Below are 69,767 nucleotides of genomic sequence, written 5' to 3' on the forward strand. Positions count from 1 at the left end.
CATGTTCGATACTGTATAAATGCAAATGTAGGAACATAAGAAACGAACACATGCCAACGCCCAGATGGAACTTGTAACGTTTTAGGACAAATGAATGGTTACATGTATGCTCTAAGCAGAGGTCGAAAGAAGAGGCGAGTTTTGTCTAGCAGAGTGAGGCGCTTGTTCGGGAGGGTCCGAAGAACGGGCTAGACCATGCCTCCTCAACCTTTATACTCCATCCGTTCTCTTTTATTTGACGTCGCTTAGCTTAAATTTGAGCAATCATTGTTCACTGTATACCAGCGTCATATAAAACATAACAGATGAATATATATACACTATATATTTGTGCAGTTATTGTTCACTCAAGATCGACCAAAAGATCATAAGTCCATCCTCTCGTAGGTTTAAATTCACACGCTCTAGATTCTCAACAATCTATACTTCTTTTAATTGCTGCTTGCGAGAGGGAGACTGCGACGACATGCTAGCAGCAGGGTAGTGGGGAATAGAAAAGAGAGAGGCATTCGAGAAAGACAGCAAGAACAGAGAGATTCAGATGGACACGGCACGAGGTCCGCTTGTCTTGGGGAGAAAGAAGCAAATGCTTAGCTCATACCTCCCTTCTCTTCCCCTCGGCTCACAGCATAAGTAAACAATACACGGGCTCAACAGGCCCTGCTCATGCGTGCAAGCGTGTGACCCATTCCGGGCCGAAAACACGAGTAGTCGCCTTAGACGAGGAGGCCTTGTGTTCTCACAAGGCGAGCGGGACGGGTGCTGACACCACCGAGTTGACAAAGCACATCTCTTAACTCGGTTGACCAAACGGCATGCTACGAATCGCGTGAAGCATGAATCGTACGGTGGCACGTTGGGCGTGTCAGGTTGGAACGTTTCGTCAGAAACCACACCTGCTACGGACGAGTACGGACGGACGTATACACACGCTGCAGAAACTGCTCCCACTCGTCGTCACGGAGTACGTACGGCAAGACGTACCTTCTCCCCGCAGCACTCCTTTCAGACCATTGCACATGCTGGGTGCACGCAACACACCGACCGAGTCAGAGAGATGCACAGGGCCTGGCCTGGTCTCTGGTGAGCTCAAGATCTGCAGCTAGCCTTGTCGTCTCTGAAGCAATCAGGCTTCAGGCCGTTCGACAGGGCACGCGCGATCCCTGCTCCTTGAATGTGTTAGCTCTGTCGATCGACTAGTTTAACCATCGATCGACTACTTTACCTGTGGATGGATTACTGCGTGATAGGATTAGAAGAAGTCGAGTGAGAGAGAGAAGAAGGGGCACGGGATCTATACCGTCGTGGCCCTACATCGCGGGAGCTGCAGAGGGGCCCGCCATCGTCTCGGGCAGCGGTGATGCTTGAGGTAGTCGAGCTCCGGATCGCAACCGAGGAGTGCAGGGACGCGGTGGCGGTGTTGACGACGGCCTGGGTGAGTCTTCCCGCCGCTGCTGCGCTTCCACTAGATCGGCTAGGGTTTAGTCTATCGGTGGGGTGGTGGCGGCCGGTAAACCTCGTGTGATGTGCCGCTGGCCCCCTCCTTCTTTTATACCGCAGTGCGACGGGGCCCACCAGCTACCAACGGGCTGGAGCGCCCCCTATCAGGGTGCGGGCGAGAGGAGGCCCATCGGACCCGTTGAGGTCCGAGTGTGGTCTCTGGGAGATCACTCTAACAGTCTTCCCCTTGATCTCAACCTATACCTTTTCTTTTTCTTTCCATTTACTTTTTCTCGTTTCATCATAGATTTATGCATAGAGTATGCCTCATCGTCACGGTCACTTGCCGATAGCTACAATACATGCCTCCATTCTGAAACAGATTCTTTAACCTTTTGGGCCTTTATAGTCCGAAGATCATAGGCTATCCCTAAGCCCCATGCTGGCTACGTGTTCCTTGAACACGCTGGGTGGTAAGTCTTTCGTTAACGGATCCGCAAGCATCTTTACTGTGCTTATATACTCAAGATTTATAATCTGATCTCGGACTTTATCTTTCACAACATAATACTTTATGTCAATATGTTTGGCAGCACCACTTGTCTTATTGTTGTGTGCATACATTACTGCAGGCTCATTGTCGCAGTACAATTTTAGTGGTCTAGATATGTCATCAATCATTTTCAGACCGGGTATGAACTTTTTAAGCCAGTTCACCTGCCCCGTAGCCTCATAACACGCAACAAACTCGGCATACATTGTGGATGATGTAGTGACGGTTTGTTTGCAACTCTTCCAGGATATTGCTCCCCCGGCAAGGGTGAACACATACCCAGACGTGGATTTTCTGTCATCTCCTGCATAATCGGAGTCTGAGTATCCTACGATACGCAGAGATTCTATTTTTCTGTATATCAACATGAGGTCTTTTGTTCCTTGCAAATAGCGCAGAACTTTCTTTACTAATTTCCAATGTTCTGATCCTGGATTACTCTGGAATCTACCAAGCAACCCGGTAACCTAAGCATATCAGGACGTGTGCACACTTGTGCATACTGTAAGCTTTCCCACAGCTGAAGCATATGGTACCGTCTTCATCTGATCAATTTCATATTGATTCTTGGGACATTGAAATTCCCCATATTTATCGCCCTTAACTATAGGTGCAGGTGAGACACTGCATTTATGCATGCTGAATTTCTTCAGAACCTTTTCTATGTATATATTTTGGGACAGTCCTAATACCCATTTCATTCTGTCTCGATGAATCTCAATTCCTAAAACGAATCTTGCTTCACCAAGATCTTTCATCTCAAAATGTGAGGATAAAAACCTTTTCATTTCTAGCAGCAGACTGACATCACTATTTGCCAGTAGGATGTCATCCACATACAGGATTAGAAAGATGTACTTCTCATTCTTGAACTTTGTGTAAACGCAATTGTCCTCAATATTTTCTTTGAACCCGAACTCTTTTATTATTTTATTAAACTTCAAGTACCATTGTCTTGAAGCTTGCTTTAGCCCATAAATTGATTTTTTTAGACGGCATCCCAACTTTTCTTTACCTTCCATGACAAAACCTTTCGGCTGTGCCATGTAGACGGTTTCATCCAGATCTCCATTTAGAAATGCTGTCTTCACATCCATCTGATGTAATTTTAGATTATAATGTGCCACAAGGGCCATTATAATTCTGAAGAAATCTTTACATGAGACTGAAGAAAAAGTCTCATTGTAATCAATCCCTTCTTTTTATGTCTATCCTTTTGCCACGAGTCGTGTTTTAAATTTATCTATATTCCCTTGGGAGTCATATTTGGTTTTGTAGACCCATTTGCAGCCTACTGTCTTGGCTTTTTTAGGAATTTTCTCTAAGTCTCAAACTTCGTTGGTACTCATCGATTTGATTTCATCTTTGATGGCATCAAGCCATTTGGATGAGTATTCACTTCTCATGGCTTCTTCAAATGAAGTGGGATCATCCTCCATTTGAACTTCTTCGCTATTATAGACTTCAAAGTCGTCAGTAATAACAGACTTCCTTATTCTTTGGGGTCTCCCATAGGCCTGAGCCTGCGGTGCCTCATCTGTTTGGGGCTGCTGTTGCTCCCCTTCATGTGTGGCAACAGGTTCTTCAGGAGCCTGATGGATAGGTTCCACATCCTCATTCATTGCTACCACAGGAGGAGCCACTGCAGGTGTTGGCATCGCAGTGACTTGCACTGGCGCTGCGGTTATGGCGGGCAGTGAGAAGAATGGTTCTTGAATCATAGGATTGGGTGTATACATCCGCTTCTCCTCTAGATCAATCTTCCTAACTGTTCCACTCTCCCGGATCATTTCATCTTAAAGGAAGACTGCGTGTCTGATTTCTACAAATTTTGTGGATCTGTCTGGGCAGTAGAAACGAAAACCCTTTGACTTTTTGGATAGCCAATGAAATGGCAAGATACTGTTTTAGAGTGTAGTTTCGCAATAGTCGGGTTAAATACTTTTACCTCAGCAGGACTCCCCCACACCCGCAGGTGATTCACTGAGGGTACTCTTCCTGTCCACATCTCATACAGTGTTTTCGGCACGGATTTGCTAGGAACTCTGTTGAGAATATGAATGGCGGTTTTCAAAGCCTCCATCCATAAATTCACTGGCAACATAGAGTAGTTGATCATGCATTGCACCATATCCATCAGAGTACGATTACGCCTTTCAGCCACTCCGTTCTGCTAAGGTTCGCCTGGCATTGAGTACTGGACAACTATGCCTTACTCCATCAGAAACTTTGCAAAAAGGTCCTGGAACTTGGCCATATGGGGCATGTCGACCGTAGTATTCCCCTCCACGATCGGATCTTACGACTTTAATCTTTAAATCATGTTGATTTTCTACTTCAACCTTAAATATTTTAAATTTATCCAAAGCTTTAGATCTTTCTTTAATTGGGTAAATATATCCATAGCGGGAATAATCATCTGTGAATGTTATGAACGAGTCATAACCATCCACACATTTTACATTGAACGGACCACAGATGTCTGTGTGAATTATCTCTAATACACCTGTGTTCCTCTTGGTATTTTTCTTTATTTTCTTTACGAATTTTTCTTTTATGCATTCAATGCATTGTTCTAAGTCAGAAAACTCTAATGGAGGAAGGATCTCATTTTTAACTAATCTTTCTATTCTCCCCCTCAAAATATGGCCTAAACGACAGTGCCATAATTTCGACGACGCATCATGAGTTCTTTTCCGTTTTCTATTCGTAAGTGTAGACGAGAATACATTCGCGTTGTTATCGCATACAGAATTCACACTTTCACGTAACGATATCAAATAAAGATTGTTTCTTCTGAATGCAATGGAAATAACTGTATCATTACATTCTATTAAACACCTGCCATCTCCAAAAAGATAGGTATAACCATATTTATCCAGGCACAACACACTAATTAAGTTCCTCTGTAAAGAAGGTACATATAAAACATCTCTAAGAATTATGATAAAACCAGTGTCGAGTTCCAAGTGAACATCACCCACTGCTTCAACATCAGCCTGGGCTCCGTTGGCAACTTTAATTAGCCTTTCGCTTCTTTGAGTGGTTCTCGTCGAACGGAATCCCTGCAATGAATTTGCAACATGAATAGTTGCTCCTGAATCAATCCACCAAGTGGTTTTTGAATATTCTATATACAAGGATTTATTTACAAACAAAATAATATTCTCACCTCTCTTTTCCATGATCATCTTTAAGTATCCGTGACAGCTTTTCTTGTAATGTTCCCTTTCTTTGCAGTAGAGACACTGGTCCTTGTCTACTAGAACCTGTCCGTCTTGAGGTCTGTGTTGAAGCTGATGAGAGCCTTTTCCTTTAGAGGAGGAAAGCTTTTCCTTTAGAGGAGGAAGAAGAAAAATTACCCTTAAAGTTGGCATTCCTTTTTCTGTTCACATAGTTTAAAGATCCACCGGTGGCGGACTTTATCCTTTCCTCCTTCTGAACACACATCGCAATGGTCTTTTCTACATCCTAAGTATGTGGTTGGGTGTTATAGTTGACAACAAAAGTATCAAATTCTTTAGGTAACAAAGCAAAAACCAAATGGACAATGTGATCCTCCTTGAAGGTAAGGTCCAATGATTTAATCTTGTTGTTCTGGTTGACCATACGATGATTATGCTCTCTGATGCCACCCCCATTGTATCTTTCTGAAACCAGTTGTTTGATCAACTGGGTTGCATAAGTCTTTGAAGAACCAGTGTACTATTTCTTTAACTTCTGAAGATACTCTGTGATAGTGGCACAATCTTGTATTGAGCCTATAATGGCAGGCTCAATAGTGTTCTTTACCACTGCCAAGCATTTCTTGTTGGCAGGGAACCATTTAGCATAAAGCCTCTCATAATCTGCTTTTGCTTTCTTATAAAAAAGCTCTATTTGCTTTCAAGAAGCATCTGCGTCTGTGTCCTCCCTAACAGGAATCACAGGCTCTGTGGGAGTCGGTGTAGCTAGGACCCAATCCAGTTCACCCATAATGAAATACAGGTCTAGTTTCCTGTACCATTCATGGTAGTTATCTCCCTTTAAGATAGGAATATCATTGATGGAAAATATCATTGATAACCCTCCTGAAAAATATTCATGAGTGGTGAGAACATTAAAATAAATTCGAATATATTGTTGCATATTTTAAAACAACGTTCGTCAGAATTTAAACATGCAATAACCTTTTGTATTAAGTCTAAAACACCGTTGGGCAGAATTAGAGTTAATAAATGAAAAATATCTATCAAAAGGATTATAGCATAATTACTTTTTGTATTAAGTCTAAAACATCGTTGGGCATAATTAGAATTAATACATGAAAAATATCTATCAAAAGATAATACCATAGTAATTGCAATATTGTCATTGTCAACGTTGGTCAGAAAATAACAATATTACAATTCAAAATAATCTATTTGTCTTGAAATTTTAAATTCTCCCGTTGGTTCAAATTTAAATAACAAGACAAGCAAACAATAGAACATTAATCTATTTAATCTTTGCAGCGGAAAAATTAAGACTATCAAAACTTATGTCTAATTTTATCTTTTAGAAGCACTGCATCAAAGTTCAATCAAATTTGAATTTGAAATGCATCAAATTCATTGAAATTCTATTGAAAATGACTTCTGAAAAATTGAAAACCAATGCATAGTGCTTCCTTTGAATCAAGACCACCCGGCCTTTCTTGTGCGCGGCGGCCCAGCGGCAACGGCCCGTTAAGGGCTGGCCTGCGCGCCCGCGCGTGCACTCGCTGCCGCGCGCGAAGCAACCTGGGCCCGGGCCGCCAATTCTCCATCCCGCCTGGGCCGAAAGAAGCCTGATAGGGCATGGGTCGATCTCGTCCGTTGAACCAAGATCGACGGTCGCGCGCGCGTCTCGGCCGAACAAAAACCCCCCACGCGACCGCCCCGTGAAACCCTAGCTCACTCTTCCTCTCTCTCCCTGGCGCCTCCGGATTCTCCACCCGAGCGAGTGAGAGCGGCGGCGACCGGCGTTGTACTGGCGCCACGGTGAGCCCCCTCGCCGGCGCACGCGTCCACCGCAAGGTGAGCGCGCCGCCGTCGAGCAGCATCACCGTGATGCCCAGATTCGGCACGCGACGAGCGGCACGACGGCGGCTCGCGCGGCCTCTGTCCACGCTTGGCCCACGGCCTCGCGAGGTCGGGTCGACGTGCCAACGTCCCGAGCGCGTCGACAATGGACGGCGCAAGGAGAGAAGAGGTAAGTCCTCCCCTTGACCGCCGTCCCCTTTTCTGTTTTAGCTAGGGTTAGGGTTTCTGTTGGGTCTGTACTAGAGTTTCAGTGGGTTCTTTTCTGTGGGTTCTCCCAATCTCTAATCAACGCGAGTAGGTTTAGGCGACTGATACCATTGTTAGCTCTATCGATCGACTAGTTTAACCGTCGATCGACTACTTTATCTGTGGATCGATTAATGCGTGATAGGATCAGAAGAAGTCAAGTAGATCTAAAACAAGTCGAGTACGAGAGAGAGAGAGAGAGAGAGAGAGGAGAAGAAGGGGCACGGGATCTTTACCGTCGTGGCCCTGCATCGCGGGAGCTGCAGAGGGGCCCGCCATCGTCTCGAGCGGTGGTGATGCTTGAGGTAGTCGAGCTCCAGGTCGCAACCGAGGAGTGCGGGGACGCGGTGGCGGTGTTGACGACGGCCTGGGTGAGTCTTCCCGCCACTGCTGCGCTTCCACTAGATCGGTTAGGGTTTGGTCTGTCGGTGGGGTGGCGGCGGCCGGTAAACCTCGTGTGATATGCCGCTGGCCCCCACCTTCTTTTATAGCGCAGTGCGACGGGGGCCCACCAGCTACCAACGGGCTGGAGAGCCCCCGATTAGGGCGCGGGCGAGAGGAGGTCCATCGGGTCCGTTGGGGTCCGAGTGTGGTCTCTGGAAGATCAATCTAACAGAATGATCCTTTCACCTTTCTTCCCCACGAGGTTCCTTGTTGTCCAGGGTTGGAGAACACGCGCGCCGCTTGAACATGTCTCTCACTTCTCGCTGCGGATTCAGTCCTGCTAGACCACAGCAGGCAACATGGAGGACTTGCTTCACGGTGATCTCTTCCCGTTTCTGGAGTTAAAAAAAAGGGGAGTTTAGGACAAGACGACGAACCCTAGCTCTTTTGGCTGGCCACACCTGCAGCCTCCTGTCTAAAAAATTCCAATGGCGGAATGGCTGCTCTTGCTCACTGGCCAGTTTATCGTTTTCGTCACGAGCTGGGTTAGGAAAGAGGAAAGAGGCACAGCCATTCGGGAGTAGTAGATCAAGTTGCCGGGTCAGCAACAGAAAGTTGTTTATTTTTTATTCATTTTGCGCAGGATCGGAGCAGGAAGTCCCAGTTTTTGATGTAGGACTGCATCTGATCTCCATGCTGTTGCAACTACTGTTTACATGGGTCTACCCATTTCTTTTTTGTGCAGTTGAGAACATACGGCTAAATTAATGGTGGCGCCTTTGCTGCTTGGTCTTTTCAAATGTTCCCGTACGCGCAAGCAGACATTTTCAGTGTGGCAGCACATATTCAATGGTATGTTTGGGTCTGAACCAGCTAAAAATATCCTCAAAACTCAAAAGAATCAGCTATGTTTTTTTTATGAAACAGGAGAGCTAATCTCCTACTGGTTATACATTCAGATGCATGCATTCCTACCTCTCCTCGATCGAGCATTTGAACCAGCTCACAATTTCCCCAAGGCCCTGCTGAGGCCATGAACCAGCCGATAGGGACAGAGGAAACTGAAGGAATACTCCCTCCGTCCTGCGCAAGCGGCAAGGCATCCGGCCAAATACTCAAAACTTTACCTCGAAATATTAGATATTTTAGATAAATTTGGACACTTATTTCATTTAATTTTCTCGAAGTTGCCAGAATTGGTTTAGCTGATTGGAGGATTAGTTAAAGTGTTATCCACAATGGTATTAAAATAATCAGGCAACACACAACTCCCCACGCTATAAAACTCAGGGGGTAAATGCATCTTTCCACAGTCACCTAATCTATCCTAAAATCGATAGGATACATTATATTTTAGGGTGAAGGAGTATGGCTCAAGGATAACCTAAAACGCCTCGGGAAGTGTGACGTGCTACAAGCTTGTGATGAATCACAACTTCTTTTCTCCTTTGCAGGTCACTGTAGCACACTATTTTTTCCGTTTTCTTTCAACCATATGATCTCAGCTAGTTTTAGATAAAGATCTCAGCTAGTGTAAGCGACGGATCAACAAACACGATTGTCAGAAATACAGTCCAGATGACGATTAATTTAGTACCATAATTCAAGCTTCCATAAGTACACCCTGATCGATCAGAAAACAAATCAAATGGGCCTGAAATATAGTGATAGTACTGTGTCATACTCATACGTTGACACTCATCAGGATAATGTATGTGGCACCTCAAATTGCGCCAGCAGACACAGTACATCAATAAACAAAGGAAATCCCAAAGTTGACCTGGAAAAGAGTTGTGGACTTCTTTTATGTGAGCCCTTTTTCCCGTTATTGTAGAAATGCCTGGTCTCTAGTTCAATTACGTTGCAACAAAATATATCAGAATTCAGAAGAAAGCTTTTCAGAACTGAGAACCCGTAGCAGAGAATACAGCCGGCAGCTAAGGAAAGACAAGCATTTTATGATAATAAGACAACGAAACGAAATGAAATGAACACCTGTTTCCATTGTGAATTTGTACAGCTGCGCTTGAAATGCAGGTCTGAAACTCTGAATCCACGGCGTAGTGATCTCTGCTGGTTGGACAATATCACAATATGTGACAACCAGCTTGGTTCAGCAAACTAGTATCATTTGTCATGGTCGCACACATATAAAACCACGAAAGCCCTGCAGAGATCTTACGCATGCACACAGTATGCGACGCTCTTTCATGTTGTGTCTGTATGCTTTTTCGGTATCAAAAAACATTCTGCACATCTTTTTACTATACTAGTCTATCAACCTGTGCTCCCACACGGGCTAATTAGAATTAATATAAAAATAAGACTTATAACTAATAATTATAATTATCTATCTCAAGTCCTCTTTCATCTATTAAATATTCTAACACATACTCTAAAACACATATTTATCATTATCTAGTTGCAATATATTTCATTTTGTATCATACCTCCATATGTGTTTGATATATATTTAATTGAATCATTTGCCTGTGAATTGTTATTCTTATCTCTTCCATCATCCATGAATACATGGTGACACATATCGTGGGTAGTATTTTTATATAAATAATATATTAATAATGATAGAAATAGTAATTTAGAATTTTATATTAGTGCACTTTAATATTTTATTATAATTATATGATTTTTAGATTAAGATTTAGAGGTTGCTTTAACTTTTAATAATGATATAATTGGATAATTTATATGCAAATTTAGGGAGTTATTTGTATTATTTTTATAATGGCATAGGTTGGTAATTTACATAAAGATTAAAGGGTTACTTTAGATTTTTTATAATGGCAGAGGTGGATAATTTATATACATGTACAGGGTTACTTTAGTCTATTTTCGTAATGACAGAGGTGGGTAATTTATTAGAAAAGATATCAGATCCAATGGCTATTATAATTAGAGTTGTCGGATTGATGGCCCGGTGTTTCTGATTTTTGTAAAAGAATTTAGAGTTTCTCTATTTCTTAGAGTGTTCACTTAGAATCCTAAGTGGCTTCACATGAAGACTTTAAAAGAAACCTTCAACTAGTAATAATAGTAAGTAAGATGCTACGTTTTTTAAGTTGCTCCGATGGTGATGCCCTAATAGCAAAGTATATCGCACATTCCATGACAGCTCTAAAAAAAATATCCTTAGCCACCTGTTAATAATATATAAGCTTGCAGTCTCACAGCAAAGAAGTTCTAGTTTCAATCTGGTAAAGCTGAAGGTGTGATGTTCTCAATTGGATCCACATGAAGCAAGACCTGTATGCAATTGTGATATACAAATTTTAGTCAAAACCATCCACAGCATCATGCAACCGAACATGGTTTGGGATAGCTCATAGCTCACTTATAAACACTTATCCCCATTCTCCATCTTAAACTTTTTTGCACGTCTTCATCAATCAGCATGCATCACATTTTGTTTGTGACAGGGGAGCTAAATTAGGCGTTGAAAATCCAATGCAGACATCTGCCAGGAACTTCGTCATTATGACAAGGAGTGATTTAGCATGACGAGTTTGTAAGCACACGTAGTTAGTAGCATTAGAAGGGGATTAGTCAACTTCGACCATTCACAACTGAGTTGGGTCCAAAACTCCAACTTATGTCTGACCCCCTATAGTTCTAGAACGCCAAACGGTCTAGTTTTGTACTTTCAGACAATAGTTACAGTAGTTTACTTCAGACATATGTCTGACAAGTCTGTATGTGGAGTTGTTGACAATTGTGTACTGAGACTCTGAAAGTCAAGTTTGTACTGCAGAGAGATAATTGCGCAAAGCTGAATGTATCTTTCTTGGGTGTCCAGAAAATTTTTTCTGGAGTTGGCCCATTGGGTGCTAGAACCAAAAGCATTTTTTTTTCTCTGGAGCGGCGTGGACCGCGTGGCCGCGTGGTGGGTGTGCCTGAGGAAGAAGGCCCATTAAGTGCCCCCGGTGGGGCTCCAAAAACTTGCTGTGTCGTCAGGCTCGCTCAACGACTACGCTTTTTTAAATTTAAAAAAGAATTGCACGGCCCAGGTGTACTCGACATCGACGACCCCATGCCACGCCAGCCCGGTAGCGCCTTCGCCACTCGAGTGGCCGGCCGAGAACATGTTACCACCACTGTGTGACCCAGTGACCGTATTGCCAAATTTAATAATATCTATATCATTGTATCAAAAATTCATCCAAAAATATAAGTGGACAGAGTGTGCAAACATGTACCATCATGCAAAGTTTAAAGTTGAAAAAAATTTATGCAAGAAGAAACAAGAAGAGAAACTTGCACTTGAATAGTTGCGGGTTGCGCGCAACTATTCAAGTGCAACTTTATCGTTTTTGTTTCTTATTGCACAAGTTTTCGTTTAATCTCAAACTTTGTATGACGGTAGATACTTGCGTGCTCTATCCACTCGTATTTTCAGATGGATTTTTTATGCACTAATATAGAGGTGGTAATACTGGATATATATGTTCTCGTGGCCAGCCTCCGAAACAAGAGAATTTCTTTAACTATTTTAATAATAATATTATACTCCTTCCAATCACAATTAAAACTGATGTCAATGGTAGTTTCATCAGAAATTTTATGAGCATTAAATAACATGTCGCATCAGCAGTTTTGCTGATTTAGCAGTATCATTATGAGAAGAGATGAGTGAGAGTTTCATAAGATGATGAAAGTGGAGTTTCATCCCCATAAAACTCAGCCGACGCAGTTATCAAGTTCTCAGTCTTAGCAACTATACAATAAAACTATACACTGAGACTGATCTAAGTAATATTTTAGATAAGCCTACCACCTCTGCACCTCGTATTTGAATAAGCCTTCAACATATAGCAATTGTACGCTTTTATGAAATAGTTTCGAGTCAAATCCATTTGTATCACTTTCAAATATTTAAACTCAATGCATAAAAGGAAATCAGTTAAATATTGAAATATTTCAGTTCGGACAACTCTAGAACGTCAGTTATCTATGTCACTATGTGGAGTTGCGGGAGCTAGCAAAGGTAATGGCTATATTGGCTAATTAAGAGGAATAACCAAATAACAAAGGACCGGGCGGGGAGACAGATCAAAAGCTAGCACTTGTCACAACGCAAAAATCTCCTTTTGGAACCACGCGCAAATAGGAGTGAGAACACGTTGCAGAATAGGTCAAGCCGTCAAGGGTAAGAATCTAGAGGTGCAGGTGCAGCTATCCTAGGAGAAGGAAGACTAGCTAGTAGCTAGCTCTCCAGTCTCTAGCTGGTGTGGCTGTGCGACAGCACCTGGGATTTGACACATCCTATTAACTTGGATCCTGTGGCGCATGATCGATCTGATATGACCCTAACCCCTGAACTAATGGCGTGTTTTGGTTTCCCGGATGGCCCCGACCGGCATGGGGTCACTCCAGGATGGCGGCGTCGTCGGTCCGGTGATTTGTCGCTGGACGGACCGGTCCGCCGGTCCGGTTCTGCAGATTGCTGGCCTGCTAGTAACGCTAACAGAATGACGGACGACGTGGACCGGCGACTCGAACCAAACAGCGCCTGATTGAGTCGACAATTTTGTTTGGCACAGGTCCATGCAGGGCATCATATCATTGTCTCATATTTACTCCTCCGTCCAGTATGACCTTAATTTGGGACATCAACAAACGTCCATGAAAATTTTATGGGCGGTTATTCTTCAATCGAAGTAATGATAGTAAAAGTTTGTAGAATTTTATATCATGTATTTTTCTCATGGATTACTGTCAGACAAAATACAGTTTTCATACATGCATATTTTTTAAATATTGATGCGAACTGTGAACAGCTCGTGCCTAATATGCTACAAATGGGTGCGTCGTGCACAGAGAGTTCTTCTTTTAGTGAGATATAGGGATGCAAATTGGTGACTTTTAGATGCACATCCAACATTTTTTAGTTCAAATATTTGTACTATTCTTCAAATTGAGATCCTAGTATAAATATTTGAAACAAAAATGGTTGCAGATGCACTTAAGAATCACCAATTTGCATCCCTAGTGAGACACTCACCATGATGTGTATAGGTCACCGGACAGGGGCGGATCTAGGGGGTGGGCCCACCCTAAGATCCGGCCCATTAACCTCTGTCCTTTATTTTTTTCCTGCCATTGAATGAATTATGTTGTGCCTATGAACTTGCTGTACTATAATTTTTTTATGTACAACAACTAATACTCAAATTGAGAATTTGAAAAGTAAGAAATTATAATTTTATAAGATTAGATTAATTTGTTCACTTAAATATTTTTTTAAAAAAATTATTGAACCACCCTAGCATGAAATCCAAGATTCGCTACTGTCACCGGAACTGACACTTGTGGATCAGCTCGTCGACCGAGAGTCACACGACCGGGCCGTGCCCACAACGTGCAGGCCGCGATCAGGGACGATGAGGCCAAATGAGTAAGTTCAGGTCCTGTGTGGTTTAGTGTATGCGTGTAAGCCGGTTCTGGTACGGGCTGTAGCTTGAAAGGTAGCTTAGCTGTAGCTAGCCTCCATTTCGAGATCGAACGAAACTACCTGTATACTACAATGTAATGTCACCAGCAGATCGATGTATCTTCGATTCTTCACGTATGTTCCAATCAATAACGATATCTTCACTACTCGCTTTCTTGTTCGTCCTACCGGTGCCAAATTCTACATGCAATGAAAAGGCTGATCCGCAAAAACTGGTAAAGTTAAAAGCCCCTGTACTGCCGACCGACACATCGGCGGCTTTGTTGCTTGACTAAGGTAATCAGCTACTGTACATGGATTTTTCACGTCGCCTTCGCTAGGGCCGCAGGGCCTCGAAAATGACCCTAGGTCTCGAAAATGACCTAGCAATTAAGGATGAAAGTGGGTACCTAATAGTATTTTGGGTCAGCTAATTAATTACGATTGTATGTCACCCTAGTTTGTTTTTTCTTCCAAATTATTTATGTAGAATGTCTTTATATTATCAACCTTTTAGGTTGATCCAATAATCCAAACTATATATAACTTGCATCCCTACCTAGAGACTCGAGTAAAATTTGTTTCTTTTACTTCGTCTCAACCGAGAAAACTTGAATTTTATCCAAATTACGATGAGTTTTACCACATGATCCAGCTACCAGGCCCTTACTCTCACCGGCCCGGAGCTGGAAACTTCACCGGAGGCGGCGGTCCCCGTCCAATCTATGGTCAGACCGCCGTCAGGTACGGTCACCCCGGCCCACAGCAATTTGCTCGCAGGTCGCAACCCGCCGCGCGCTTGGTGCCAAGCTGCCAGTGCCCCAAGCTCTCGCGCGATCGGTGGATCATGCATGGACGTACCGGCCGCGCACACGCAGCCGATAGACGGGGACGGAGGCCGGCCGGCCGGCCGGCAGACGAACGGAGCGTGCTTGCGCTCCGGCGCGGATCGCGCGGTGGGCTCCGGGCCATTTACGGACGTGCGCGCAGGACGGACGGCCAACCGACCGGCGTCCTCGGCGGCCGTTGACCATGCTCAGGCCTTTGGTGGCAGCTCCGAGGCCGCAACAAGCGCTACCGGCTTCGCTGCTCGATCTAGGAGTACTAATTACTACTCAGATTATGCAATTACTACGTGTACGTGTATCAGTTTATCAATGGTGGAAGAGCATGCATGTCTAACTTGGGGTACAGAATAGTATGATCAGATAAGAGTACTTTGGTTATATGATGAGTGGAAATTATTGCCATTCAGGTACCAAATCTTGCAACAGAGACAAGTTTAAGAGATTCATAGCAGGGGTTTATTTTGGAGTATGCATTTGTTCTTGCCTTTTTGGACTAGTCTGATGTGCCAGAGAACAGCTATATATATTAATTACTAGATCTGTAAATATATAGGAGTACTACTATATTCATTAAGTAACATGAAGATGATGCAATTGAGTCACATTATCTTTACATATTCATAAGCAATTGACGAGATACAATGCAATTCTATAATCCTTAAACTAGAAAAATAAAAACAGAACAATTACACCAATTCTTCTATGAATTTATGGATACAAGGGTGTAGATTAATTGCATAAGTTACAGTTGCACCTCAAGAATTTTATTTTTTAAAAAAGTGGAATAGAAATTATGCCACTGATGGACTGATGGTCATTTACTAGCTGGAATGGCTAGGCGGCAAACAGATGGTTTTAGTTTAGTCGTACGACTTGGCTAAATTGAAAAGGCAAAGAAATTTCATCAGAAAAAAAATGCATTTTGTGATGGGACCATCCATGATGGAATTTGACGTCTCAAGCTTGATATGCATACAGGCATTGTCTATTTCTTTAGCCAGAAATTAATAATTGTATTTTCTGCTTGAGTAGTTGTCACATGACTAAAAGTTGATTTTTCTAGGATTATTGATGGCTTAGATTCATATGAAAAGAAAAAACAAGACAGCAATTCAAGAAACCACAAGGTTGGAATCTGGAAACTACTCCATCATGAATACTTGATGTACAGATTGAAAGATGCAACACAGTATTTAAAACACAGCTTTCATGACCACTGTTTTTATGTATGAATACATTTATGTATAAACTAAACCCTAACACAGTTTTGATAGTACAGAACTGCATTTCACGACAAGTTCTACTCATATAATTTTCATGTCTGCCTATCTATATATTATAAAGGATAGTTAAGCTCTAAGTGTTTCACCAAACTCAATTTTAAGCGGAAGATGCAAGAGGACAAAATTCAGCATAAATTATATCTGTATTTTTTTATCAGTATTCATTTATTTATTTTTTCCAATTTTCTATCTTGCAAATGAAACCGAGCTAACCCTACCATTAAATTCTTCATATATGGTTGTAACTCCTACATTTGACAACTTTCAAGATCTGATTAAAACATCTTTACATGATTCCAAAAACAAGAAACTTTATTTACGCGATTTTTTCTATTTCGCCATCTTGTATTGCGGCTGAGAGCGAAATGTAGTAACTCTTGTCTCTGGCCATTGATGTCGTGACTCGTGACCGAAGCCCTCTCATGTGTTCTGTTCGCAACAGTGTCTGAACAAGAACAATTATAATAGTAGATCCAAACTAGCTTGTACCTCAGGTCGGCCCGGAAGGACGTTTCACGGTGCACATTAGAGGCAAAATGCTTTGTTTTATTTCTACAGTGTTTCTGCATAAGTTTCATGGATGCTTAAAAAGGTGCAATGATAGGGGACAAGTACCCCACCCCCCCCCCCCCCCCTCTAAAAACAATAGGTAAAATACATTAGAACTGAATTTTTTTACTTCTTCTTTTTCTTCAAAAAAAAGCCTGTAATGCTGGTCAAAATATTTTCCGACGAACCATTTGCAAGGCGCATCGCTCCAAGATCAGCACTAATGCTCTCTCTATATATTGAGCAATCGCGTGAGAGACCTAGCTAGCTAGCTAGCTGCATGACGGAACAGAAATTTCTCTTCTTCTTTTTTTGCGTCTAGGTGCAGGGAACGCTAGCTTGCTAATGATGCCGCCGTCCGCATTAGAACGACGCATTAGGGATCCGTTCATCCGAACCTGTCACTGATTGACTGATGCCCGACGTACGAACCGGAGTACCAGCTGGTTAACTTGTTGGGGCTGAGACGACTGGCATGCAGTCTTTTGATAAGGAGGCCGCAGTACGTAGCAAATTTGCAGAACGAATAAGCAATCCAATTAGGACTTCACTGAAAAAATAATAATACTCCAAACATGTACTTTTCGGTGGAATATACCAAAATTATTCCAACTAATACTGCTTCAAATTAAAAACACACGGATGCAGCTTGTATTCATTAGCAGATCAGATAGGGTACAGTGAAATAACTGTACCGTTGGACGTGATTTCTGCTAGGTCAAGAAAATGGGGATATTTTTAAGGAAAAACAAAATAATGTTTGCATTGGTCCCGTCATATATCCCAACAAAAGAACCCTTCATGGAGATATTTGGGCTGGCTGGCTCGACAGTCGGCAGTTCTTGAAAGGTCCTGAGGTGTGAGAGGGCAGATTCCGTGTCTCTGCGAGACATTATCTTGACACATCATTTTCCGGAAAACAAAAGACAGGGATAGTTTATCTTTAACACATGCTACTTTGCGAAGCCAGAAAAAAGAGCAGCAGCAAGACTGCCACAAAATGGAAGAGAAATTAAGAGGCTGGTGAAAGGGAACACGAGCACTGTGGCCTGTCAAGTCCGGAGAGGCCACCTAGCACCCGGCAATCCCCTATAAATAGGACCCTCACCTTTAGCAGCATGGTAACAACACAATCTTCCTTTCATATACACATCAGCCTCTCCAGAGAGGCCAGAGACAAGCAAGCTAGGTGCTAGCTTTGCAGCACCACTACTCTTTCTCCACCAGCTCCGGCGATCCCCTTGACCGACCTCGCTCTGCACATTTTTCAAGGAGCTAGCTTCGTTTCCTTCCAGCCGTCGAGCTCTTGATCGTGGCTGCGCTGAATGGACTTCGACATGCTGAATTCCCACCCGGAGGCGCAGCTGGAGCTGATGAACGCAATGCTCCAGCTGGAGCAGCTCACGGCGTTCCCTGACCACCACGGCGCCATGATGATGGTGCCCTCGACTCCCCCGTCGCCGCCATGCATGCAGCAGCAGCAGCAGCAAGCTCATCACCACCTCTCCTCCTCGGTGCCTCATCACATGTCCGCGGGCGGCGCCAACGGCCGCACCACCTACCACGACCACCACCAGTACTCCTCCGCTGTCACGTCGTCCCACGCGTCGTGCAACGGCAGCGCCCGCTCGGAGTACGCGGCGCAGGACTACCCTGGCTACGGCGGCGCCGGCGCCGGCGAGGGCAACGGCGGCGGGGACGGGGCCACCGCCGTGGGGTCGTCGGCGATGCGGGAGATGATCTTCCGCGTGGCGGCGCTGCAGCCGGTGAACATCGACCCGGAGATGGTGCGCCCCCCGAAGCGGCGCAACGTGCGCATCTCCACTGACCCGCAGAGCGTGGCGGCGCGGATGCGGCGGGAGCGCATCAGCGAGCGCATCCGCATCCTGCAGCGGCTCGTCCCGGGCGGCACCAAGATGGACACCGCGTCCATGCTGGACGAGGCCATCCACTACGTCAAGTTCCTCAAGACGCAGGTGCAGTCCCTCGAGCGCGCCGCCGCCGCCAGCGGCCGCCGCCCGGCGGACGACGGCGGCGGCGCGCCCTACCCTGACCGCATCAGCGGCCAGTGGTAGATCAATCGCTCGCGCGCGGCCACCCTCCGGCTGACGCACCGGCCGGCATGCATGGCCATGTTGTGGTGAATCATTAATCGCCGTCGGACCTGGAGCTTTGCACGTACGCACGTACTCCGACGAGCACTTCCCCGTCGGCAGCACGTGTACGATCATATGTTGTGTAAATTAAGATGCACCTGGCTAGACGCCTTACATTTTTACTACTAGTACCTAGAGATATTTTTTTTTACTGCCCTTTGCATGCTTGCGACTATACTCTCGCAGCACATGCACACATGTAATAGCTTGTACATTGCACGCATCTCATGTTGTGAACGTGTTAATTTCCATTCGCTGCCACACTCTTTTTTTCCATCATCACTTAACCTAGCTTCCTTTCCTTTCCTTCTTTGAGAACCGGCCGTTTCTTCATCGTCGCATCTCTCTATAATCTATACCGTCATCATCTGAGACTCAGTATTTACCGTCTACAAAAAGTTTCCGCCAGCTGTTAAAAACATCAAGAACAAACCCAGTCAAATCAAAGATGTTATACATGGAACCCTACCCTATCATCATACTCATAGCTGGACAGGGAAGAAGAGATCGAGGACGCGAGCGATCCGACTTTCCGCGCACAGGGCGTGCTTGCACGGCGACGAGCAAGACACTGTTCCCCGCTGCATGATCCCGCGCGCACGAAACGAGAAACCTGGCGGCGCCTCGGCGCGCGCGGCCGCGCCCCGGCCTGCCCGCTTCCTCGTCACACCGTACGCCCGCGCACAGGAGCCGGCGCTGTGCGCGCACAGCCGCGGCCGGCCGCCCGGCCGGCCGTGGGGACGGCGGGAGCGCGCGCCGCCCCGAAGCGGGGCGGCCTGGGCATCGCTTTCCGACGGCGAGGCGATTCCGGTGGGCGACCGTCTCTGGCGCCGGTCATCGCCATGTGCCCGTGTCAGGCTGATGTTAATGCCTCGGCAGTTGGTGTCTGACTGACTGACTGACTGACTGCTCGTCCCTCCGTATCCTAACCCGTTCCGTCCCAGACGAGGGTACCTGGTAACGAGGTGATAGTCGACAGGTGCGTCTGCTTGGACTGGACTCCGGTTCATTTCGGATTGAAGTTAATGAAGTCACATTTCTTTTGGTTCAAGTGAAATGCACGATCAGTTTTAAAAAGAAAATGCACGGCCCATTCTTAAACTTATCACCGTGGTGTTATGTACTCCATCCCATAAAGACCTTTCGTTTACCCTTCAAATTTTATCCTACAAATAGTGTTATTTTATATCGTAGTAAAATCTATATAATTAAAGCAATATCATATACCAAGAAATAATTTTATAGAAAATCGTATGGAGCCAATCAAATGCTTAAGTAGATGTTAATTTTCAGGTTCCAATGCATTTGCATTTATTGAGAATCTAGGAAACCAAATAATAAACAGTGCGGTCTTCGATCACAATTGCTATAGTTAATTATGGGTAATGTGGTCATTTCTCAATACTAGTAATATGTCTAAAATTTTCTAAACGAACAGTCTTTGGGGACGGAGGTCCATATATACACACTTAAAATGAATATTCCAACCCCTAAACATTTTCTAAAGGACCAAAAAAATTTATATTTACAAAAAATAATATTTAGGGGTACTGGGTACAACGGTAGCATCAAATATATTTAACTAACAAGCATGATTACCAAAGGAATCATCGTTGCAAACTTGACTAAGGCTCTGTTTGAGCGAGCTGTAGCTTCTCCAAAAACTCCTTCCTGGAAAAGCTCCGCTTGCTGGCCCGGAATGTAGAAAGTTGCTTTCTCTGATAAGTGAAGCTGTTCTATTTGGCGTTCAGCTTCTTGGCCATCAACGTGAGTGGGATGTCATGAGGGAAAAGGGTGGATGAAGATGTGTGATAATGAGCTCGGCGCCGACCATCGATGAGGGATAGCCATGGATCTGCAGGACAGAGCGGCGTTGGTCGATGTAGAGGTGAGGGGTGGTAACGGCCACCGCGGAGGGGAGGGACAACGGTGGAGGTTGGCGCAGCGGTGAGAGTGCCACAGGGAGGAGGAGGAGGAGCGGTCAGTGCAGGGGGGGGGGGGGTAGGGGGTAGCATCTTCAGGAGGTGTGAGGATGAGACAGCAAGGCCGGTATGGTGTGGAGTGGATGGACGGGTGGGGGAAAGCTTAGAGAGGTGACCTAGGGAAGTTTTGGGCTTATAGTGTAAACCAAGCTTTTGGAGTTTATGCTTTTGGGGGGATTCCTCCATTCGGAAAGCTCATGACTTTCAAAGTTTCCTAGGGAAGCAAAAGTTGCTAAAAACTTCCTCAAATTTTGAACCTCATACCAGGGATGTAAGTGGTGACACCAGTAAGTAGTGAGGGTTAGCTAGCTAGTTTATTTATATCACGTTTTCCTAACTTTAAAATCTAAGTTAGTTCATTTTAATGATTTCTAGGTCGCTCCAATAACCTAAGAGGAAAAGTAGACTTGAATCCCTACCGTACCGGTCGATATATACCTTGCTCTCGTGACAAAAATGCATACCATATCTTGAAGTTGTGTACACATGTGCTTGATATCTTCAATTCCCATACTACTATACTAGAGGAGCTCATGTTACTCTCACTTGTGTTTCTTACGACCTTTAGATTCAGTCACCATCTTCACTGCCATGATATTCATTGCAGCTGAATAGCGCTTCTAAAGTTGACGGGTGTGGCATACCGTTGTATTCCATTCGATGCCAAAGTCACCATAATTAGCATGGACATGTGGCCCAAACTCTGACTAACGATTTGTCACATATAGGCAGCATGTTAGGGAGATTTTAGGCTTTAATGACAGTACATCTAATCCATTAGCAAAAAAGTACATTTAACAAGCTTAATTAGGGACAAACGGGCAAGTTTAAGGCCCGTTTGGATGTCCCACTACAAGATTAGCCACTTTTATCTAGTGTTGTTTGGTCGGCAATTGCATGCTCGGCACTGATTCGTAAATGCTCTCGGTAGAACTTCCAGCTAGGTAGATTTGTCACCTTGGGCCATTAGAACCAAAAGCTATGCTAAGCATGCGTCCCCGTCGCCCACTTACGTAAATACTCCCGGTAACTTTTGCAAGTCTGGTTACGCACCCAACCAATTCATTAGCTGGCTAGTTGAAATTAGCTGGACTGGACCAGCTAATTGGACATCACTTGCTAACTATCCAGTAGTTAGAAGGATCCCTTTGGATTCACTCTATCTACCAATTAGCTTGTGAATCTAACCGGACTATTAGGATGCTTCGAGTGGAATGATAATACTGTACATGCGCTACGGCGCGCAATCACGACCGTCAGTCAAGATGAACAGTTGACATCTGGACAGATACCCACCGTACGATGCATACATATCCTCTCGCACTTCTCTGTCTAGAACTCTAGACCCCCCCAGCAGACGCGCACGTCGTGATGAGCCGATCCGAAACCTTCTGAGCTGACGAGTGGCTCCGCCCGGCACATGCAAGTACAGGTAAAAAATAGAGGCGTTGGCATATCTGATCCGAGCTAGAGCGCGAAGACGAAGACGACGGCGACGACGACGGCGACGGCGACGAATGCTCGTCGTGGAACCGCGATGATGCCGCGAGAAGACCGGGGGGCGCGCGAGGCGATCCGCCACAAGATCCAAACCCTTGTACATGTGCCGCCCCCGTCGCAGCCATGTGCGGGGAACTCGCTAGCTCCGCCGTGGTCTGCCCGGGCCTCCCGGCCCGCTCGACAGATCGACCTGTCGCGAGACCGACGTGCTCAGTTCGGTCCACCCCGCAAGGCCGTCGTCGACGACGAATCGTCTGGTACCTTCACTGAGCGAGCTCTCCTGGGATTTCACTGGTGAAGAGGAGAAATCTTTTCGGCTGCCCACACCCTGCCTGTCGGCAGCCACAGTTCGGAGCTCGTCAGCGTCACCCTGCCGTTGTCTCAGCTGATACGCGTGCCCTCAGGGAGTCAGGGCTCAGGCCTCAGAAGAGGAACACGGGAAGGAAAAAACGCGTGCTCAGAACCTGCTGCGTCCGGTCTAGCTACCACCACAGTGCACGGGATCTGCGAGACATCCCCATCAGTGAGAAAGCTGGGGGAGATCGTCGGATCGGGCCTCGTTGTCCCGCGCCCACCACGGCCGCCGCCGACCGGATCGCCGGCGTCCGTCGAACAGGTCGCGGGGAATGAAGGGCACGTGTCGCGCGGCGGCGGGGGGTGGCTCCACTTCGGCCCCACGGCGGCAAGATTTGGTGTGGCCTCCGGCGGATTCAGAGCGCCCAGGTGCACGCCTCCTGGCGCCGAAGACCGCGGACTGGCCGATGCCACCGGGTCGGCATCGTCACGCACTCACGCGCGCGCGGGCGCCCACCAGCCGTCCTACTCCGCCGGCCCGATCCTACCAAAACCTCCCTCTCCAACAAAGCTGGCATCTTCCGTCGATCGGTGATTGGTTTCTCTTTACTCCATCATTGGGTGCTTATCGCTTTTCTCCTTCTTCGGCGACGTTGTTTTCCGCCATGGATTCGGTTCCGGCCAGCACAGACATGCTCCGTATCCTGTGTGGTGTGCAGTCGGAAAGGGAAATTGTTGGCCAGGGTGCATGAACCTAGCCTCCTTCCTTGAGCACTTGACCATCGACCACCATGCATGACCCTGTGTGTGCTGCAACATGCTAGCATCGCGTGTGGGAGCCCACAGTGACCAGTGTTTTTGTTTCGCGAACAGGTGCGCCTGCTATATCCTCTTGGGAATCGGGATGGGGTGCGCGGCGAGGACTCTGGAGAGGACGACGACCCGGCACCTGCTGAAAGCGCACGCCTGCGTGTTTGATCTCTCGTGACAGGAAGCCCTGTCAACCAAATCAGGACTCAACCCTGCCCAGGACATGCCGGTCTCGGGCTCGGCCTATCCAGCCGGCGACGTGGACGCGACGCCAGACGCTTGCCGGCGAGCTAGCTCTGGGCAACCCGGGAGAGCGATCGCTCGCGCGCGTCAGATCGGGGCCTGCCGGCCTCCGGACAGGGACAGCGGCGTCCCTGACGGGACCCCTGCTGCTCGCCGCACGGCACGCGTGCGCTCCACGACCCGATCGCCACCCAGAACGGCCGGCCGGATCGGAGGCCAGTCCGGTGAGCCGGCAAGCTAGCGCGCGAGCCAGCGACGACGACGGGACGATCTGTGTCACGGCACGGCACACATGGCAGTCCTGACACATGGGGCGCGGAGCCCCACGTTTACGTAGAGCCAAAATCGCGGCGAGATACGCACAGGGGTGAAACCCGCGGGAGAGAGGGGGAGTAACGTGACGACGTCGCGTCGGAACGTGCCCGGCCGGGCGGGCGGGCGGCGCCATCCCCGTGCACAGGGCCCGGCCGAGTGACACCTGAGCGAGAGATACGGGCGCGCGGGGAGGGGTATGGAGGAAGACACCAAAGCTCCCTGTCCCCTCGCGTTATCGCCGGCCTCGGAGCGGCGCCCGCCGGCCGCCGCTGTCGCTCCCGTCAGAGCGCGAGGCCGACCCCGGGGCGGTCTGTGGCGGGACACGCGCGCGCGGGTGACGGGACCGTGTACCGAACCCGGTCGGCCGGCCGCGGCGTCGCCGTGTACGTGGGCGCTTGTACGCCCGCCGCCGCGAGCGGTGGGCCGCGGCTGTGGTCTCGCCGCTGTGGGCCGAGGTAGACGTGTACACGTTACGCTGGCCGCGGAACGCTTCTGACACCTCTCGCTGCTTGTGGACATGAGGACGGCGAGTGAACCGGCAGGGGCGGAGCCGTGCCGACGGCCACATGGGAGGCGGGGGTGGGCCGGCGGCGAGATGGCGCCGGGCGTTTTGGGCGGCTGGCTAGCTCGTAGGGCGGCGGCCGGCAGGCCTGGCCCGCCCAACTGACGATCGGAGGGATCGCGACGCGGGTCAGGGCGGTTGGACGGGGGGCGCTCTCTTCTGTGGGTCGTGATCAGGTCGTTGGATGGGGACTGAATGGGAAGGGAACGTGGTCGCGTGCCCGACGGTTAGTTGCTGCAGGCCACCAACGGTGTACCGACCATTAGGGTACTGTAGCTTCTGGCTCTTGACCCTTCATGTCCGTGTGCACCCATGGTTTCGAGTTTCGACTGTCTCCGGCCATGCACCAATTGGTGGACGACTGTTGCTTTTTTTTAAAACAAAAAATGCCTTTCAAAAACCAATTGGTGGACTGTGAACACTGAAGAGCTCCGCAGTAATCTCACTGTCCTGATCTTAGCTTGTGCATGCTAATTGTAAGAATTCTTCAGAGAGATCTGTTTTTTTCCTTTGTTTTTTACAATGAGCCAATGACGCGACGATTTTCTCATGGTGGAGCATGCAGATGTGTGCATTTTAGCTAGAACCAAGTGTTTCCGGGCAGGTTGTGCGTGTTACAAGCTGCAGCTCGTGAAGGGATGCCGTACGTGTGGCTAGTAACTCCCTGCTGTGTTGAGCCTGTAACGGTACTCCCAGCTTGCTGGATTTTAAAAAAAACATAAAAAAGTGTTAATGATATACACGAAATGGCCCGAAGTCTTTGGAGCCAAGGTCTCTCTCTCTCTCTCTCTCTCTCTCTCTCTCTCTCTCTCTCTCTCGGCATTAGTAAGCGGCCCACCCTCACTTGCAAGCTCCTCAGACCACGGGCTTTTGCGGAAGCGGCTCAGGCTCAGCCTGTGGGGGGGATTCACAGCGGGCCGAAAAGACGCAGTGAGCCGAACTCCACCATCGAAAACAGGCCAACGGCCCAACACACCCATAGCCCGCAGCCCAGGATGTGTATACTCCGGAAAAGGGGTGAAAAGTTGGCCTGGCCAGCCATGCCAAACTAACTCTAATGCAGCACGGGCTTTAGCAGAAGCTCCTCCGCCTCAACGAGGGCCGGAAAGATGCAGCGAGCCGAACTCCACCATCGAAACAGGCCAACGGCCCAACATGCTCATAGCCTGCGGGCCAGGATGTATTGCTCTGGGAAAGCAAGGGAAAAAAGGTCGGCCTGGCCATGCCAAACCGCCATGCTGCCTGCACCAGGAGCCGGCGGAATCTCTCGGATCTCCTCGACCGCCGGCGCCACCTCCGCCCCTTCCACTGCCCCGCTCCCCGGCCGTTCTCGTAGCCCCTGCCGGGACCGCGGCCTCCTCCACGACTATGACTGTTCCGATAGGTCATCCGGTTCCAGCGGATCGGAGCGTTCCGGGAGGGATAGGAGGCACCGGCGCCGCCGGCAGAGCGGCGGCCGAAGCAGAAGCAAGGGACACCGCCGCCATCGCCGTCGGTCGCGTGATACGGAGGCGTAATCGCCAATCGGAGAGCAACGGCGGCGATGACTCGGGGACATCCTACGAGGCGGAGGATTCCAGGGATGATAGGAAGAAGAGCAATAGATCAAAAAGCTGCTGCTCCCCGAGTCATCGTCGCTGTGGCACAATGGGTAAACCAGAAACCTGCTATAGTGCTATACCAACGCTGCCCTGAACCTGAGCACTGTTTAGCTTCAACCTGATGAGCAGGAGTTGCAGCACTTGGTGTGGGTTGAGCGTACGTGCAATTGCCAAAACCGGGGCGAACCTGAACAGCAGAGGAGGTCAGAGAACGCAAAGCGTGATCTTGCGGTCATCACCCACCCTTCCTTGGCCCTGACAGACCGTAGATCTCGCGTTTGCTGGCTTCGTTCGGACCTGGACGCCCTCCAATTGGCAAGGTGACGACAGGTTCATGTGTCAGGGAGGCTTGGTGCCGGCACCCCCGATCGCTCGCTTGCCCATCCTCCGGTCCCTGGTTAAGCTGTCGCTTTGGACCATCCCTCTCTGCATGGCCACTCAGACGACGCCCGCCACCACACCACACGGCCACACCACAGCAGGAGCAGCACCGGTGATGATGGCTTCTCGCTCAACGTCAGGATCGGAGCTCTCATGCATTTTTCTCGTCTACAGTTATGACGCTCCTGTTTTTCAGTCTAGCAACCGTCGTGTTCGGAATATTGAATCCCAGATCGGTACAGGAAGGTCCGGGGGGCCCAGTTCGTCGGCGGCCACGATCCGCAGGACACGTCGTCGCCAGGCGTCCGTGTCTACTACGTACGTGGTGTAGACCGCAGCAGTAACGTGCTAGCTTCGAGAGGTGCATGCACTGCATTTGATAAGAGCGGCGCACCAGCAGTAACGGTGGAGTACGGTGTGCCCCTCCCTCCTCTACGGGGCGGTGCGCGTCGCGTATTCAATGGCGCGACGTGCACGCGCGACCTGACCGAGGCTGACGCACCCAGCATATACGCGGCTGTGATTCTGACCGATGCGAGGAGTAGCGGATGGGAAGGCCGTGAACCACCGCGCGCGAGGCGCGGCGCGGGTCCCCGCCGGCCGGCGGCGGCGGCGCCCCCCGTGCGACCTGCCTTCCCGCCCTTGCCGGCTCGCGCACGCAACAGCTAGCGCCGTGGTCGCCGCGCCGCACCCGACGGCGGGCGGCCGCCGGCGTGCGGGGCCCTGCCTGACCAACCCGACCGCGGTATTGAAGCGGCCCTTCATTGGTTACCAAACACCGCAAATTGCATCGTCGACTTGTCGCTCGGGTTACACGCACGCACGTGCCGCCAAAATACGCGGGCATTTCCAGCGTCCTTGGGCCTGAGCTTTCTCGTCCACCCTACCGGTTTTACAGGTGATCGATCCTGCAACCAGATCGACAAGGTCCAGACCGGTGTCGGATCGAGCGATCGACCGAGCCGGCGGAGGCGCCGACCGATCCCCCAGCCCCGTCGGCACCTGTCACCGGTGGTCACCGCCGCGGTGTCAAGCCTGCAGCGGAAACGGACGATCCCCACCTGTCGCCAGCCGGCGTTACACCTCGCCACGCGTACGGCGTAGCACTACGAAGCAGCTATCGGCCAACGGCTGGTTGGTGGCTGGCTGGCCGGTGACCGGTGAGCCACCGTCCGGCGCCGGCTCCCTGCGCCCCGGCGAGCAAGGTCAGCCGCCCGCCTACCACCGCTCAAGCTGACCGAGACTCCAACCAGTGCCTGCTTGGTGCTCGGAGGCTTTCACTGCTGACGAAGCGGGGGAAAAAGCACACGGCGCAATGACTGCGGTGGGCGGTAGGCCAGGTAAGCGCCGCGTGAACCCGCAGTTATTACTGGGGCTAGCCCAGGCCACCACGTTGGCGCCGGCCTCGAGATCCCCCATCCCCCGCTGCGGCTTCTGCCGGTGGTGTCTCGTGGCGTGGCGGCGTGGCCACCGCGCGCGGGGGCGGGCGGGGCGATCCGTGGATGGGTGGACATCGGATTCATTCCCCTCCCACCTCGCCTCTGCTATTAAACGCCACCACCCCGGCACCCGCCATTTTTAATACCCGCGCGCGCCTCTCGCTGCACCGTGCCGTGCCGTGCTGTCTCCCTCCGGCTCTCGGCGCTGCGGCGGCTGCAGCTCGCGCGGTCCCTGTGGGAGGGGACGAGAGATGCGGGTTGGTGATGGCGGCGGAGGAGAGGGGGCGGTGGCGAGGGGGAGGCGCGGGGCCGTGGAGGAGGAGGAGGAGGTTGAGGGGGAGGCAAGCGGGTGCTCGGCGTCGGCGAGCTCGACGAGCCGCGGGAGCAGCGCGCGCCGGTCGTCCGGCGGCGACTCGGTCAGTCATCCTCTCCTTCCTGCGTTCGTTGCGGCGTTGCCGCGTTGCTTGCCCTTGGCCTCGCGTTCGTTGATGTTACCTGTGTAGCCACTGCTGTTCCACGCACTCTGCCTGCCATGGTGGAAGTGCCAAACTTTTGATGGAGATGAGGAAGCGGGCGGCGCGCTTGAGATTATCCTTGTCTCCATTCCCTTGAGCATTTCCTGAACCATGAGAGAGATGACGAACCAGGCATGATCAGAGAGCATAAACGCGTCGCTTCTCTCTGTCTTTTCCCCTCTGTTCTCGACTCCTGGTATCCGAGGCGGGATCGATGTTGGGTGACTACTGATTAGTGCAGTATTTTTTTAATGCAACTGGCGTCACACTGATCTAGGTAGTCAACGAGACAGTACACCTAGAGATGCCAATGTCGATGCTAGAGACAAGAAGCAACAGGGTTAGATGATACTGTCCAGCTATACACTCTGTAGCAGACACAGTAGGAGCTCTGAGGGTAAACCCCACTGGGACAAACAAATGGGGCCCTAAACCTTGGATGCTGGAATTCCCACTGCGTTGCTCTTTCCCTGGATCGATTGCTTCTTTGCAAATTGCGACTTTTTTTTTATCCAGATGCAAATTGCGACTCGTTGGGCTACGCGGTGTTGCTTCATCTAACAGAACTGTTGGTGGCTTGGTGCAGCCTTTAACAAGGTTCGTGCGCCGGGGCGGTCGACTGGGGACGGATCCGGAGCCTGACGAGAGGCTCACTTCCTCCTCCTCCTACGGTGAGCACGCAGAATGTGGTCAACAGCTCGTTTCGTGTGCAGTTGTACTCTTACACTGCTTCATCGTCTTGCTTGTACACTTTAATGGCACGCAGAGTATTTGTTTGTTAACACACGACTTTGCAGCCATTAACGTGTGATGGACTTTTGCCTTCTGAAGCTTCTGCAGGTTCCACGGAACCACAAGAGGATGATGATGAAGGGGCATTACAGGGGGCCAAGGACAACAGGTGGGTACGAGCACGGCTCCAAGAGCACGCCAAGAATGCAGTCCCCCGTCCTACCAGAGGTAATATTCTTGAACCTGGTGATGGTCCATTGGTGGTTCATGAGTATTAATAAATTATGCTCATATCCTGTTTGATAGAATGCCAAGACCAGCGGCATCGGTTGGGGGCGGTTCTTTTCCAAGGTAGGAAGGACCGAGCACAGCGACCTGCCTCAGTTGATTTTGGCAGCCCTGGTGTTGCCAAATCCTCGACGCATTCTCCAGGGTTCCCTGCCAACGGTGTCGGGGTGATCAACAAGGGGTTGGGCGCGTCATATTCATCATATAACAGGCCAGATGTGTTATCTAGTCCAGGGACACCGAGCTACCATCGGCGTGGGACGACAGTTGTTGGGTATCAGAAGGGTTCAAATTCTGAAAGAGTGATCCCGCCTTCAACCGGTCATAGAAGGCATCCAGCAAGCAGCACGGTGCTACCTTATAGCAGTGGGAGGACACTGCCATCAAAATGGGAGGACGCAGAACGGTGGATCTTCAGTCCGAACCCCGGCAATGCACTTGGTAGGTCAATCCCACAACTCTGGAGGCCGAAGTCCAAAAGTGGACCTCTTGGACCTGCTGGCAGATTTGGTGGACCATACTCATCTTCTTCATCATCGGCTCTGTTCCTTGAGAGTGGTAGAGTTGGAAATCTCACTGTGAACTCACCTTACTTGGCTGGAGTTTTGCTACCTGAGCATGTTTGTGGTGGCATTATGGACACTAGAAGGGATCTGGGTGCAGCATCGGGTGAGGATAGCAGCAATGGACGAGGAGGCAGGTTCGGTCAAACGAATGGTCTGTATCCTGCTATGCGATCTACCACGGTTTCTCAGCAATTTGGTAGTGCAACTGAGTCATTTCAGTCACTGCCTACTTCCTATGAATCTATACACGGTACATGTCTCATGCTCTTAAGCACCATATATTTTCATTCTTTCTTCAAGTTTTCCATTATCGCCAGAGTGCCATTGAAAAATTTAGGTCATAAAACATTAATTTCTTTATTATATTTATGGTTTGCCGAAACAAAAATGTTTCTGAAAATTCAAATGTTGTTGGCCACCTTGGTTCTAATGTTATTCAGCAGAACAGAATGCACTATTGCACTCGGCTTTATTCCTTATTCCTTACAGAAGTATCCTCAAGTTTCTCAAGGGGTACTAATGTCCTTTTGAAATATCCTTTTTCTGGTTGTGCAGATGAACGAATTGAAAGCATAAAAGACACTGCCACTAGCAGTACCCCTACAATTCTGAGGAAGGATGTGGCAACACAAACAAGCCCTGATATAAGCAGGTCATCTTCTCCCAGCATGAGGACTTCATTCTCCCGTTCGCTGTCGGTGCAACAAGTCAAAGAGTTGGAGAGTTGTTTCTCGAAGCTTGAGATCAAGGACGTGCAGGTGGATGATCGGGTGACTCTGACTAGGTGGTCCAAGAAACATGTCACGCGAGATGCTGACAAGAATGCAACAAATATTATAGAATGGAAGAAAAAGACAGTGGAATCTAAATCTTCTGCCTGGGAAGTAATGGGAGCTGCTAAGTGTATATCAAAGTAAGGGGCCAGTATTACTTATGATGCTTTTCAGATAAACTACTTGTTTGACCAGCTTGATCCAGGCATACAATTATTTCTATGCATCATATTTTGGTATCAGACTAACTACTTAGATATTTACTTCGTGTGCAACATATTCTTTCATTGTCTCTTCTAATATAGTGATATGCTAGTTTGTGTATTCAGAGGCCAGAAGTTTTCTCCCATTATCTAAATAATATGCTAGCCTGCCTCAATTGTGTTCTTTTCACACTGCATGTTCGTGTTACCTTTTCATGGGTGATCTTCAAACTCTTTGGTTTTTCCTATTACTTACATATAACTGATTGTGTTGAATTTTGTGAACTGCAGTTAATATTCGTTCTAAATAACTTACTGATGGAATCAAAAGAATGAATGCAAGTCCTCACTTAAACTAATATAACAGTGTCTAAATTATCTTTAGGAGAAATAGGTACATGAATCATGTCAGTGCATAGTCCTTTTAGTTGTTTGTAATTCCATTACATCTGGGCCTAGTTCGAATTGGGGAATGGTTTACAACTGTCGTGCTAGTGCAGCTAGACTTTATCGCCTCTATCACCTGTTCGCTAAATTTTAGGGCTAGTTCTTATCTTTGGTGGATGGTCAATCATCTAATATAGGGATTTGAGAAGATAATGAAGTTGTAATACATTTTCCATCTTCTATCAAATGCTGACAGATGCACTTCTTTGTTTAAAGGATTGAGGGAGAGGAAGCAAAAATGACTGCATGGGAGAATATGCAAAAAGCAAACGCAGAAGCAGCCATACAAAAGCTTGTGGTATGCTTGTTTCTCTCTTTTCGGATTTAGTTTTGTCCCCCCTTTTTGCATACTTCATTCTTGTTTCCTGGCTGCTAGGAGGCTTGATATCCGCTCATACTTGTGATTCTTCAGATAAAACTTGAAAAGAAAAGACCATACTCGCTGGAGAGGATTTTCAACACCCTCAGGTCTGGTCCTCGGAAAATGCAGGTGGTACGCAGTACATCAACTGCCAATCATGATCAGCATATGTCCAGGAGTATCAAAACCGCACCACACCTCAGCAAGAATGGTCAAATGAGTTCGTTGAGTGGATGCTTCACATGTCATGCTTTCTAGAGGTGTAAGTTGCACGGTCAAGTAAAAGATGAATGCCAATTCTTGAAGTTGCAGCTATAATCTTCATCCCTTCTTTCCGCATATGCTCGGTGGCAATGATTGTCCAGAGTGTTTTCCCCATGATCTATTATAATAAGTAAAATATAATGTAATCTTTTGTAGCTGTGGGTTTGAAATCTGCATTTCCCATTACATCATGAATTACATAATATCATACTATATGTGTGGGAAGATGATGCAGTAAATGTTGCTTATCAATCTCACACTAGCGTATGGCGTAGCATTTGTCAGTTCTTGAATAATTTATTTTTCCATCTCATATGGACAATCTGACAAACCAGAAATATGATTTTGCAAAGTAGTTTTTGGAAAGTCCTGGTAAACTATAAAAACCACATATCATTTTAGGCAGGAGTTATTATCCCTTGAAAATGGTATCCTTGTGCTTTTGCACAGATTTTATGTTGTACCTGTATCATATGTCCTGTTCCCAAGAACTTTTTGTTTAAGACAACAAAAAATTTATATGCGTTCAATTAGGTATATTTAGAACCACGTAATCCTGTACCTCGGATCCATGAGCGCTTTACTCTTAAATCTGAACATAACTTTTGCTGTTTTCAGGCACTGCTCTTACTTTCAAGGTGGAGTTTAGAGGAAATGCCAAATTTTTCATCTAATGGCCTGTCTGCCACAGGGTTCATATTCTGTTTTTCTCTCTCTCTCTCTCTCTCTCTTAAGTTTTGATTTTGCCAGGGTAACATAAGTAGATGCAAAACGAGAGGAGCTGCTGTCATCATGTATGCTTTGTGAATTATGATTATTGGTATCTCACCGCATAGCAATAAAATGGTTCCTCTTCTGCTAGTCTTCCAGTGCATTGTTGTTACAGAAACTACTAGACAATATAGGAATCATAGTCTCAGAGAGCTGGGAACCATCTTATGACTAGGGTCATCAGGATGCTGTGCCTCGTACCAAAATTCGTCTGTAATCTGATGGCGCCGCCATGTTATTTGCCTTCAGTTTTGGCTTTGTACATGAGGCATGTCCCTGCTGCAGTGCTGCTGGTGACCATACTATATTACTAGGAGTATTTGTCTGTGCGTTAGAAAAAATAAAACCCCGCCTACTTGTTGCTCTGAATCACAAGCTGCAAACCTGCAGGATTACATGCACTCCTATGCGTATATGGGAGCCATTAAACTGTACAAAACTTGATGGAGCACGTGACGGGAGGGTTAAATATAAGTTAATTGTCGCCACACCTTTATTGGCTTGTCCATGGCCAAAGAAGTTCGTGGTAATAGCCATCCTACTACCTTGCTGTTGGTCTTTGAGTAACTTGCTCATAATTCTAGATCTACGCAGTTAGTCCTTGTATTATGAAGGATACAATACAAAAACGAAACGCTAACGAGAGATTGAACAAGGTAACAAAAGAACAATAAACATATAGTTGCACATCCTTGAACAGCTTCAATCAGTCACTTTTCTATGGTGTTTATATTATTGCTTCAGGGACATTTATGTTGGAATTTTCCATCTAGAAAGTTTAGAAAATGAGCGCATGACGGCATGGGGATCTCTATGACTCTATTGTCCTATCATTCCAACGGGAGAAAAAATGGCAACAACTTTATTTGTTTTCCTGCCACACTGCAGGATTTCCTCCACAGAAAAAATGCACCACAACAATCAAATCTGTTCCGAACATTCCACAGTTTAGTTTTTCATTAGAGGTTGCAACATTTGAAATAGTCTTAAAAACATTAGAAAATAATACCTGAAACATTCTAAAAATCAAAGATGCAACATCAGACCAAATCTTTACAAACGCCGGGGGGGGGGGGGGTGTTGAAGGATGCAAGGGAGGAGGCAAATGAACTTGATCGTGTCTTATACGAGGCCTTAAAAAAAGATCCAAAACAAACCAAACTTATGCCGTTTGAACTACTGTGAGTCAGTGACGTTTAGCAAGAAACTCTAAAACATTCAAAATTAGGAACTGCAACATTAATACAAATAAATATGCATCGTAGTGCATGTTTAGAAAATTGACTTAGGTGGTGTTTGGTTCCAGGGATTTAACTTAGTCCCTGTCATATCAAATGTTTGGTTACTAATTAAGAGTATTAAACATAGATTAATTATAAACTAATTGCACAGATGGAGACTAATTTACGAGACGAATCTATTAAGCATAATTAGTCAATAATTTGACAATATGATGCTAGAGTAAATATGCAAAATGATAGATTAATTAGGCTTAGTAGATTCGTCTCACAACTTAGCCTCCATCTGTGTAATTAGTTTTATAATTACTTTATATTTAGTCCTCCTAATTAGCATTCGAAGGTTCGCTATGACAAGAACTAAACTTTAGTCCCTGAAATCAAACACCCGGTTAGGTATAACAAAGGACTTCAAGTGCACCAAACTAATTATTTTTATTAATATCCTAAATAAATCCCTAGAAGAATTAGGTGCACCACCACCACCGAATCTTCTGGTTCATGTTCTTTTTCCCTTTTGATCTAATGATATTAAGGCCTAACCACTGTTTGCCTACACGGCCATTTAGTTTATGTACACGCCATGTAAACGCTATATAGTGGTCAATTGTGTCCGTTTAATCAGTCGTTTACCCCATTTAATGGTCGTTTAATTCATTTAAATGGCCGTTTAGTCCGAATAAATAGCTAAACGGTAGGTGACCGACTGTTTAGCGTTTACTATTTAGACTAATATTAGATCTAACAATGACGAATCTGTAGATGTGGCTTGTAGGAGAGGACCTCTTTGTAAGGAAGGTGGAGAATGAATGAGAGATGAAAAGAAAACAGCAGGAGAGATGGTGAAAGAAGGAAGAGATCTTGTTAGATTATTTTCGCCGCTAGTAGCTTAACAGATCTTTTATACGGAGGGTATACTGTGCAGTAAGAACGAAGAGGCGCGGACCGTGTGTCAGTGAGTTATATTTGAGGTGATGGAGTTCTCCATCATATTATGTGGTAGAGTATACTTTGTTTGTATTATATTGGATGTGAATCTATGATTGGCAAAATAATGCTTTAGCTAGAAAGTTTTTATTTTATTTACAATTTTTGCTAAGTGCCAATAATCAGCTGGCTACCGACACATCTTAAATTTTGTGAGTTCACGCACTTACTTTCTTAACCGCAATATATGCTTCAAACAAATGAACCCATTTCCTCCCCTAGCGCCCGAACCGGATCGGCTCAGCCATTCCGACACCGGGCCCAATTTTCAGTCTTCTGACTAGACTACCCTGGCCCTGGATCCGCCTTCCGTCTCTCACCTCCCCACCTCGTCGGCGCCGCCACCGCCGCCGCCGCCGCCCATCTCCTTCACCCGGGCCCGGCAATGCCAGACGCCGCGCCATAGGTCACCGCGCGATGCCCCCGCCCGCGCCCGCGGCGCTCCCCCGTCTCCTCGCGGCCATCTCCGCGGCCGCCTCCTCGCCCGCCGACCTCCGCCGCCTCTCCCACCTCCTCCTCTCCCCCTCCGCGCCACCGCCCCCCATCCGGTGCCTCAACACCCTCCTCATGGCGCTCGCCCGCCACCGCATGCTCCCGGACATGGAGTCGCTCGCCGCCCGCATGCCCGCCCGCAACCTCCGCACCTACACCACCCTCATCAACGCCTACTGCCTCGCCGGCGACCTCCCCGCCGCCAAGCGCCACCTGTCCTCGCTCCTGCGCGCCGGTCTCGCACCGGACTCCCACGCCTACACGTCTTTCGTCCTCGGGTACTGCCGCGCGGGGTTGCTCACGCACGCCTGCCGGGTGTTCGTGCTAATGCCGCTACGGGGATGCGCGCGCACCGCGTTCACGTACGCGGCCTTGCTCCAGGGGCTGTGTGGCGCTGGGATGGTGCGTGAGGCTATGGCGGTCTTTTCTGGGATGCGGCCTGATGGCTGCGCCCCTGATCAGCATGTGTACAGCACGTTGGTGCACGGGTTATGTGGGGCAGGACGAACTGGAGAGGCGGATGCGCTGCTCACAGAGGCAATGGGGGAGGGATTTGTGCCGAATGTTGTTGTTTACAATGCTTTGATCGATGGCTACTGCAGTACTGGTGATTTGGAGCTTGCAGTTGGTGTCTTTGAGGGGATGCAGAGTAAAGGGTGCTCGCCGAATGTCCGCACATATACTGAGTTGATATGTGGGTTCTGCAAGTCTGGGAAAGTAGAGAGGGCCATGGTGCTATACAGTCGGATGGTTGAGGCAGGTTTAGCTGCAAATGTGGTGACATACACAGCCTTAATCCAGGGGCAGTGCAACGAAGGGCACTTGGAATGTGCTTTTAGGCTTCTTCACTCGATGGAAGCTAGTGGGCTGGTCCCTAATGAGTGGACTTGCTCAGTGTTGATTGATGCGTTGTGCAAACGTGGGAGAATTGAGGAAGCTCAGCAGTTTCTGGGATCTCTTGTTCAGAAGGGAATTAATGTGAATCAGGTTGTCCACACCAGCATGATAGATGCATTGTGCAAGGCGGGAAAGTTTGATGTTGTTCATAATCTGATTGAGAAACTGGCCACGGAGGGGTTTGTGCCAGATGCCCATGTGTACAGTTCACTTATTGATGGACTATGCAGAGAAAACAAGCTGTCAGAAGCAATGCCGCTGTTGGATGATATGATGGAGAATGGAGTACAAGCAAATGCTGTCACATATACCATTCTAATTGATAAGTTACTTAGGGAGTTTGGGTCTAAAGGTCCAAAGAAGATATTTGATAGGATGTTTGTAGCAGGTATAAAGCCTGATGTTTTCACTTATACAGTATTTATACGCTCCTACTGTCAAGAGGGAAGGATGGAAGATGCTGAATCCATGATGGTTCAGATGATCGATCATGGTGTTTGCCCTAATTTAGTCACATATAACACATTGATTAAAGGGTATGCAAATCTCGGACTAGTCAGTCAGGCATTTTCAGCTTATAAGAGCATGGTTGATAATGGGTGCAAGCCAAATGAGGAGTCTTACACGGTTCTTCTTGAACTGCTGCTAAAGAAAAATTCCTCTGGTGACATAGTTGCCAACTTTGTTAATGTATGGAAAATAGCTGACATGAAAGTTCTCAATGGACTTTTGGAGGAGGTGATTAAGCTTCAGTCCACCCCAGCCAGCTATATCTACGATTGTTTTATTAGATGTTTGTGCAGATTGGACAGATTGGAGGAAGCAAAAAGTTTTCTCACAGGGATGCAGAGTGCTAACTTGACCCCAAGTGAGGATGTATATACTTGTATTATAGAATGTTGCTGCAGACTGAAATTGCTAAAAGAAGCATTAAGATTTCTTGATACAATGGCCAAAAATGGCTATTTACCACATTTAGAATCTTATAGGTTTATTATTTGTGCTCTTTGTGAGGAGGGAAGCTTTCATACTGCTAAAAGCATTTTTGGTGACATACTGTCAAAGGAATACAACTGTGATGAGATTGTTTGGAAGATTTTGATTGATGGTTTATTACAAAAGGGAAACACTGCTGACTGCTCTAGTCTGCTATCGTTCATGGAGGAACAGAATTGTCGTCCTAGTGCTGCAATATATGCTAGGCTTACAGGTGAAATAACAGTTGCGAGTGTTCAGGAAATTGCTACATGAATTCATATGGACAAACCAACCAGCCTAGTGTTGATGTTGATGGGCCCATGAATCTATACAAGGTACACTCCTCGTATTTTCGAGCACTGTATATTCTTTCTTTATGTTTTGGTTAGCATTGGAGAACTGTTGAAAATGTTAATGATAGAGCATTGATTCTTGAATACGTCTATGGTTAATGTACCACAATTTCTTATTGAACTACACAGTTTTAGATGGGTTAAATGTTTGATGGACAGCTTCATTCGAATGCTATTGAGCACGCAATGCATCCAAACTTATTGTGTGTCCTCAAATTTCTTAAGAGGCATTAATATCCTTTTGAAATAACATTTTCTGGTTGTGCAGAAGACTCTGGCACTATAGTGCCCTGGTAATTGTGAGGAAGGATGTGGCAACACAAACAAGCCCTGATATCCCAACATGAGGCCTTCATTCTCCTGTTCGCTATCGGCGCAACAAGTGAAAGAGCTGGAGAGTTTGTTTCTTTAAGCTTGAGATCAGGGATGTGCATGTGGATGATCGGTGACTCTTACTAGATGGTCCAAGGAACATGTCAGTCGAGGCTCTGACAAGAACGCTACAAATATTAGAGTGGAAGGAAAACATGTGGAATCTAAACCTTCTGACTGGGAAGTACCAGAAACTGCTATGTGTATCAAAGTAAGGGGACTACTATTACTCTTAATCTTTTCAGGCATATCATTATTTCTATGCACTATATTTTATTAGAGTAACTACTTTTGTTCAAAAAATGTTAGACTTGCGACACAGATACTTCATAAAATAGCAACATATTCTCTGATTGTCTCTTCTGATATGCTAGCCTGCTGACGATGCAGAGGCCAGGAATTTCCATACATTTTCAAAAAAAAAGAACAGTCTAGCCTGCCCCAAATTAGTTCTTCTCACAGCGCATCTTATAATACCTTTTCTTGGTCTTGGGTGATCTTTGTTTTAAAAAAGACCTGGTTACCCATCTTATATTAATAACAATAGGAGCAGTAAAAACATGGTGCGAAAAGGCAAAAGACCCCAAAAGGACAAAAAAGGGGATTCGGGGGGGAGGGAGCATCATGGTGAGGTGTTTGGCCCTGGCAATGCTCCAGCTCTGGGCTTCATCTTGTATTTTCGAGATAATTGTTGTCTACCAGGCATTGTGAGAAAAGATGTGAATCCGTCTCCAGGTTCCATTCACAGTGAAGAAATAATTGTTGGGCCAACCATGGATTTCGAGCCTGTTGGCGGTCCAGATGCGGTTCTTGGGTGATCTTTGAACTCTTGTTTTCCCATTACTTATATTGAGTTTTGTGAATTGCATCTATACTCATTCTAAAATTACCTACTGAGGCAAACAAAAGAATGAGGGCAGGTAGTCAACTAATATAGTGGTTTTGAACTAGCCTTGTGAGTACATAGTTTATCAACCACGGTGAAGCTAGTTCTTATCTTTTGTGGATGGTCAGTCAAATTAAATATAGGGATTTACCATGTTCCATCAAATGCTGATGGATGTGTTTGTTTGTTTGAAGGATTGAGGCAGAGGAAGCAAAAATTACTGCATGGAAGCATATGCAGAAAATTATAGGCTTAAAGCAGCAATTCAAATGCTTGTGGTATACTTATTTGTCCATTTCAGGGTTTAGTTTTTTATTGCATGCTTCATTCTTATTACCTGGCTAATAGGAGGTTTGATATCCACTCATACTTGTGATTCTCCAGATAACACTTGAAAAGAAAGACCATACTCGCTGGAGACAATTTTCAATACCCTCAGGTCAGGTCCTAGGAAAATGCAAGTGGTATGCTATATATCAACTGCAATTCAAGATCAGCATTTTGCAGGAGTATCAAATGGTGCCACACCTCAGCAAGAATGGTCAAATGAGTTCATTGAGTGGATGCTTCACATGTCGTGCTATCTAGAGATGTAGTTCTATGCTCAAGTAAGATGAATTCAGATTTTACCATTGATTAATAGCATTCACTACTTTTGCAGTCAGATATGGTCTTTCATTTTCATATGTTTGGTTTCATGATTGTCCAAAGTGTTTTCTCATAATCTTTTTTTTATAATAAAAATATAATAGATCTTCCGTAGCACTGAAAATGAAATCTGCACTTCATGTTACTTCAAAAATTATTCCAAATCCAATGCTACAGCAGATTATCAGCCAGCAACACGAACATGAGAGAATTAACATGTTCCCTACTATAGAGTAATAAAGTGCACATAGTTCACACCACGTTTCTGGCAACAATTGGTTGATAACACAGACATGACAGAATTAACATCACTAGATTTGGAACCTGAATTTCACCGTACCATAATAGAACCACATAATTCTGTACCTTGGGTCCATGCATGCTTTAATCTTAACATATCTTTTGCTTTTTATAGGTACTATTATTACTCTCAAGATGGAGTGTAGAGGAAAAATCAGAGCCTTGTCAGTAAAAAATTAGGGCTAGCCATTTTTTTCCCCCATCCAATGGTCTCTCTACAACAGGGTTCATATTCTGGGCATTCCCTTTAGCTATGATTCTAGCAGGGGAACATAAGAAGTAGAGGCAAAATAAGAGCAACTACTGTTCTCACGCATTACTTGTGAATTGTGATTATTACTATCGGAACACAGAATAATAAAAGAGTTCATGTTCTACTAGTTTTCCCACCACATTGCTGTTACCGAAACTGTCACAGAGTACATCATATAACATTCCGGTCTGAGAGCTGGGAATCATCTAATGACTTAGGTCAGGACCAGGACACGCTCACTTTGCTTCGCCCCAAAAGGCATATGGTTATTTGTGAATTGTGATTATTGGTATCTGACCACAGAATAATAAGAGTTCCTGTTCTGCTAGTTTTGCACTGCATTGCTTTACAGAAACTGTCGGAGAGTACATCATATTACATTCCAGTCTGAAAGCTGGGAATCATCTTATTACTTGGGTCAGAAGCAGAACGCACTCAATTTGCTTCGCCCCAAAAGGCATATCGTTACCTGAAGACTGGCGTAGGCAAAATAAGCAAATATGTTATGCGCAACCAAAATAAGCAATTCTGTTATGCTAACTGCCTTTTAAATTCAGTAACTCGTGTATCTTCTGATAGTGACATTGAACCATGAATTGAAAAGCACAATCCATCGGTAGTACACAAAGACAGATCAAAACGACTTCTAACAAAATCAGTAATACACAAAGTGAGGTCAAACCGACTTCTGATTAAAAAACAGCAATGCACAAGTTCCAATTTAAGCAAATATTGATTTAGTTAGCTTTGCACTCCTGAAACCCAGTATCTGGGAAAGTCCAGAGTTAGATAAGCTTCTCAGATGAATTCACAGATTGTATATAGCAACATCTAAGGGCTTCAGACCTCAGCAAATGAGTCCCCAGACCAATACAGGCACACTGAAGACAGTAAAGTTTCCTCTGAATGCACATAATCTGCATATAGCATACAGTACATCAGTTAATTTCCAGCAAAGGACTTTCATTTCTGTAAATTTAATAGCTCGAAATTCCTCAACTATTTCAATAGTGAAATGTCATTAAATTGTTGTCTGAGCTAAAGTTGCAGACATATGTTGCCTGTGTAGTGAGTGTGTACACAGATGTTTTTTCTTTTTTGACCAAAGAAAACTTTCAGCTAAGAAGATCATGTATGTGAAAGCAAGAAGTATTCATGCCTATCAACATCACATAGAACTTACCAGTTTGCAATCACTCTGTGTCATTTATCCGCCAACAAATCATATCAACAAGACGATGGGATGACTTCCACTGAAGCTTCTTAGTGTAAATTTGGTCCATCCCAACATATATAGTGGATCTGGAGATTTCAGTCCAGCTGTCCAGAAAGGCAACAGCAGAGGACTCTCTTGCAGTCCCAAAAGCATCGGTTCACCTTTTATCAGGAGCATAGATAGCCATATCTTTGATCACAACCATAAATGTGTTGTGCATTTCGTAGTTTCAGCAATTCTTGGTGCTTTAGCTCTTAGGGTACTCAAAAACTATTCCATTCGCCACACTTTTGGCTCGTCCATGGCCAAAAAATTTCCTGATGATACCTAGGGCAAAATCAACAACTGTTCCACTCCCCTTCCCAGTAATCAAATTTCCATCAATCACAATATTTGATCGGTCAATAATTTTGCAAGTAAGCTCATTGGCTACAGCGGGATGAGCTGTCACTATTTTATCCTGGGTAAAAAATCCGACGTCATTTTTCATTTCCAAGGAATATGAGGTGCCGTGAGTTTTGTGTCTTAGAATCTCACCTCAAGTAAACCTTGCAGCTGCAAGACCTTCAGAGAAGAACAGACCCCACCATACATCCTGCCAGCTTGCTTTTGTTCTTTGAGTAACTTCTTCAGAATTCTTGACCTGTGCAGCCGCTCAACTCCAGCAGTTCCTCCCTGAAAGGTACAACATCTACAAATGAAATGCTAAAGAACAATACAGCATGCAGTTGCATATAGAAGCTTAAGTTCAAGTCTGTTTAGCATTTAAATCCTGATACTACACCTTTTTTATAAGGCGTCCCGGTACCGCATCTTAAGCACAAAAGAACAAGATAGGGATTCATAATTGAAGAAGGCACATAATTTATCGGAGAAACATACAAACATCGCGACGACCTATATGCTGAGAAACAACAACACTAGCATAGTAGCATGGAGTTGCAACAAAGTTACATACAGTTCTTCTTCCACTAAAAACAAAACTACTATTACAAGATCAATGTGCCGGCACAACTGATTGTGATGGCATAAAAGCTATAAATGACATCTGAAAACCAGGCCCTATGTAAAATGCAACAATGAGATTATCTTGTTTTAAGCTTTCGCTCAATGAATCCTTTCATACCAAACTAGCTCACAGCTAATATACATCTAGATCAACTCTTGTAAAAAAAATGACCTAAACTTGATTGTGATACGTTAGACACGCACTTTGGTATAATATGACATCATCAAAAGGATAAGGTGGGATGGTGGGGACAATTTTGTCCCACATCCGTGAACTAAATGGCAGAAGGCAGATATCTTGTTGAAATGTGTGTTGCCATTTATGACCATCCAAATAAAAAGATGAACTGCAAGATAACTTACAGGAAGAATGATGAGGTCGTATTTTGAATCGGAGGCACTCGTGATGCTTTTATCAGCAACAATCTTCATCCTTTGAGATCCAACAATATTTGGAGATTTTTCAACTGATGCCAATACCACATTTATATTTGCACGTCTTAAAATATCAACCAGAATTATGATCTCCATCTCTTCAGACCCATTTGCGATTGGAATAAGAACCTGTTTTCCATGTCAAATTAACATCAATGTTATAACAAAACAGCCAACCTTCCATCAAAATACACCTGAAGCCAATCATACCATTTCAATTAATTTGTCCGTGCACATGAGTATGACTGAACTTACTGAGAGAACTAGATATGATAAACAACAGCATCTGAAAGTGAACAGAGAGATCAACTATATTGCATGCTAGGGAATGTGCAACCGAACTGAACTTTACTAAATCAAGGGTATACCTTTAAATGAGAATCAGCTAGAATAGCAGACTAAGTTGTGCAAATAATTCACTATGATGTGGTCATTTTTTAAAATGAATGATTTAAGCAAACCAGGATTTGGTCAAATTTCATTAAAGCATGATGCCCTCCAAAGTATGACATAAAATCATGGTGAAGGATGAAACCATGCATGACATGACACAGCATGCAGTTTAAGGTGTACTTACATGAGGATTGTGATCAATAGACCACTCAAGTTCATTGACCTCTGTACTCCTTTCAAAATCGCCGTCAATTTGTGTCATCTGTTGTGTAATATAAAAAAGAACCATCAACATTAATAAACCAAAACTGAGTAGTTGAGTTGCCAGTAGGCCTGACAAAACTGAATTTAAGAAGAAAAAAAAAAGAAATGAGAATGCAAAGTTGGAATTTATGTGTCTTTAATTTTATTAGTTTAGCCAGTAGGCAGGGGAAGGCCAAAATTGACATGGGAGGAGGCAATAAAAGGAGAATTGAAAGGATGGAATATACCCAAAGATTTATCCTTGAAAAAGGAGTGCACGGAAAACAGCTATTCACGTGCCTGAACTTTGATTAGTGGCTCCTGTTGGGTTTCAACTCTAGCCAACCCCAACTTGCTTGGGACTGAATTCTACCTTTATTAGTTTAAGGTGGTTGCGGAGTAGAAACCATGACCTTAACCACCGCAATTACCAGACTAATCTTTATGTAAAATAACCTATAATCATCTAAAAGATAAAGAAACTCAACGCAGGGAGAAGATTGTCCCCCTTTGTCCTAAGAGAGGGGAGTACGGAACCTTTAGGGAGGTATTCACACAGCCTGCAAGCACCTGGCTTTAAGCCTGGGGTGCCGACCTTCAATTGGAGGCTATACCAACTGAGTTATTGTTCGGTTCTCTCATCAGCTAAAAGATTATGATACTTTAAGGCTATTATGTGAAATAACAAAGATATTAAAGTTTCTTCTGACAAACCAAAATTCTGTCCACATCTTCAGCTGCATGAGGCCCAAACATTTGCTCAACAAATGATAAAGCGAACTGGAATGACGTCCCTGGCCCACGACTTGTAGTGAGCTCTCCTGAAACCTGAACGTTTGATTCAACAGCTCGGAATGTAGGGAGATCTCCTATAAAAGATGGGTGACAGGTGATCTTGTAAAAACAAGAAAAAAAAGATGTCACTAGATGAGCCTAAACATTGGTGGACTGAATTTATCCATATAGTAAAACGACCACCTTTTTTCTCTTGTGGAGACCCCACGGCATTAGAACAACTGCAGGCGCAGCACATATAGCACCATACAGTCTTTTCTCCTCAGCCTGACGAACTGTGATCCTCTTAAGGATATCACTATCTCTCAACCGCACTGAACCAGGCATTCCTCCCTGAAACACATGAACCCAAGAATCAAATATAATATTTTAGTCACTGCTAGCAAGTGATGCAATACACATGAGGTTGACCACTTGTCAGCACCAAAAATGAGTAATCATGACTATAGCACAGGAGTGAAGTATTGTCAACATTTCTTTGCTGTGCTGTCTCAAGATACCAGAACGTTCCTAAATCACTTTCCTGCTACTTGAAATTCAATAAACTAAGCTACGCAGGAAACATTTATACCACGTCGATCAGTAAGATAAGAAGATGTGAATTACCGGAAGAGCCACAAGGTCGAACACCTGGTCGGCGCAGGAGGCAATGTGCGTGTCCGCGACGATGCGGGAGCCGCAGGAGGCCTCCACTTCGAGGCCGTCCTCGACGGAGGCCAGCGTCACGTCGGCGCCGGCTCGCCGGAGGACGCCGGCGAGGACGACCGCCTCCATCTCCTCTGTGCCCATGGCGATGGGCACGAGAACCTCATTATACAAAAGCGCGGAAGTCAACCTCCTGGGCTGTCAATCTGTCATGACCATGCAGGGAGGTGGCGAATGGAGAAGTACCTTCTTCTTTGGAGAGGGCGGCGAGGAGACAGCCGTCGCGGTGGCGGAGAGCGTGGGGGCGGCCCGCGCCACGGAACGCGGTGGTGGTGATCGAAGCGAGGAGTGCAGGGAGCGGTTTGGTGGATGCAGCGGTGCCCGTATCTCCGTGGCGGTAGGTGCGGTCGGGGAGAGGAGAGAGTGCCATGGAGAGAGCATCGCGAAAAGGCGGGTCGTCGGAGCGAAGACGAGGAGCGTAGGCTGAGAGCAGATGGATAAACCCCGGGGAAGAAAAACCCAAAAATCCAGTGTTTGGCTTGGCCGCGGCAAAGGCAAACGGGAACGGTATCACATCACACGGATGGAAGGGGAAGGGCAGTTTACCAACGAGTCAAAACGAAATTTGTTTGGTTTGACCATGTAATGGTATCAGTTAGAGTTAGTACATCTTGTCCAAGGAATACGCCAGAAAATATAGAGAAATCTCTACTCCTAAAAAACCAATTAGGAGACAAATTCTTCGCGCGACCGGCGGCCTCGACGCCCATCGTTTCGTCTCCTGAGGATCCCTGCCGCTGGTGAATTTGACTCGCTGTTAATATTTGATTTAGACCGTCGATCGTGGGTTACCACAAGATTTCCACATCGTCTCGCGACAGTGCATCCGGCGCCGTTGGTAGGTTTCGCGTACCGGCGCCGTTGGTAGGTTTCGCGTAACGCAATAGGTCAACTCGCAATCCTCCCGTCCCATCGCGTTTTCACGGTCACGTTTTCACCATCTCAACATCAACGCATCACCGCGACAACTGCGGCCAAGGAGGGTGAAAACATACAAGTGAGGCGGCGCCGCGGCAACTGCGATCAAGGAGGGAGAACTCAGGTTCGATTTCCCCGCCAGCTACCCTCCTAGCTCCCTCGCGTCCCTCTCGAGCCCTCACGCGCAACCAAATCCCATCGGAATGGGGCTCCCTACGGTAGCGTCCATGGCGAGGCGGCAGGCGACAGCGAGGGCGCTATTCTGACTCACCTAGAACCACTCCCAACCGGCCAACCGCAAGTCCAGCACCACACGCACGCCCTCGCCCCTGAACGCAACTCAAAATGCAAGAACCACGGCCCTAACATTGAGCTCACCAGAGATCTTAGGCAGCGGTGGCGCTCGGGTGAAGGTAAACAGGCGGATTCCGGAGAGGATAGTTGCTGGGGTGACTTGGGGAGTGGAAGAATGGGTTGCTAGAGCTCTTGTGCTGCTCTGGTAAAGAGGAATCGGTCGGGGAGTGCTGGAGGGTGGCGGGAGCTCGCCGGAGGCAAAGAGATGGCTGGCGGACAGGGGAATGGCAAAGGGCGGCACCAGATGAGCTTCGTTGGAGGGGGGGTGTTATTCGAATTAAAACCGCCTTAGGGTCCTCCACGTCATGCCTGATAGCTTGCTTCTGTCTCGGCCATGAATCGACGCGTGGTGGGGTCAAATTTCTCCTGCCGACGATCGGCGACGAGGATAACCTCGGTTCAGCCTAATTTGTTCAGCTCTGCTCTTTCCTTTCCATTTCCCTGAACCTGATTCTTGTACTTGTCGGTTTCAGAAATGGCCGGCAGCTAAACCAACTTGAAGTGTGTATCGCCCTTGGTGGTTAGAGGTGGCCTAACACACAATAACTCAAGATTTATATTGGTTCATGCAATCGTGCCCTACGTCCAGTTGGGGTCAGTCGTTGTATTGGTTCAGCCCAGGTGCTTGTGTGAGAGTTAGGGGAATTACAAGATTGCGAGCGGATGATGTGGTATGATCGAGATCTATCGATGTGTCTTTCCTAAGCGGATGACCCTCCCTTTTATAGTCCAATGTTGATGTGTCTTTCCTAAGCGGATGACCCTCCCTTTTATAGTCCAACGGGTCTCCGTCACAGGGGAACCAAAAGTAGAAAGAGTGAAGTACAAAGAGAGAGTGTTCCTTGTTTTGCCGGTCGGAGTCGCCAGCTCTGTCAGTCAGGACTGCCAGCTCTGTCAGTCGGGGCCTTCCGATGACCACTGTCCAAGTCCTGTATCGTGGGGTGGCCATCTTATCTTATCCCTGTGCGTCATGCTCCGTCGGTCGGGGGGTGAGCGTGCGATGATAAGTACGGTATGGTAGTCACGCTCTGTCCCTGGCGCTACGCCCCTTCACTCTGTTATGATGGAGGCGTGTCCGCCGCATCGTGATGACGTTGCGTCTCCCTTCATGAGGATGGGCAAATGGAATAGCACCCCCTACCGTGGCAACAGAGGAGACTGTAACCCTCGTGGAGGGAGTAGTTGGCCTGTATGGCAAGTTGACTCCGTCGTGTCCGTCCTTATCCTCGACACCTGGCTCGGGGGACAGTTAGCGTGCGAGGCCCGGCCAGCGCCTGACATCATCAGTCGGGGAAAGTGACACGTGCGTGGCAGAGTTCGGTTGGCGTCTTAGGTCGGACCATAGTATGGACCTAGGCCTTAGTCGTCCTCTCGGTTGGGAACGCGGGCCGAGGCTCCAGCCGACTGTCCGACCGGTCGGGACCGTGGGCCTGGACGGCTTGGAGAAAGTCAGGATGTCCGTTTGATCCACGCGTGATCTTAGGCCATCCAGAATGCCACCAGGGAGAGGGCCTGCTGGGGACCCCGGGTCCCTGGACCTGTCATCATTTTTCTCGAAATTTTGCATGTTAACTTTGAAAACGTCCAACAGAAAAATTGTAGGGGACACTTTCCTCTACAATTTTGATTACATGCACTTTCTCCAATTCAGCCTGTATCATACTCAAATATTGCTCTGACCTTGCTGTATACCTCGGGTTCAGCCTAAATTTTTCTGAACCCGAGTTTATCAGTCCAATTATATCCAAAATTTACTACTAAACTTTGAAATATATCTAAAGATAAATTGTAGCCCTAACACTCCTCTAAAAGTTTTGTTTCAGGCATATTTGCTGATTCAACCTCTAACCCCTCCAAAAACTGCTCTGAACAGGTCTGCATAAAACCTATTGCTGGCGCCCTAGCTTTTCTTAAATTAGCCCCCTGGAACAAAGAACTATGGAATAATTTTGTGAGATCTGCATAAAACCCGATGTATATATTAAAGTTCAGTACCGGCCACTGAACCATCGTTACATTTTTAGCTGCACGCACCAGAACATTGCAATTGACCTTTTAGTTGAGATGCCAATTCATAATGCTTTAATTCTAGTCATCTTCGGTGCCTGTGGTGATTCTTTTTTACTGTTTTGAATAGCGTAAAGTAGAATTAAAGCATCATTACAACAACGATAAGAAGGTTCAATACTCGTAGATGTAATGCATGCATCTCTTGTATACTCGTAGATTAGTTAGCAAAAAGTCTTGAAGCCAGTCCGCCACTGCCCCGTGAAGTATTTTTAATTGGATTAAATTTGATCAGAGGTGGGGACATTTGGCCCTCGGTTTGGATATATTTTGTGATATTTGACATTCTGTTTGTGGTTTGCCCAGACCCTGTATCTTTCCAAATATGAGTTCAGACAAGGCGATCCATGGCAGGTCTATTTCCTTATGCATGCGCAGTTGGTTCCTGGCCTTCAGTACATCTTGCGATCGGAAACAGAGGCGTGATCCGGCAACTGCGGGTGAGGAGAGGTGCGCACGGCCTCCCCGGTTAGACGGCGATCTTTTTTTTCTATTCTCATTTGTATTGCAGTGTGCAGAATTGTTGAGTGTTATGATCTTCTTTTTACTCATTTTTTGCATGTGGATGAATTGGAGTGGTCACTTGATCATGCCTTTTTTTTACCTGAAACCCTAGCCGTAGAGCATGTAGCCGATCCTCTGGATTTTAGCCTTGATGGTGTTCTGAAGTTCGCATGACCAGTGTGGTGTGTTGACATTCAGAATATGTGGAGAAAGGATCTTGATCGTTCACAATATAAAGCAGCCAAACACTTTAAGCAGCAGGAACAACTACTGAAACACACTTAACATTTAAACTAGACTGCAATCTTTTAGTACAATGATTTTATATGCAGTCTTTTTTAATATGGTTTCTTTTGCTGCTTTATATTAATATTTTGTAGGACCCCACTCTGGGGCCTTCTGTTTGGATGATGGTGATAATGTTAGGCACCCTGTCTGCCAAGATACTGCACGTTTTCGCTAATGAATTCATACAAGGCGAATATTGTTCTAAGGGAACCATTTGCCGATTTGACAAACAGAAAAGGCGCCGGCAAGTGACTCACCACACATAACTCATCCATGATTGCTGTTGATGCAAAAAATTGGCAATCGGCTTCCTGTGTGACACCACACGAGGACTTGGGAGATTTGCTTTCCTCCGGCTCAAGCTCCAATTAGCTTCGCGTAGCTGCAAGGCGTGCCAGTCAATTTGATCTGAAATTGACAAGGAATAAGACAACATCAAATTATGGAACGTATCGGCTGGTGTTCCGAATCGTTTCACAGGGGATATTGGCTAGAGATTCGATGTGAGTCAAAAAGCAATCGGCTAGAGTCAGTCGATTCAACTGTACAAGCAGTATTAATTTTACTTAATAATGCCTCGTAAACAACACTTAGATCTAGATCTAATCGGCTGTGTTTGGTGTAAAAGATTGAAACAACAAAATTGCAGTAAAAGCCGATAGATAACTAAAATCTAAGCTGGATAACCGTGATAGGAGCTGAGATAAACAAGACTAAATGAATTAATCTCGCGAAGAAAAGCTAATATCGATAACTGGTGAATAAATAGATCGAGAAAGAAGCGATATGCTACCAATTAAAGACCTAATTTACTCAGTAAAACACGGAACTTACTAGCAAACCGGAGATTGAAGCGATGCAGACCTACCGACTAGAAGAACTCGTTGAAGAAAAGAAAAAGCTACGAAACTAGGGTTTGGCGAAGTCGCCGCCAAAGAAGTAATTATTGTATTTGATTGGATGTTCTCCTTAATTACAAGCCCGCAGACCAATATTTATAGCCTAAGCTAAAACCCGTAGTCGATTACGACATCGCATAACTTGACTAAAAAGAAAATAATCTTTCCAAAATAAAACAACTCACGGAAGACTCAGAGCCTACATAATATCTTGCTGACGAAATCATCAACGCTAATCCTGCTCCATCGGCTGCGATGCCATATCGGCCAGTCTTCGCTCGATCGGCTGCTTTCTTTGCCCTTGCATCGGCCAGATACGTGCTAAAAAATGGTGTCAACAAGTTTCATCTGATTGCCAGATACATAGATTCAAATGAGCTTAAGAGGCAAAGGGAGCGAGCGCGGTCTGCCTCATCAACCAAAGAGTAGAAAATTATGCTACAGTTAGAAGAAATTTGCATAGCACTATTACAGATATTTCTTAGGTTAACTTTACAAATTGATAATCTTTGTTCAAAATGAGAAAGACACTTAACCAGAATGTGTCATGTTTTGGATGCCCATCTGAACACCACATTTTAGATGATTCTTGGCAGGATGTGAAGCTTGCCTTGGTGTTTCGATTTTTTTGTATGATTGCCTTGGTGTTTCGATTTCTGGATCTGAACAACCATGTGAAGCATGCCCAAGTTTACTTTGTGATAATGTTATTATTGGTGCTGAAACAGCATTGATATTCTTAGTATTTAGAGCTTTAGAAAAAAATGTAAGCTACTGAAATCATCATGAGATTTCAGTTTAACTGAAAGCCATCATGATTTCAAAGGTGAATTTCAAAGCGGCCTTCATTTATAGAATACGGTTGGAATGTGTCATTGCTCAGTTTAGCTTGAAGCTATTCAAGTGTGTTTATGTCTTTATGCTTTGAATATTGTTTTCCTCAGAAGAGTGCATTTTGATGGACAAAAGCTAACATATTCATTTGCTGTAAAATCTCTGCTTAGTTTTGCTTAAATTTAGTTCCGAATTCCATTCTGCAGTTCAAACATGACATTTCAAACTCTGTTGAAAACTGGAGCAGGCAATTATATGCCACAACAGCTACACGGTTCACTTTGAATTTTCTTATTGTAGTTCTTTTAATATGCTTATATTCAAAACATCATCTGTATAGATAACTGTTTTCTCATGCTTATGTAATATATGCTTGGTTTCAATCATCCCATGATCACCTCAAAATGATTCCCCTTTCTTTTCATTGTCTGATACAACAGAATAAAAACGGTGAGTATCAGATAAATGTAACATATTAGGTGTAACTTATTCTATCTTTGGAAATGACAAGTTTTGGCCGGGTTGCGGCCTTGGAATACTAATGACTATCGTGGGGGAGTTCTTGGTCAGTGGTGTGCCCTGGATATCAACGACACATGATCCCCAAATATCTCATTGGCGAGGACTTGTAGAGCGTGAAACATACTAGTAATAGTAGTAGGTTTGTACCTTGAGTGGTCCTGTAAATCTAAAATGGTTTGTTTCTATTGGAACTGAAACTTGTTATACAATCCGCCTGAACTTACGATGAATGGCTGTTATCATGCCATTGCTGAAAAAGAAACATGCAAGTTCATGATGGAGAAGCTTGACTCAGATGAGAAGAATCTTTGAATATCATGCTTATGTTTTGCCTACAAATCAACTACTCGAATACAACTTGCATCGATAATACGAATGGAAGATGATAGAGAGAAGCGTGCCATGCCGGATGTGTCACATGACGCATCGACCTCCCTTTCTATTGCACATTCGACAAGGATTCATTATCACAAAGATATTATTGTGAAAGTTTGATGATTGTGGATCTCAATGTGGCTCACCACACAATGTTGGTAAGATCAACATTATATTTTTCCACGCTCCTCTTATTGAGTTTGAATATTTTTCCGCTCCCGTGGCATCGCACGGGCATGAACCTAGTCACACGTAAAATTAATGTGAAAAAAAATTGAAGCATATTTTTCCCCAACAGAAGATTGAATTGATCGATGCTTCAGAATCCATTATTTCAAAAGCAAGATAAAAAAATTAAGCAAAAAGGTAAAAATCAATCAGAGGCATAAAGAAGTGGAACAAAGCAATGCAAAGGCTGTGAGGACCTTACGAAGGATCATCGGAACTCCGAAGGTCCGTCCCAGCTATACAACCTATACTACAGGGGCAAAGTTTGAAGTTAAATTTTTCTTTGTTGGAGGGAAGCAACAATACTTAATTTTTTATAATTTAATCGAATTCAAATTTGTTAGTGAAAATCTTAGTGCCTATGAGGTCTCCCCGCTACTTATGCGTAGTGCCATAACACGTGGCTACCTTCGTTCCTCATCAATGGAGAAGGCCAGGATAAACTGAAAAGCAGCGAGTTCTATTTTCATAGTCACTCCTTTACCTCTCTTACTTTTACCTCAATTACTGGCATTTTGCGTGTTAGGATAAAACCCGACGACTTCCTCATTCCTTAGTTTCTTCACATCATGTCCTTAGATAGCTAAACAATGTCTTAACTAACCAACAATGATAACATATGGCTAATGGCAAAGGGAGCTCAACTCTAGAGTGAAGACATGCACGATGACCTTGTGAATTGTGAAAATCACTAGTCATAAGTCATAACAGTAGGGGATAGTGTTAGTTTTGAGGAAGATACGTTAAAACTTTCAGAACTGTAGCTAAAATATATAATTGTTTGCTACGCATTTTGTTATTCTTTTTATTGTGGGATTGTCATCTCTTGCCTCTTTGCCTTTTTAAGTTCCTAAGTTGTTTGGCTGAATCTTATCTCATTCACTAGGGAGTTGAGCAAATACATTTTCGTACGAGCAATATTACCACTCATATATCATTATATACAAAGGGTCCATAACGTTTTGTTGGTCTAAGGCTGTCGCCCTGTTGTCTTGTCCTAAGGCTGGATCTGCATAGACTTTGTGTTAAAAAATTATTGTTACTTGTGCCAAGAAACTAAACATATATCGAGTCTTAATAGCAAAGTCTAGCATTTTAGAGCATTAGCCAAAAAATGTCATATAGACACACAAGAAACACGCATTGATCACAAGATAAAGCGTACATCTATGCTGATATAACATCAACGTGTCTCTTTCGGCTCTGCCTTGGGTTCAACTTTGCATCAACACGCGATGTCTCTTGTGGCGTGGCTACAAGCATATGTAATAATGCTCATATTTTATTATGATATCCTTTAGATAGCTTTATATCTCTCATTGCCGTGTAGGGATGAAGTGACGTATCGCATCCGCAAGAAAAAAAATATTTTGAAGAAAAAAAAAGAAAAAGAGCGCCAGAATGGTGTGCTCATTTCTATGTGGTTTGCACACTATAGGTGTTTGGTATAAAGTGGCGTTATCTATCTTTTTCCTTATTAGCGATAGTCGAAACATGTGTACTCTCTACTGATTTTCTTAACCTCTAGCGTTGTAATTGCTGCAAACTCCGAGCGGTCACTCTGCCTACCGTATACATTTAATTCTTACACACAATTCTCACATCGAATGTATGGTGTGTTTAAATTAAAATGAAGTGCTTGATGCGAGCCAAAGTTTGGAAACGGCCATTCTTCACCTCCCGCCCACCTGCCAAAACCTCTTCCGCGGCATCTTTGATCTGTGCACCACATGCGCGCGCCATTGCATCGTGGCGCAGCCTTTCGCTTCACGCCAAGAGCGTGCGCGCGCCCCCATCCCCGTCGCACATGCCGGCATCCAGGCTCCCCTGTTGGAAATCAGATTCAAAGCTGCTAGGCAACGACACTGCTAATAAGATTCTACTTAACACTGCCCCAGAGCCTGTTTGAAATTTTGAATCCCACAAAATTCAACGAAGTTCCTGCATGCGTATGAAAAAGGAATCTCAAGCCCCAAATCCTCTGTCCAAACCAGAAAGGAAAATGCCTGTAAAATCTACCCCCGATCTCACCGCCTGATCCTCTCAGCTCACTTTAACCGCCGGGTTATTTTTTTTTTTACTGGCAGCAGAGCCGTGCTACCCGTACGAAGCACGAGGACAGGGAAGCTCAAAAAGGGCACCCCCATGTTAACCCCAGATCTGGTAGGTACGATGCATCCTGGAAGGCGCCCGCCACGCACCACACCCCCCGCCCGCACCACGCGACCAGCTAGCTGATCGATCGGCCCCATGCTGGGGCGGGCCCACCGGTCAGACTCACGGCCGCGGCGGCGCCCGCCGGGGGTGGCGGCCTCGTGTGTGACTCCTGTTCTTGTCGGGTAGGGGGTTAAAAGAAAATGGCTGGCCGCGCCCCCACGTCGCGCGCCCTGATTGGCTGGACGCGACGTCCAGCCGGGCCGAGGCCTCCGCGCGCCGCCACGTAGCGCGCGCCCCCCACTCCACTGCGGGAGCGCCCCCCGGATCCTCTGCGGGGGGCGCCCTTCCCTGCGGCCCGCGACAGGTGCGGCGCGGCCGTTGGCGGGCGGGCGCAGAGGATCTCGGGGGCTGCGTGCCACTATAGGCACCGCCGCGGGGAGGGGACACCTGTCCCGCGCCGCACTCTGACAACACCCCCCCCCCCCCCGGTCCACGCCTCGCGAGAGCACCCCGCACCAAGGCGCGGCGAGGCGGCGAGGCGACTAGGCGAGCAGGCGAGACAGGTAGCGGCTGCGCCTGCCTCCGCCCACCGAACCCCACCACCAACACCACCACCACCACCGAGGCGGAGGCGGACGGCGCGCGGGCCGGCACGGCACAGTCCCTTGCCTTCCAATTCGGTCGTTCCACGCATCGATTGCGCCCGCCCCAGTCGCTTTGCCGTCTCCGCCCGCCCGCGCGCAAGCAACCTATATAGCGCGCCGCGAATCCCGCCCGGCCGGCTTCCTCGTCGTCGTCCTGCCGCTGTGGGAGTGACTGGGGGTCGATGGATCTGAAGGACGGCGAGCGGAGGGGCGCGGCGGGGCCGGGCCCGCTGTCGAGGCAGGGGTCGATCTACTCGCTCACGTTCGACGAGTTCCAGAGCACGCTCGGCGGGATGGGGGGAGGGCTCGGCAAGGACTTCGGCTCCATGAACATGGACGAGCTGCTGCGGAGCATCTGGACCGCCGAGGAGAGCCAGGCCATGGCGTTGGCCTCCGCCTCGGCCTCCGCGGCGGGGGCGGCCGGCGAGGACGGCGCCGCGCTGCAAAGGCAGGGCTCCCTCACCCTGCCGCGCACGCTCAGCGTCAAGACGGTGGACGAGGTCTGGCGGGACTTCGTCCGGGAGGGCCCGCCGCCGGGGACGGCCGGCGGGGCCGAGCCGCAGCCCAGCCGGCAGCCGACCCTCGGGGAGATGACGCTGGAGGAGTTCCTAGTCAGGGCCGGCGTCGTCCGGGACAACCCCGCCGCCGCGGCCATGGCGGCGGCGGTCCCCGCGCAGCCGGTGGCTCCGCGGCCGATTCAGGCGGTCAGCAATGGCGCCTCCATCTTTTTCGGCAACTTCGGGGCCGCCAATGACGCCGGGGCGGGCGCGATGGGGTTTGCGCCGGTGCGGATCGAGGATCAGGGCATGGGCAACGGGCTCATGCCTGGGGTGGCGGGGATGCCGAGTGCTGCCGTCACTGTGAGCCCGGTGGATACGTCGGTGGCCCAGCTGGACTCCGTGGGCAAGGGGAACGGGGACCTGTCCTCGCCCATGGCGCCGGTGCCGTACCCATTTGAGGGAGTGATAAGGGGGAGGAGGAGCGGTGCGGGTGTGGAGAAAGTGGTGGAGCGGCGGCAGAGGAGGATGATCAAGAATAGGGAGTCTGCAGCTAGATCCCGTGCCCGGAAGCAGGTAATACTCTTGTCCTGAATTCTTGCAATTGTATGTGTTGCATACTAAGTAACAGCTGTTTCCTATTGCAAGTTGATGAGCTAAAATATTGTATTATAATTCTGATAAATCAGCACATTGGCCTTGCCTATGCCATGTTGAAAACGATGGGTACTCAATAAGGTAGTCACTGGTAAAGGCACGCCTGGCCTAGCATATTGCTGCCTGCAACTTTGACACAATTTTTTTTTTTTTGCTCTAAGCATATGTTTCAGTTATATCTCTTATGATTTACAGGCATATACCATGGAGTTGGAAGCTGAAGTTCAGAAACTCAAGGAACTGAACGCAGAATTGCAGAAGAAGCAGGTACATGTCATGTTGTACATGTAGTATTTTCTGTCATTTGATAGGAAGGCATTCTGATTGCATTTGCATGTCTGTCCATTTGCTAACATCACTAGTTATTTCATGGATTTTGGTTGGATAGCAAATGCTTAGTCCTTTAGTGAAGTATTTACAGTGACTTGTCCTAAGACTTTGGAAGTTGGTTACTGAGGAGCTGAGAGGACTGTTCACTTTGAATTGTTAAACTTTTAAAATGTTCAATTCTTTAGTCAAATCCGTTTGATCAAGTGCCGTGTTGGATCTCACTGAAACATTTTTTTATATAAGCACAACTGAATTGTGGAACAAATTGAAAAGATGAGACCATTTTAAGAATTGAAGTAAGTGGCATTTCAATTTAAACAGCCCAGCAATTTTCAAAGAAGAAGCACTTTGTTTTCAAAATTGCATGACCTGGGCTTTAACTGAAAAACTTAGGTAACAAGCGAGATTAAAACATGAACCTCGTCTCTTAAATATAATATAGATTTTGAACTTCAATAACTACTGCAAAGTCATTGTACAGTTGTTTGCCTTTGAGTTTATTTTAGTGGACCAACTTTTGCGTCATCATTATTTTTGAGAGGGGCATAGGATTTGGAGCAACCCCCCCTCATCCAAAGTCCAAACAGGGATGGATAATCCTATCCCATGCTATTAACTACTGCATGTTCCGCCTCCCCCAAAAATAACCGCCCAAATTAAAATGGACAAATCACCAGTGCCAGCTTGCAAAATTTGAACTATGGTACTGGAATTGTGGATACATTTTTGTGCCTTCATGAATGGGCAAAATATATCTTTTAGGAGCCATTATTTGTTCTCCAATGTCTACATTCAAATTTGTGTCCTCATATTCTTTATAAGCATCTCTCTATAAATAATATTAGCATTTTTTAAGTTAGTAATTTTGTTTGTTTTCTCAAATTGCAGGAAGAAATTATGGAAATGCAGAAAAATCAGGTAGTTTTTTTGGTCAGACTTCCATTATTGTTGTTCTTTTTTTCACCCTACACATAATGGATGCATTACTGTTTTTTTTCAACTAGTGAATTCAAGAGTATTTTTCACTCTTCCTATCGGAAGACCGAAGGAAACTAGGCTGTTATCTTTTTTTGTTCAAATAAATGCATTGTTTCATAACATTGGTTGAAGTGGTTTTGTGACTTTCTGTTGCTGGTCTATCGTGCATATGGAAATTAGGGTAGATGTGGTATTAAAAGTTTAAAACTCAGAACTCATTAAAGAATAGTACTATTCATCCAGAAAGTTGCATCTAGATTGTTTGTGGGTTTGTTAACCAAAGTCAAAGGTCAAACCATGCAACTTTATCTCCGACTTGAATCCATCAGGGAGAACAAGACCGCTTTTATTTTTGTTTTTCAACGGAGGTACATAATTTGTAACTGAAAAGGTGATCTTTACAGCATAAGATATGCATGAGAACTTGTGACTGTAGTGGATCTGCTGTAGGTTTGTTATTTATGGTCCTCCAATAGTTTGATTCACACGTTGAACTTGAGCACTTTGTAAAGGTGTACTCTAGCAGCAGCGCTTGTACAAATGCATCCAAGCAAGTGAAAACCTGTACACTGGCGGGACAGCCTCGTTGGTTGTTACACCAAAGGCTTAGGGAGTTTGTGTTCTTGTGACATACCTCAGAGGCAGCAGCCTTTCTTGAAGGTGATGGAGAGCAAATAGTTCTGTCAGGGATGATAATGGCAATCATGTTTATGTGGGCAGCCTAAACGTGTTTATTAGGATGCCTGGTTGATTTCGCCATTCCTAGATAATTACACCACAGAAGGGGAAGCAGAAGTCAGGGTAGGTGAGATAAGCACCGCATATAATGTGCCCATTGTACTTTTCCGTGCATTGTATTTACACTTCCAATGGATGTAGTTTTAAATACTGATTTCTGATTATGGTTCGCTCATTTAACACAAAGCAAAAATCATGCAAGAATCATAGAATGATTCAGAATGGAATCTTATTTTAGAATCTAGGTTTAAATTTCGACTACACTAATCTGCTTAAGAGTAAAGACTATTACAAATATTTTGCAAGCTTTGTCGCGGAACATATTTCACACATATTATCATTCTATTACACATTCAGAGACCGTTTGGCCGGGCTTCGGAGGGCTCCGGCTCCTCCTGACAGCAGCACTGTGCTGTCAGAGGAGCCGGAGTTGTGGCTCCACCGGCTCCTCGTCCGTCTGTGAGAGGGAGGGGGAGGAGAGAGGAAACCGGTTCCAGTGAACAGTGTCGCTACAGTGTTTTGCCAGGAGGAGCCGGCCGGAGCTCTCCCAAATGGGCTCTTAGGAGGTACTGACCACAGGAACCGACGTGTCAGGCATATGTGGTTCTGCTAGCTTTAGGATGGCTGACTTGTGTGCCTGACATACCAGCTCATGCCAGTAAGTATAATTTTCTGATGATGTGTATAAAGTATGTATATTTTTTTTATATAATGGCGCTACAATGTGTGTAGCGTGACAATAATTTTGAGCAAAAGTGTAGTTCTCTGAAATTTTCTCAGCGCTGCTAGCTGAAAACCAAAACCCTACTATCTTTTACAATCTTTGTTTTTACTGACTAAATGTATCATATTGGTAACTCCCTGATGCCATGCAGCCCTTGAACACACTAAATGGGAAAAAATTAAATTGAATAGACTACAGTGGACTTTGAGTGTGTTTTCTTGAATGAGTACTTTGAACTCTGTAATGCCCTAGAATAAACGTTACCATATGTCAGCTGTAGCAAAAATTGTGCAATGTTTGTTTGTTTTGCAAAAATGAATAAATGTTGGTTTGCTATGGCTTTAAACCTTCTTCTCCCTCACAAGGTAGTATATGTTACACAATGTTCCAGTATAGTCATCGAGAGTTTATGTCACCTTTCTGTTTTGATCACTTGAAATATTTTAATATCCCACTAACTTGAACACCTAATGCAGCTTGGAGGTTTGATATATCCATGAGCTTCTTATATGCATAAAGCTTTGGATATATCATACACTCCATTTGTTTTGTTTATGATAAGCAGCCATGCCGTCCATGTATCATGGTAAGTGGTAAGGTTGTCACTGTAACTAGATCAACTTAGCTGTTTGTCTGGCAAACATTGGCTTGTTGCAGAATGCAGAGTCCAGTTGTAAATAAATAGGTCTGATGGCATCATGGAGCATGGCTCTTGCCTGCGTTTCAGTTTTTTGGGTGTTCTCTTTTGTAGTTTTTTTCTTTTCAATCCTTGTACTGTGCATAAAGTGCTCTTTATTTGCAAATCCACTTGCACATATATATGCACATGGTACTATTGTCTTGTTTAGATAACTGATCACAAGACTTATTCTCCAAACAGGTCCTGGAAGTGGTCAGCAATCCATATGCACAGAAGAAACGCTGCCTGCGAAGAACATTGACAGGTCCCTGGTAACTGAGTTCGTGATGATCGGACTTGACAAAATATTTAACATCATGGTACTTGTACATATCGTCAGGATTTGGTGAGCCCAAATTTCTGTTGTATATTAGTGATCGACAGAGTCGAGTGTACCAGTGCTTAACTTTCTTATCCTGTCACTATGCCTCCTTGAGTCTGTCGGCTTTATTGCGTTTCTGTGCCCTCATGCTCCTTATATACCCTGATCAGCGATAGTCCAATAGTACCTGTGCAATGGTTTCATAGGAAGGTCAATGGGTAGTAAGTAGGCATCGACAGTGTTCTCTAAAAGAAGCTCTGGGGCGTCTTGCTCCTTACTAGAAATGGCTTTGTATAGCACCTGTTCCGGAAGTAGGAGATGGAGGAACTCCATTTGATAATTTAGGGCTTGAAGTGGTAAGTTTCAGGATTGAACTTATAATTTAGGGATATCGAGGAAGCACCTAATATGTGGTCGAGTTCAATTGACAAGGGACTCTCTGGCAGTGAGATCTGGAGCTCGTTGTTGATGGTCAGATTGAAAGTTACAAGATTTAGGGTGGAAGTCTGAAGGCTTGGATCCAGTCACTAGACTGAAGCTTCTCTTGGTCATACAATTAGCATGCACAGGTATTCGAGTATGCAATTTATGAAGCCATTAGCTTCGAAGTCTGAAGCGTTGGGCTATGTCAGATGACTGAAATGGTAAGCGGAAAAGGTAACCATCAGAAATGTATACAGTTGGTTCCATGCATACTGGCCTTAAGATGATGCGGATGGCTACCTATAAGCATTGTATTTGCAAGTTTTGGGATTGAAGTCTGAAGATTTTATTCGGTCTTGCCATAAAACTGAACTGATACCACAAGGAGTAACAGACCTTTCGGATGCAGAGAAGCAGAAGCGAGTAGGGCATTTCTGCATGTGGACTGCGCTTTGGAGGGGAGGCTTGTATTCGCCTGCACCTTTCTGTGATGTTTGATGGCTCTGCCGTTGCGTCAGATAATCCACACTGAACATGCGTAACCGTGCATCGCCATTACGGCACTGGAGAACTAGGCCCCGTAGTCAGAAGCAGCGACCGGAACACAACAAGAACACTTGGCTCGATCACACGAACTCCACTGGCCTCCGGGCATGTTCACCGGGCCGCGAAAACGACGCCGCTTGAATGCAAGCGCTCGCGCTCAGACAAGCCGTCGATCTCACCGTGCTTTCCCACCACGGGCAAGCAGCTAAACGCCTCGCGCCACCGTCCAACTCGACAGCGGGAAGAAGACGGCACGCAGTGATCTTCATGGGGGCCGGCCGGCCGGCCGGCGGCCCGTCGTACGTGTGATCTCCAACGGGAAAGGCGGACAGGAACCTGCCACCGCGCCGGAGAACGACCCTCCGTCTCTCCGGTGCAGGGCGGGCCCGGCAACTCACCGCCGCCGCCGCTGCGGAACGAGGCGAACAATTTCTTCCTCCTGCAGTTCTGCTCTTCTCTGTTCCTCCAACCCAGGTTGCCCAGGTCCCTTTCGTCCCAGTACCCTGTCATGGCATCCATCCACCCGTGGTCTCTCTTGATGCGCTCTTCGACCCTCAATCCTCATGGCCCCAAACAGCATGTTCCGATGTCCCCGTCATGTACATTTCGTGGTGCTGATCCGCAATAAAGCTTTGGTAGCCTACCGGCCGGGCAGATCAGCTCATGGCCATCACCAGCAGCCAATGCTCTTAGCAAGCTACTAGCCAGCTAGGAACTAGCAGCCATGGCGTAGCTGTCCCACGAACAGTGCCCGCTCGTTCGGCCGGTTAGCTCAGGAACAGTCCCTGTCCGGCAGGGAGCGCGGGGTCGCCCTGCCGGGGGCGCGGGAGGAGGAGGAGCCATGGGCCCTGGCGGCGGAACACGCCCCGATGGCGCGGCACCACCCTCGTGTCCCCTACGCGCCGGAACACGGCGAGCCCACCACCGCCCGCCACCGCGCAACACGGTCGGTCGGTGTCGCTGGCGACGCGCGATCGGGAGGGAGCCGTCGCTCTCCGCGCGCGGATCCGTCGGCCTCATCGGTCGGCGACGCGCGACCGGATGGGCGACGGCGACCGGCTGATCGGGAGCGCGAGATCCCTGCCGGCCACCGGATCGGGTAGATTTGGATGGTCATCGCTGCGATCGGCCAGTCGACGATCGACCGCACTGGATTGCCGTGTTCCGATCGAGCAGGCCACAGTCGATCGAGGCGTTGCCGCCGCCGGCTGCTCATGCACGATTGCCGGTCGCTCGAACACTCCCATCGGAAGATCAGTTGATGTTCATCACCACACGTCCACACCGCCAACTGCTCGTAGACTGATGTCTGATGACACCTACGGTTCAATATTACTAAATCCGGTCTGCTAGTCTGCTCCTCCTCCTACTACTAGTATCATAGCACAGATCATGTCGCGATCGCACGTAGGCGGGGTAACCTACTGTGCGAGTACGTGCGTGCGCCGTACCTCATCCGTGCCCCGTCCACCGCCGCCGGCATGCACACAGACACAGCGCGCCACCATCCCGGCGGAGGGGCACTGTAGTCGCTGACGACCCTGAACCGTCCACGCGGCGCTGGCTGCTGCTGCATGCACCCGCATGCGCGTGGCGTGGCGCCGCCGTAGGACCGCGCGCCCGTGCGCCCAGCGCGGCATGGCCAGCGTCCCCGCCGGTCGCCGCGCGCGGCGTCGGTCCGCAATCATCGTCACCGACTGTTCCGGATCGGATACGGATAGGATAGCGGCCCGGCGGCGCTGCTGATCAGGCCGCACCGCGGTGTCTGGCGCTGGCCAGTGGCCGCCGGCGAGGCCCCGACCGCCGACCGCCGACGCCGGGGCCCGCGCGGCGAGATGCCCCCCGTCCTCCGTCCGCTGATGCGCGCGATGCGGACACGGCGCACAGGCTGTACGGATCGGAGGACGGGAAATGATTGGCGCATCGCTCGTTGATCCATCATCATAAGCATCGAGCGGCGCGTTTGTTTATTCGGGGCGCTCGCTGTTCATGCGCCATGCCTCTTCTCCGCGACGCTGCGCGGCTGCAGGACTCCGAAATCGTGTCGGATCCCGATGCAAGTTGGCCGAGAGGCGAGAGAGACCAGTACATGTCACAGGCGGGTGGGGGCCCGGAGGGTCGGGTGTGGTGGGGTCGACAGCCCGTGCACAGGAGGAGGGGTTTCGTCGCGTCGCGAGCCAGCTCGTGGGACCACCCGTCCCTCGTGGCGGGCATGTGGGGACAGGGCCGCCGCACGTGAAGCAGTGGGGTAGGGGCCGCGCGCCTACGCACGCGCTGGCCGCAGCGCGAGGCCGCAACGGTCGGCTCCACGTGCGGCGGGTGGTGCCGCTGTCCGAAGCAACCACGGCCCCGCCCGGCGCGGGGTCGACACGTCGGCTGGCGCAGGCCCACCGTTCGCTGTGCCTGTCAGTATCCGGCACGAGCCGCCTGTAGGCGTCCAAGGCGGTGGCGGCGGCACGTACGGTACGGCACACTACCGGAATACACGTATTTCCTAGAGTTATTTAGGATATGTTCGTTTTCTGGGATTTAAAATTTAGAGAGATCACATCAAAGAGAATCTTATCACATCCAAGGTGGCGTTGGAACTATCGATTTTTATAGGAATCTAATCACATCCATCGCGCTCCGAGTTCAAATCAATCTTATCCTCTCACTCCTCTCTCTTATCCTCTCATCCCCCTCACTTCTCTCTCTTATCCTCATCTCCCCAGGGTAGGAGGCCGGCGATAGGCGAAGCATGGCAGCAAGACATGGGCCCACGAGGCGCCAGCGTAGGACCGGCGGATCTTGCGGCCGGCGCGCATGAGGTCCGGCACGCCGGCCCGCCCGACGGCGGTAGCGACGCGGGCGCACGCAAGGTGCCGGCGGCGCGGAGCACGCGAGCACGGAAGTGGCGCACGGGCATGCGAGGCGTCGGCGGCAGGGCGGAGCACGCGAACGCGGCGGCGGCGCGGGGCACGTGAGGCGGCGGCGACGCGTGGGGCGGCGAGGGAGCGCCTGGGAGAAGGAGCATGCCCGATATTTTTTTTAAAAAAAAATTAGGCAGGCTCCCTAGGATCTCCTAGGGGTTTCCGTTAAAATCGTAGTCGAATTTATCCTCTACCAAAATTTTCTAGAAAAATAATTTCTCTAGAATTTTTTGATCATTTACCTAGGATTTTGGTTTTGAGGAACCGATTCCAGCAGTGACAGCAGCGGATCCACGATGAGCTGAAAAGCTACACTATCGGTACCGGATCTCGTCCCGGCGAGTCGTCAAAGAAGGCAGCAAATGCGTTCCCGTCCAGCCGTTGCACGGATCAGAGCGCGGTTCATCTTAAAGGGAAAAAAAAAACTAGCAGCTGCATCCCATCACCGATCTGTGGAGGAGCGAGGAGGCCTCCCGTACACCACCATGGCACACAAAGCAAATGTGTAACCTCCGGCACAAGGTTACCAATCGGCTTTGTGCCTTAGCACAACTTGTACGCTAATCTTGTCCAGTCCGTGGACTATTCCACACTCGACAGGCCGTCGGGATTAGCACCGCCGCGGCAGGCAGACTCGAACGTGCACGGGCACAATGATCGCGCACGCACGCGACGGCACCAGCAGAGATTCGGATCGCACGCCTTCCGCGGCAACCGGTGATCCACACACGGAGCTGCTCGCTCTCAGCCTCTCGCACAGCAGGAGCAGCAGCAGTTAGTGCCTGGTCAACCCATCGGCTTCCCCCTGGGATTCGAACACGGCGAGCGAGCGCAGCCCGCGCAAGGGGGGGAGAAGATGGACGGACCTCTCGAGTCCCGCGACGAGGACGAGGGCGCGGCTAGTTTACGCGGCTCCCCTGCCGATCGAAGCGCGCGCGGTGGAATCCGATGGTTCTCTCGTGGAAGAGCTTTCGGTGCATGCATGTGGCACGTGATGGACGATGGTCGCGTCCGAACAAACGGAACGGCCATCCCGACGTGCTCCGTCGCCCCTACGCACGGGAATCTATCCGCCTCCAATCTCCCCTTCAATTCAGCCGACTACATGCCTCATCAGGATGCGTGCGTTTTCCACGCGGGCACGTTGCTCTACCAGACCAAGCTTGGCCGTATCTTGGGAGTCCTGAGTGCAAGTCCAACTAATCCAGACCATGATGGCGTCTCACATGCACGGATTGCTTCGAAGCAAGGTAGGCGGAGGCGGACCTGGGCACGCACGAACGTAGATCTCGCCGCCGGCCCTCTCGCAACAGGAAGCCAGGAACCGCCAGGCGGAGCTTCTTGGGCCGGCCGGCCTCCGAAAGCACCTGCACCGCTGAGCTGGGGGCGCGGCGTCCCCGGTGGCATGCCGCGGCAGCCACGAGGAAGGCAGAGCCGCAGAGGCCCAGCCCCCCATGCAAATGCAATCATTGGCCGCTGCGCTCATGCATGCATCCTCCCGTCCCGTCCAACGGCCGCGTGCGCCGCGGTAGAAACCGGTTCGCTCCTCGCAGCGGAGGACGATCGAGCTGCTGCGGTGGGTGGGCCGTGGGTGCCTTCTGGGGCACCACGGTCGGGTGCCCGCCGTAAGCTCGGATCTGTGGCAATCAGCTATGTTGGCTTGATTGCTCCGATCCGATACTGTTCTAGTTTTAATTGGTGTCACCGTGACCACGGCTTGTTGCATTTGACTACTTTCGGCTGATCTAAAGCTAATGAAGCTGATCCGATGCATCTGCTGAGCAACTCTAGCAGAGTCTCTAACTAATCTCTTATCTCAAATTTATAGAGTTAGGCTAAAAAGATACGCTCCAGCAGACTCTCTATTAGAGGCCCTCTATTTTAACAATATTTATACTTTCGATAGATATCAAGTAGTATATAGTTGCTACGATTTATCAGTGTTCTTCCGGTGATCGATCACAGCAACGAAAATGACTCATTCGTCTCTGCGTACCGACCTCGCAAGTAAACCTTTTGCTGCATCCAGATCACATCGATGTGGTCCAGAATAATGTGGCAATTTTCCATTAGGAGGAAAAGAAAAATACTGTGACAATCCGCTCGTCTCGTAATGCTTCCCTGGCTGCATCCAACTATCCAACTAAACAATTCACAATTGGTTAGACAAAGAACGAAATAGTACACTAAGAGTTCGTTACACCTTGGTGACACTGTGGTCCAGGCATGTGGCCACGCTTTCATGTCCAGTTCGTGCTCCCACGCCGAGCAAGCAAGCCAAACCTTGGGCACGCTTTTACAGCCAAAAATTCCCGTTCCGCGACAGACATCCGTGCGCCAGCGCTCCTAAAGAACTCCATCGGCGGCAGATGAGTTCGAGCAGGGCCACAGGAAAAGACCTCCCTGATGGATTCGATGTAAACAACGCAGGGTCTCAGCTGCCGTGTCTGGAATCCTTGCGCGCGGCGGTTGATCCGCGTTGGTTACGCGTTACAGCCGTGCATATGCATGCACGCACGCATGGGTTTCAACGTTTGCGGCAAGCGTTTCTTGGTGTTTTCGAAGGCTTGGACATGCAAGGTTTACGAGCCACATTTTGTCTTCGGGAAGGTGGCGTGCAGGTTCTTTGTTAATCCGAGGACCCTCTGTCGTCCGTCGTGCAATCATAGCGATGCATCATATGCACGCATGATACCGTCAACTAACACGATGCTCTTCGCATGTCCTTACCAACGGAAAGGATTAGGACTAATCAATAACGCATCACATCCTATACTAGGTAGTAGGCTTTAGTAGTTAGAAGCTGTAGTGTGTTTGATTAACTCATAGATTTTTCACATTTGTACTAGTACGGAGTAGCCGTTTTAGTCCCTCGATTTTGACCTGACGTTAAATTCATCCCTCAAACTTTCAGATCGGCTAGTATAGTTCTTTAATTTTAATTTTAATTTTTATTTTTGGGCTAAACTCATCCTTGTACTGATATTATACTCCATAATAATATGAGATTTATGCAAAAAGTCTTACTTGCCTAGCCCATTTCCCTTTAAATTTTGCAACAATTTATTTACATATAGAATTTTATGGAATATCACAAGTGTTTAATTTGGAAATATAATTTTATTTACCCATATATCGCATTGTATTGCGGATGCATGGAGTAAAATTAAAGCTAAAATTAAAGCTACTTGTTGCATAACTTCATATAAAATGTTGTGAAAAGTTGAGCGAACAACGACACAAAATATGAGAAAATGAGGAGGGGGAGAAGGAGCCAAGGGTAAAAGACTTTTTACAATTATCTCATATTATTATGAAGTATAATATCAGCATAAGAACAAGTTTGATCCTAAAACAAAAGTTGATAGATTTGAAAGCTGAGAGACGAAGTTAACCCTCGAACTAAAATTGAGGGATGAAATTTTGCCTACCGAGTACCATGCCAATTGGATTGATTATATCGGGCCGACCGCCCGACCCCACTCCTTGCATCCGCTTTATGGTTGGCTTGAGAGTTGAGTGAATCCTGAACCCTAAATCTTAATATCGTAGCGCATGTGCAGATTTGCCATTGAATTTTGCAATATATTTTTTTTACAAAGATATCGTTTTTTTTGCCATTTTCTAGTGAGTTGGCGATAACAATTCAAAAGCAGTGGTGATATTGTCCCTCGCGGCTCAGTTGATCTCATTACCAGTAAAGTTGGGCAGCTGAGTTTTTTTTACTAGCAAATTAGCAGGGCCGCAAGCGTAAATGCTACTAGCGCGCAAAGAAGAGTAAGAAACTCCCCTTGTGGCGGACAGTACGAAGTGGGACGGCCGGGCAGGATGCTGGAGCTACAAGAGTAGCAGCTATACTAGCTGTTATCTGTCGAGCATCGGCGTGTCAAAGAAAAGAAAAGAAAAGAAAAGGATCACAAGATATTACCGCGCTGCTCTAATTTTTAATCCCCCAGTTGCAGCGTAAACGAAGCCGGGTTTAACCCAGTTTAACCGCTAGTGAAAGCTTGCGTTCCATCCGCCTCTGCTTTACCGCACCGCACCTCCCAGGTTCAAAATTCACAGAACCTCTCGGAGCTCCCGACCAATGCTCGCAGCGAAGTACTCGGAACCCCAGCAGCCAGCGTGCAGGCAACAGGCATGTCGCCGTCCCCCCCCCCCCCCCCCCCCCCTCCCCTGCCTCCGTCAAAGCTGGCGGCGACAGCTTTGGAGGCGAACTAGGAGCCCTGGGCGGCTGGGCCCTGGCGCTCCGCGCAGCCTTCGCCAGCCATTTCAAATCAAATCCAACCAACGGTCGAGATACGGCGGTGGGCAGCCACGGCCTGGCGGTGGGGAGACCGGCGCCGCAGGACGCCAGGACCACCGGCACGCCGGGCACGCGCGCGCTCGGTCGCCGGGTTCAGTCACGCGTCGCTGTTCCGCCACAGGCCGCGGCTCCGCTTTCCGCGACGCCGCGCTGCGCGCGCACACGACGCCGCGTTGGAATCGAGAGGGCGCGCCGGCGCCGCAGCACCCCAGACATGTCCCTCTTGGTTCTCACGCGCGGCGCGGTGACGGGGCGAGATGGCGAGTGGGGTGGGAACGCGCTGCGCCCTGGCGCCCTGCACGCGCGCGGTCGCCAGCCGCACGGAGGCGGCAGCGGCGGGCGGGCAGCGCAGAGGCAGGCGCGCGCGACACGACCGCGCGGCTCCCGAGGGCCAGCCGGGCGGGCGGGCGGGCGGCCGCTCCCTCCGCGCGCGTGTGCGTGCGTGCGCTCGCTTTGCCGCCGCGGCGACGGATCAACGAACAAGGCTAGCTAGCTCTTTTCCCCTGTGGCCGTGTGGCCCAACAGAGGGGGCACAGCGCGCAGTACGAAAAGGGACGAGCCTGGGCTAGCCTAGGCAGGCACGCTCACACGTCCCCAACCAAAAGCGAGCAAAGCACGGACACTAGTGCGTGCATGACTGCATGAGCATTGCCCAACCGGCGAACCAACCAGGTACCATTTCATGGCTTTGAAAAGCGAAGGGTTAAAAGGCAAAGTCTGAAGTGTAACTATAGTGGAAAAACAGAGTGAATAGAATGAAGAAAAAAAGAGTGAATAGAATGAATAAAAAACAGGGTGAATAAACTCTGAACTGAAAAGAACACGAGATCAGAGACTTGGTCATCGAAGTAGTGTGCTAGATCTCGCACGGAAGATCCCCCTCCCTGGCGCAAAACTATACCGGTACGGCAGCGGCTGCCTGGAATCTGATGACCGTGTTTGCTGCTGGAAGTGACTCGGCTCCGCAGATGAGATCTAGATTGGCGGCAGACACCGGCATCCGCCTTGACACCCAAAGAATGGACAGAAAGTACCGTCTCCTTATCAAAAGATTTGAAGGAAAAAAAAACGAAACCACTACTACCGTGGCTCCGCCTCTACCGTGTGCTCCCAAACGCAGGGCTTTTTCCATGTCCTTGTTGAAACCCGACACTTTTCTGTAAAACTCTTGCAAATCACGGCGATCTTTCAGCATCGTTGCTTCCTCTTTCTGATAAGCCTTCAGATTGATTCAGTATCAGCGAGGCCCATCAGCCATGGAAGAGGGGGGAGAAATGGCTTGCGCCGTCAAATGTAGCCGTTAGTACTACTCACTTCCAAGCATTTAATTACACCTTCGCGTGGACATGATCATGGGGTTAACTTTTTCGTACAGTTTTTACTACTCGATTAAAGTACAAGTATTCTTTCCTTGTATAGCGAAAAAGTCAATAAAAAAAGAGCAACTTTTTTCCCTAGAGGAAAGAGAAATGGCTGCCGGCCGCCGGAGGCAAGTGCCCGTGCCTCCCCGACGAGGTCGGTCAGCGGCGCGCCACCGACTGCGCGAGCCGCTCAACCTTGACGGCGATCTCCGGCGGTATCCGCACGGCGGGCCGCGGCCGCTCCTTGCACCGCCGGAGGTCGAGCCCGAGCGCGTCCGAGACGTCCTCGGAGCTCCACCCGGCGCGCCG

The 69,767-nt window shown here is 47.6% G+C and overlaps 6 protein-coding genes across 13 annotated transcripts in view; 4 read left to right on the forward strand and 2 right to left on the reverse strand.

Annotated features, from left to right (window-relative positions):
* The first annotated feature begins 17,932 nt into the window (after positions 1-17,932).
* Positions 17,933-19,200, forward strand: LOC112897806 (transcription factor HEC2-like). Its single transcript, XM_025966198.1, has one exon. It carries the CDS (start codon positions 18,119-18,121, stop codon positions 18,866-18,868), a length of 750 nt encoding a protein of 249 aa, XP_025821983.1. The 5' UTR covers positions 17,933-18,118; the 3' UTR covers positions 18,869-19,200.
* Positions 19,201-28,200: 9,000 nt separating this feature from the next.
* On the forward strand, positions 28,201-33,086 carry LOC112898452. Of its 2 annotated transcripts, none has more exons than XM_025966772.1 (8): positions 28,201-28,492; positions 29,178-29,262; positions 29,432-29,551; positions 29,630-30,427; positions 30,733-31,090; positions 31,817-31,898; positions 32,013-32,223; positions 32,844-33,086. In XM_025966772.1, exons 1-7 carry the CDS (start codon positions 28,328-28,330, stop codon positions 32,217-32,219), a joined length of 1,815 nt encoding a protein of 604 aa, XP_025822557.1. In that variant the 5' UTR covers positions 28,201-28,327; the 3' UTR covers positions 32,220-32,223; positions 32,844-33,086. The 2 variants fall into 2 exon arrangements, with proteins under 2 accessions (XP_025822557.1, XP_025822556.1); XM_025966771.1 differs by having other exon boundaries at positions 28,202-28,492; positions 29,423-29,551.
* Positions 33,087-35,457: 2,371 nt separating this feature from the next.
* LOC112896745 (pentatricopeptide repeat-containing protein At5g65560-like) lies at positions 35,458-40,524 on the forward strand. Of its 5 annotated transcripts, XM_025964868.1 has the most exons (6): positions 35,458-37,923; positions 38,210-38,524; positions 39,394-39,477; positions 39,584-39,638; positions 39,707-39,807; positions 40,263-40,524. In XM_025964868.1, the coding sequence occupies exon 1, from the start codon at positions 35,639-35,641 to the stop codon at positions 37,859-37,861; it is 2,223 nt and encodes a 740-aa protein (XP_025820653.1). In that variant the 5' UTR covers positions 35,458-35,638; the 3' UTR covers positions 37,862-37,923; positions 38,210-38,524; positions 39,394-39,477; positions 39,584-39,638; positions 39,707-39,807; positions 40,263-40,524. The 5 variants fall into 5 exon arrangements, with proteins under 5 accessions (XP_025820653.1, XP_025820651.1, XP_025820655.1 ...); XM_025964866.1 differs by having other exon boundaries at positions 39,584-39,807; XM_025964870.1 differs by lacking the exon at positions 39,394-39,477.
* Positions 40,525-40,929: 405 nt separating this feature from the next.
* LOC112896746 (protein DJ-1 homolog C) lies at positions 40,930-45,650 on the reverse strand. Its single transcript, XM_025964871.1, has 9 exons — positions 45,382-45,650; positions 45,097-45,297; positions 44,674-44,823; positions 44,410-44,589; positions 43,637-43,714; positions 42,988-43,188; positions 42,154-42,291; positions 41,584-42,076; positions 40,930-41,317 (listed from the first exon to the last, which is right to left on the reverse strand). The coding sequence occupies exons 1-8, from the start codon at positions 45,574-45,576 to the stop codon at positions 41,864-41,866; spliced, it is 1,356 nt and encodes a 451-aa protein (XP_025820656.1). The 5' UTR covers positions 45,577-45,650; the 3' UTR covers positions 40,930-41,317; positions 41,584-41,863.
* Positions 45,651-54,826: 9,176 nt separating this feature from the next.
* LOC112897128 (bZIP transcription factor TRAB1-like) lies at positions 54,827-60,066 on the forward strand. Of its 3 annotated transcripts, XM_025965333.1 has the most exons (6): positions 54,827-56,058; positions 56,335-56,406; positions 57,358-57,387; positions 58,543-58,566; positions 58,616-58,843; positions 59,790-60,066. In XM_025965333.1, the coding sequence occupies exons 1-5, from the start codon at positions 55,168-55,170 to the stop codon at positions 58,646-58,648; spliced, it is 1,050 nt and encodes a 349-aa protein (XP_025821118.1). In that variant the 5' UTR covers positions 54,827-55,167; the 3' UTR covers positions 58,649-58,843; positions 59,790-60,066. The 3 variants fall into 3 exon arrangements, with proteins under 3 accessions (XP_025821118.1, XP_025821119.1, XP_025821117.1); XM_025965334.1 differs by having other exon boundaries at positions 54,828-56,058; positions 58,543-58,843; XM_025965332.1 differs by lacking the exons at positions 58,543-58,566; positions 58,616-58,843 and having other exon boundaries at positions 54,830-56,058.
* Positions 60,067-68,892: 8,826 nt separating this feature from the next.
* The window catches only part of LOC112897635, a 2,051-nt gene continuing 1,176 nt past the window's right edge, over positions 68,893-69,767 (reverse strand). Inside the window, exon 1 of the mRNA XM_025965983.1 lies at positions 68,893-69,767. This exon is cut by the window's right edge and continues 1,176 nt beyond it. Within this exon, the coding sequence (XP_025821768.1) occupies positions 69,618-69,767 (150 nt within the window). The 3' untranslated portion in view covers positions 68,893-69,617.

The sequence above is a fragment of the Panicum hallii genome, chromosome 6, assembly GCF_002211085.1.
Source record: "Panicum hallii strain FIL2 chromosome 6, PHallii_v3.1, whole genome shotgun sequence".
NCBI lineage: Eukaryota > Viridiplantae > Streptophyta > Magnoliopsida > Poales > Poaceae > Panicum > Panicum hallii.

Bases quoted from the DNA above. Each gene is read 5' to 3' on its own strand.
- LOC112897806 (XM_025966198.1), top strand. From the start codon at position 18,119: ATGGACTTCGACATGCTGAATTCCCACCCGGAGGCGCAGCTGGAGCTG.
- LOC112897128 (XM_025965332.1), top strand. From the start codon at position 55,168: ATGGATCTGAAGGACGGCGAGCGGAGGGGCGCGGCGGGGCCGGGCCCG. The intron at 56,407-57,357 runs GTACATGTCATG...CTCAAATTGCAG, and splicing joins CAGAATTGCAGAAGAAGCAG to GAAGAAATTATGGAAATGCA. The intron at 57,388-59,789 runs GTAGTTTTTTTG...TTCTCCAAACAG, and splicing joins TGGAAATGCAGAAAAATCAG to GTCCTGGAAGTGGTCAGCAA.
- LOC112898452 (XM_025966771.1), top strand. From the start codon at position 28,328: ATGCGGGTTGGTGATGGCGGCGGAGGAGAGGGGGCGGTGGCGAGGGGG. The intron at 28,493-29,177 runs GTCAGTCATCCT...GGCTTGGTGCAG, and splicing joins GGTCGTCCGGCGGCGACTCG to CCTTTAACAAGGTTCGTGCG. The intron at 29,552-29,629 runs GTAATATTCTTG...CCTGTTTGATAG, and splicing joins AGTCCCCCGTCCTACCAGAG to AATGCCAAGACCAGCGGCAT.
- LOC112896745 (XM_025964866.1), top strand. From the start codon at position 35,639: ATGCCCCCGCCCGCGCCCGCGGCGCTCCCCCGTCTCCTCGCGGCCATC.
- LOC112896746 (XM_025964871.1), bottom strand. From the start codon at position 45,576: ATGCTCTCTCCATGGCACTCTCTCCTCTCCCCGACCGCACCTACCGCC. The intron at 44,824-45,096 runs GTAATTCACATC...CATGTGTTTCAG, and splicing joins TCGACCTTGTGGCTCTTCCG to GGAGGAATGCCTGGTTCAGT. The intron at 44,590-44,673 runs GTGGTCGTTTTA...TGTTTTTACAAG, and splicing joins GTCTCCACAAGAGAAAAAAG to ATCACCTGTCACCCATCTTT.